Genomic DNA, 72,089 nt, shown 5'->3' on the forward strand with positions numbered 1-72,089 from the left:
TTTTCTATATCATAGTTGAACCCATTTCCAGTACATACATCACCCTTAGGTTCCGGGAAATAACAGATCGCTTCTGGCACCCATAAAGACACAAGAGTTCATTTCCCTCATTGGTATCATACATGTCATCTTTCCCTATAGGCGGCCAGAAACCCTTACCAAGATCCCTTTCCTTCGGTTCCTAAAACATAGGTAAGAAACGGGCAAACCTCTTCGACTCGTTTTTGCTTGCGAGGCACCATTTGATTTACAAGACCTAAACCTCCAAACAAGAAACCAAAGAAATGGAAGAAGGAGAAGATTAAGATCAACTGCACTCTGTATCCTGAATTCCTGATTACAAGAAGACGAAGTAGGGGAACGGGGAACCCATACCCACCTTTCCCTTTTTAACGTCAAATCGCAAATGACTATAGTGAAATTTGAAAATAAACTTAACACAAATTGGGGGCCAAGATTACCAAGGTTTTGCACTCTACAAATTTCTATTTGTATTCCTTCCAAAATCTACAAAAACTACATCACAAGACAAGAGAGGGAGCGAAAATTTGCTTATTGATAAAAACCCCATTTGTGACGAACACCAGTGTGGGGCATAGCAAACCCTGAATCAAGGTTCAAAAAATCGATGACTGATATGCCCAATACACCAATAGGGGCATATCGGGCGATATCGATACTACTTTTTTTTTTCAAAACCGGTTCAAGGGGGCTGGTTTAAGATTCCACCCCCTGAACCGGTCAGACCTCCGATACACCGACTGTAAGGGCGTATCGAAGGGATCTCGAAACGATACATATCGGCCGATACAGGCTAATACGTGTCAATACTTTGAACCTTGGAAACAAATATAAGTTGCTCGCACCTGCAATGAGTCTAAAACATCATCCATTACCCACAAAAGTTATAGTTCATTTCCCTATTGATCTCAATGAGCTGCGATGACTCGTTCCGAGGCGACTGTTAAGCTGTCTAGACACATCAACTATTCAGGAACCCCACCTCTAACAAGTGGCCACAGGAAAACCCGAAGGGAAATAGCCAACATGTATTGTGTGAAGATCCTCAAAGAAAATGAAACCTTGTTCTTAAAGGATCTTATTTGACACATGGTGAAACCCCAAAGGGTCTATCTAGTAACAAATAAAGAATCGAGATTCCCTTCCTCAGAAATGTCCTCATTTATATGCTTTTCTTCATAGTCTCGGCATCTCCTCTGTAATAAAGGGAGACAAATCACACTATACGAACCTGACCCCAAGATCCCCGGACTATATTCTCTAAACCCTCACCATAATCTCTCTAGTTTCTAAGTCGAACTCACCCCACCCTAGTCCCCCGACTCTGATCGTTTCTCATCTTCGAAGAAGACCATCCCTTTGCCACCTTACCATCCCACCTACACTACCCTTATTTTTAATATAACAAAAATACAATAGCACAACCTAATCATCTCTTCCTCTTTTTGTACGTTTCTGTTCAAAAATAAAAATCTACAACTAATACAGTGATACTGTTTGATGTATATTTGTTAATTAGCTATTCAAATACATTCATGTTATAAGAATAAGCAATGAAGCACATTGATTTGTCTGAACATCGACATGCCCAAATTCAAATCTCTCTCTTTTTATGAATAAAAATCAAATATTAACTTAGTTGTCTGATAATCACGAAGAATCTAAACATTGATCAAGGTCGTCAAGTCCCAAAACCAACATTTTGGAGCGAAGCTGCAAACAATCTGAAATTTCTCTGCTCTATCATCTTATAAGTCCCAACAGCAAACATAAGCATATTACAAAACACCATGGTGTCATAGAAATGAGATAAAATGCAAAGAAAAGAAATTTCAAGCTGCAGAATATAGAAACTTGGTTATAGTCAGTTTTTCAATCACTAACAGAGTTGAAGCCATGTCCTAAGAAAACCAAAGTCCCAGGTGTTACAATGGACTTTATTTTATTAGCTACAGATCAAAGAGATTTTATTTATATAGCACAATAGTAAATCCCTCACATTAAAGCAATGCGAAGGGACAAAACAAAAAAAGTGCTTTGCACCGACTTCTACATAGAATTTACAGAAAAAAAAAAAAAAAGTCATCCCAAATTCAAGTATTCAACACACCCCAACAGAGTCCACTCCTCGAGCAAGGCTACCAGTCTACATGGGATCCAGTTGTACAGGTTTTAATCTACATGTTGCAAAGTTTTTAGAACATTGTTCCCGTAAATTACACCTCACACAAAATCTACAACAATTAGTCAAAACTTTCAAGATACAAAACCAACTCTGTACAAGATAATTGACAGGAAACTACGGATGAATACGAGCTCAGACTGCAATATTTCTGAATTGCAAGCACATACGTTTTGACAATATATGTGTCACACAGATGGCAGCAGCCAATTGACAAACTGTTGTTGACTCTAACCTTGGAAGACAAATGTACAGAAAATGGAGGATCTTCATTTTATTGACAAAAAGTTTCGAAGGGAACTCACTGATCATTCTCCCTTTGTCCTGGCATTTATCAACAGCAAGTCAGTAAAGAGTTGTTTAGAGAGGAAATAGGAAACCTATATCATGAAAAATAGGCACCTTCTGTGATACCGGAAAGGTATGATACCTCAAAAACTTCAACCAATCAGACAACCAAGCGAGTTTCAATGAATAGCAGTTAATTGGTTACCAAATGGATGATATTGGTTTATTGGCTCAGTTTTTTAGGAATGATACCTTATCAGTATCATATTCAGACTCTGAAGAATAAAGAAAGAGTTGAATATTTCAAATGTTTCTCTTCTTACCTGACTGAGGGAGTGTTGTTGGGATCATCACCCTGGAGGCTGTGATTTGTACTACCAGGTTTAGCCTTATCAAAATCAACATCATAGGATGAGAGCAACCTTCTCTATATCATGTTTAAACAATTAGATTCAAGCATAGGATTAAAATAACGAAAAGCTCAACTTTTTCTGGCAAACAACATTTCATGTGATGCACATTGAAAAGGGGTATTTACCACATAGCACATTATGACACTCAGATATGCTACAGATATGGAAGAGAAACTTTTTACACAACTATGACATCAAAAGTTGTTTGACAAGAGATCCAGCTAAAATCAAGGGTAACACCATGTTGATGAACCAAAATTAATGCTTTCAAGTCTTTCCTATCTAGTTAAGATGAAAAGAAAAATAATTTTTTTGATCAGCTGCTAATGAAAAGAAAAAAAAAATGTTGTTTGAGAAAACAATGAACCATGCAAGAGGGTTTTTTAGTTAGCTGGAGAAATTTAAACATAAAGGGGCATGAGGATCAGTTTAGACTTTCCTAATCATGGTTTGGTCGCTCATCTTTACTAGTAATCAGTACGTTGCATGGGGCAATTAGAGTCTGGATAAACAGTTTCATCTGCAATAGAATCAAAGCAATGGAAACCACTTCATCATTGTCATGTTGTGCACAACAAAACTAAAGGCCCCCTCAGTTAAAGAAATAGTTCCCTATATTCCATTTGCAACAGTTAATAGTCTAACCAATAACCATGTCAAAAAGAACATCCTACTACTCACTGGTGCATGAAAAGTACAGGATTCCTTCCTGACACATCACGTTACATCATATAATTGCATGAATGAGTGGTAGCCTAACCTCCAAGAGAAAGATAAAGGCCATTACCAAATGTTGGTCCCAGCAGTCTGGGGTCTTGGGAGGGGTAGACTGGATATGGTCCTAACCTTTGGCATTTTTTTGGAACCAAGTGGCTGCTCTCAGGCTCGAAACCACATCTCAAGCTTGCCAGCCCGAGGTCGTACCAAAACACCAAGTAATGGCCCCTAAATTGTAGGAACAGGAGAATTGAGAAAAATGCCTGTCAAGATATGACTACATGAAATGTATGCAAAAATGTGGAGGTCGAGGATGTAATTTCCTTTGTCAACAAGCTTGAATGCTAGCTAAACTAGTATATGATTATTGGAATCAACAGATGCTAGATAAACTCACAACTTTGCATGTAGTCAATACAGTGATGTGAGACATCTTCCAGCAGTTCTCACACTTAACCACTGTATTTGAGTTGCACTGATGAAGGGAAGCATCTGATAATAGTATTGTGCTTCTAGTCACTAGCACCATATGATCCATCATGTTAAATCTGTTTGTATAAATAATTGAAGGATGTATTCCTTGGGAAGCCACTCAAGCACCACCGAGGAGATGATATTTTTTGGCTAGGCAGGATCTGGTCCCCAGGTCTCTGCTACAATCAGCAGGAGCCTTACCAGAAAACCAACTGGCACCTTCACTGGAGATAATCTAATATTGCATCTTGCAAGCTACCACACTGAGCCTAAGAACAAATGCAACAGCCAACTACAATAAGTCTCTGGCCAACACATTGTTAATTATATTGAGTTACTGCAGACATACAAGGCATGCCACATAAATGGTTCCGTTCCAATTCAAGCCATAAAAAGATGAGTGCTATCAGATGATGAAACATTTAACAGGAAGAAAATGAAATGCACATGATCAGTGGACAAATTCACTTACATGATCCTCAAAATCTGGGCTTGACAAATTGATTGAGAGATTTCTCATTAACAGTAACACCTGGAAAAGGAACAAATAAGATCCAAAAATTACATTTGTTATGATAAAGGAAATTTTTACTAAAATAAAAAAGGATATTACAAAAGGTGATAATGAATCAAGAAAAGAAGGGTGGGAGTTCTTTTCTTTTTTTTGCATAATGACCCCTCGACGCCTTTGTAAATCCTAGGATGGTCTTTTTCTTTACAGTGTAAGTTAACCCAACCCAACAGACCACCCAAAACATACACTCAATGAACTTTTGATCCTTCCAACCAAAACCCTTTTCTACACAATTGACAATATATCCTAAACATTCATCAGCCACATCTGATTACTCTTAATTTTATACCCCCTGAAAAAAACCTACACCATCTTCCTGCCAAACCCCCATCACTAATGCACTAAGCACTTAATTGAAGTTCCAACTCCACCTGTCTTTTCAACCTCTCCACACAAAGACAAAAACCTTACAGTGACCCCCCTCAATCCTTCATCATACCGACAGACAAAAGCCTCTGGATATCAAAGCTTCTCCTTACAAACCTGCCCTTCTATGTATTTTTTTCCAACTCTATAAACTACGTTGCAGTTAAAAATGTTGACAAATACATGAACGCAATATTATGGTAAGATCCATCTCTTAAGCATGGACATGGAAATGTCTTCCATATGCAGTTGGAGAGTCAGATAACAAGCAGAACTGATGTAATATAGGCTCAAGGGATACAAAAAAACTGGAAAAGACATCAATTATAGAATGACAAAGAATAAAATACTCTAACAAGTGAAAAAAGAAAATATTGATTGGAAGTTTGCACTTCTAAAAATACAAGTCCACTCCTGTTTAACATAATAAACTAAGAAAATTAGTTTTTACCCATAACAAAACTGAGATGGTTCAATCTAATCTATAGGCCACTTATTATCAAAAAAAATCTTACCTATAGACTCAGTGCCATGATGAATTGACTTGAGGAAAATTAATAAGCCAACCCAGTGTAATACAACATTTTGGTCTTAATAAGGTGAATAACCTTGTTTGGATACATCTTCTTGGCATCCTCAATCAAACCCAAGTTTCATTAGACCCCAAGTAACAAGGAACTAATCTGGAGAGCCAAGGGTGAAGAACAGCAAGTATGTTTGATCCCAACCTAACATCATCCTAAAACCCTATCCTAGTTTCCAACCTACAACATAACTGACAAAATTGAAAGCTACATATTGATTTTCATGAGAAAACAAAAGATCTTCAAGAAACCTTTTTATCACATTTCAATGGATTAAGATCATATTTTCCTCATTGACTGCATGCTGTTGTGATGCAAACATGGAAAAAAGAAAGAAACCATGAAAGAAAAGTCATGTTTCTTTTCATTTCTGAACTAGTGGTGAGTGAATTAATTTTTTGAGAGAAGATAAGTATAGTGGTGAGTGATAAAACCCAGGTTGTACATGGATGATGTATCTTATTTCAATTTTTGGTTAGTAACAGTTATTCATAATTTTAATTAATAATAATGAAGCCCATCCACAAACTTTACATAATACTGCCATACAAAGGATGCTGTATAATGCAAGATACTTCATTTTTTATATCTGATACCTTGTTCATCCATGTCCTAATTGTATCTGGTAACATAGAGTAATGGATTTCAAAGTATGGTGTTAGATGTCATCATTATGCCTATTTTGGACTAGCTGGAATAATACACTAGTAACTTGAGAAGAATGGTACAGCTCTTAAAGAAGACATACAGTTTCGACATCAATTGGATCCATCTCCTTTAGTTTCTGTAAGTGGCCACTTGTTTTGGGGTCAAAGACACTACCAATGAAGCTATATACTTGAGAAAAGTCTGGCATAACTGCACCAAACAGAAAGGGACATAATTAATGCACCAAGACAAGTATAAGTAGTGCAACAATTGAAAACAATAACAAGAAACAGAGAAACAGAAACTGCAAGAACTCAGATTATATTATGGAAACCAAACTTAAAGACCATAAAGAATATGCCAAAGAGAGGGAACAGTAATATACAAGCAAGGGTGCTCCTTAGATGCACAGACAAATAAACATATCTGCATGAGCAATATCCCATGGACCAACACAACAACAAAAGACATTGTCAACAACAATCTAATGTATCGTTAACAAGGAGATCTGTAACCTCTTATTCTTTTTGGTGGAATTATATTTCCCAAGCCAGATTCTCTAAGACCACTTTAGCATGATTAAGAAAAGGAGTTTGTTTGTGTCATAGAAAATGACAAGTTAGATTCTATAGACAAGGGGTCAGCAGATCTAGATTGAACTTTAGAATTATAATCTACTATATATGCAGAAATAAACTCAATTGGAAAAATCAACTAGTGAAGTATTGAGGTTTATGCTTATTTTGTCATCTACAGTGGATGGTGACATTTATACAACATTGACAATTTTGAGCGGTAGTGTTAAGACCTAGAAATAGACCATTCAAGATAATCAAACCCAGGCTCCTAAATTCTGTGGAACATTGGACCTTGATGCATTACCAATGTTTCCATAGCAAAATATGTAATTAAAATCAAAGGAAAGACAACCATCAGAACATAACCAGGTTCAACTTTGATGGTAGTAGCATGGGTAATCTCAGTTCATCAGGCTTTGGTCGAGTATCCATAGATAGCCTTTACTCAGTTCCCATGGGGATAGTGGACTCTACAAGGGCTGAAGTTCAAGCACCCCTGCATGGGATAACACTGCCAAAACCTGTGGTTTTAACATTTAAAAACATAGTAGAAAGAGATCCCAAGGTGCATGTGAATTGGCTAAGAAATGGAAGTCAGGGGGCATGGCAATCATCATCATCCATGTCTTAACCCAACTATATGGGATCGGCTTCATGAATCCTGTTTCACCAATCCATTCTATTTAAAACCATATCCACTATTAAATTATTAGTGCCTAAACTATTCCTTAATACTTCTACCCATGTCCTTTTTGGTCTATCCCTAGCTCTTCTAGCCCCTTCCACTAGAAACAAATCACTTCTTCTAACGGGATCTGTTGGTGGTCTTCTATGCATGTAACCAAACCATCTTAGCCTACTCTCTCTCATTTTATAACTTAATGGAGCTACTCCTAGGTTTCTACAGATGGCTTCATTCCTGATCCTATCCTTTCTAGTTTTTATAGAAATATATTGAAGGAGATAAGATTTTTTTTTTAATCAATAACTCATAACCTGGTGAGGAACTTGGTACATGCATACTACAGCTGATAAGATAGACAAACAAGGGATGAGCAAGGACCATTTTTTCTGGGCACAGTTGTTAAGCATTTGAGGTTAAAGGGGGGAAACGTGTAGGATTGGGGGATGAATGGACAACAGGGAAGAGGACACGTGGAGATTGGAAGTGGTGAGTTGGTGGAAGTTTAATGGTCAAGTGAAAAGGATGAGAAAGAAGATAGGGAACAGGTGATAGCAGGTGAGTTTAAAATAGAGGGAGGAGTGGAACCACTTTTTTAAGACTTAAGAGTTTGAGAAAGGTTTTCAAAGGGGGAAACCGAAATAGAAGATCACAAGTGGTAAATGGGAGGGCTATTACAGGATAGGGAAATGTTTTTCAAAGGTGTTGAGATCCCATTCCCATAAGGTTAGAGACGAGAGAAGGGGGAGAGAGACTTCAAAGGAAAGCTAGATTGGGTAGTCACAAGGTTCGAGAAAGGGAAGACAATCGCAGTGGAAGGACTTTCCGAGGAGTTTGGGTGTGGCTTGTTGCTGGTGAATAACATAGCAACAGATGAGGATGAGGCTTTGTATTTGATCTACAAGGAAGAGCAGAAAATATGTGTCAAATCAGACATCTTTCAAATGAGCAATAATCAAACCTTCACATCAATGTGAGGGAAATAGAAGAGATTAGCAATGAGATAACAGAGGGGGAACGGGGAGTGAATAAGATTTTGGTGACAGCATCTGTGGATACCACATAGAGACTTCCACCTAGTTCAAAATCCCTTGACATAATAGCATAGCTGAACACAGAGGTGAGTTCTACTCTTGTTTCCTCTTCTCCTGTGCCAGGGGATCTTAACAAGGAAGCAGAGGGTAAGGAAATTAGAGTTGGTGTAGAGGAGAATTGAGGGAGGGGGTGAAGAGAAAGTTTTTAGTAGGGAGAGAAAGTTCATATTCAGCACAGAGTGTATAATAGAAGAAGAGCTTCAGTGCAGTGAGGTGGAGGAATTGGGGCTGAAAGGGGAGGAATAAAAGTTCGGGAGGAAATAAGGGGGAGAGAAGGGGGAGTTAGGGTGGACATTGAACAACCCGTGGAAAGACAGGTGGTAGTGGAGAAATCTCTTGGATTATTCTTCTTGGGTGGGGAAAATGTGGTTAGAAAAGCAACAGAACATTTTGAAAGAAGTAGAAGAGAGGAGTATAATGAAAAGAAAACAATCGGAGAAGGGGGTAAGGCATAGGAGTAGGGGGGTAAACGGTATCCAAGTATCCAATTTCATATTCGATATCCGATGTAAATTAATCAAATTCAGATAAATAGATCAGGAGAAACTAGAGGAGGAAATAAGGGGGAGAGAAGGGGAGTTAGAGGGTATCAAGGGAGAGGAAGGGTCAGGGAGGGAGAACAGTAACAAGGGTAGGGTGGGCATTGAAGAACTCATGGAAAGACAAGTGGTAGTGGGGAAATATCTTGGGTTATTCTTCTTGGATGGGGAAAATGTTGTTAGAAAAGCAATAGAACATTTTGAAAGCAATCTGGGAAGGGGGTAAGGTGTAGGAGTAGGGGTGTAAACGGTATCCGAGTATCCGATTTCAAATTTGATATCCAATGTAAATGAATCGAACTCAGATAATTCGACTAATTTAATGGTCAAATTTGAATTAAATTTTAATGCCGATTAATTTATCAAATCGAATTCAAATATAGGTTTATTCAATTCGATAAATATTCAAATTCGACTAAATATAAATATAATACATATTATTACAAAATATATATGAATATACTGTAATATAGGGCTACATGTCTTATAATCTTAATACTCTTACACCTTTTTAGAAAAAAAAAATTATTGTCTTATTTAACATAAAAAGACAAAGAACAATTAATGAATGATAAGACAGTTCAGTTGACTATTATATTCTTTTTCTTTATCGACACGATCATCCATTAACCCCTCCCTCTTCATCGAGACATTAAGCCCTCTCTCTCCCCACTTCACTTGACAAGAATGTTTCTTCTCCCCGTATCCTACCTACAACTCTCATTTTTCCTCTTTTTTTTGATAAATGATAAATGAGTGAAATTTTATTAATCCAGCAAACAAGAGTTACATGCAACCCATGGAAAGGCACAAGATGCGATCTTTCTTTTAAAACTAATTACAGAATTATAGGTACAAAAGAAATTACACCAAAGCCCAAAATAAAGTATCCCGGAAAACCCCTTGTTTGCAAGTGAATCAGCCAATGAGTTTGCTGATCCCAGAAAACCCCTTTATCTTCTCCATTTCTCCCTTGTATTCTAACCTATTAACCCCTCCTTGTCTCTGCCTCATCTCCCTCTCCCTTTCTCATTTTATCTTTCTCCCTTGTTTTCCCTGTATTTTAACTTGCAATCAAAGGTAGCATGGGGAAGAAGGGAGATAGCACCAGATTTTGTCGAAGACATATGGGCTTCATGGCATTCCAACTTCTGTCATTTGAATCTCAACTTCTACCAGTTGTATCCATCCAAGCTCTTTCATCTCTTGCTTTCTCTGCTATTTCTCTATCTCTCATTTTTATATTTTTTCTAGGTGTTTTTGCTTCTCTTTTCTTCTTATTCTAGCCTTTTGAGGTTTTCTTTTTTGCTCACAAGTCATAGCAATGCGGTTTTTCCCTGTGTGATTTGATTTCTAGATTTAGGATTTTCAATGTTTATACAATCAGTCAAATTTGAATCGAATTGAATATTCTAGCCTTTTGAGGTTTTCTTTTTTGCTCACAAGTCATAGCAATGATTAAGAATGTGCTGAGAAATCACAGACCGAATGTAGTGCTGCCACCAAAGACAAAACTATAGACCTTGACCAAGATGACGGTGGATCTTTTGAAGACCATTGTTTGGTGTAACAGACTTCAATCCTTGGTCCCCTTCAAAGGCCTCTTGTTGGCCAAACATTAGAGGCAGGGAGTTGGCCAAGTTAGTTTGGAGTTGCCATAGTTTTCAAGGCATCTAGGCGATTCTAGTCACCTAATCACCTAGGCGGTTTTTTTCGATCAATTGGTGACGCCTAGGCAATAAAATTTTATAATATAAGGAATTAACTTTTGGCTAGTTCCCTACCTTTATATACCATTCAAAATGTATAGTAATTGAAAAAATAGCAATTCTCTTTATTAAGAACATTAAATTTCCTCTAAAAATGTGGCAAATAATCACATCTAGAAAATAAAATCTTCTACATATATTGATTTCATTATTTTCAAAAATAGCACTACTATAGTAAGTATTTAATAGAACGATTTCATATCAATTAGCAACTAAAGAAGGTTATTAACTTTATATGATAAAGATTCAAGATGGAAAGTAAAATATAAAAAACAAGGACTGTATTTTTGTTATAGAAAAAACTCTTTATATTTCTATTCTTTGATTCTTTCTTTCCTCCTTTTTTCTTTCTTTCTTTCTTTTTCTCTCCTCGAAACCCTTTGATCTTTTAAATTTCAATAGTAAAACATTAAAACAAAGTATAAATGATATATATAGAATTTAGAGATGGTGAAGGCAGAATTATTGCTGACCATGATGCAGAAGATGGAGAACTTTGCGGAGACCAATCAGTGGAGAAGATTTCTAAAGGTGGAGGCGAAAAGCTTTCTGATGGAGGAACTAAAAATCAGAGGACAGATTAGTTTGAAAATCAGGGAAGCTAAGAAGGCTTTTAGTACTGCTGGTTGGGTTGGACATGGTGCAAATGGAACTAACACAGCTCTGTTAGTAACTGAAAGAGGAGATTGGACAAGGAAGCTGATTGTCGAAATTGATAAACCAAAAGGGTGGAAGGAAATTGCTGGTTCTTTGACAAAATATTTGAAGTTGAGAACAGAATATATCCTTACACCCTTTGATACGTGCAAAGCCCTGCTGGATCCACTTGAAGACAGAGTAGATGTCTACAGGATGATTTTGGCTCAATTAATATCTTCAGGTGGTCCCCTTCTTCCAACTCAAAGGTATCCTCGATTTCAAATGGGGTGGTAGTGTGTATCGTGGGTTTACCTTTCCATCTTTGGAAGGATGAAGTTGCAGAAGCGATAGCAGTGGTATGTGGAGCGAAATTGGAGGGTGTATTCTGGGGAGATCTCAGGTCTGCAGCTATATTGTTGAATGGAGTCAAGCCCAAGGATATTCCCAGGAATGTGAATGTAAAGGTGGAAGGTGCTTTCATGGAGGTGTGGTTGGCTTCCTCCATGGAAGCTGAACTGTGGAGGGAAGCTAGGAAGGAGGAAGATGCAAAGGTTGAAGATGAACTCTTGCGTGGCAGCAAAGGATTGGAGGACCTACGAGGAGAGGAAAGTCATACAAAAAAGGGCGAACAAAACTTGGGAAGTTCAAAAGACTTGCAGAAGATGGAAAGTTTGAAACGTGCGCAACAAGATAGCTGTTGGGCCTCTGAAAAATCTTATGCCCATGCAGTTACAAGTGGTGCCTATCCCAAACCAGCTATTACACCTGCTATTCTGCGAGAAGACCAGAAAGAATTAGGAGAATATGCTGAAAATGGAGAGATTAAACAGCTGGGCCAAGGGGAAAAAGATAAAACTAGGTTTGGTGGGCCCAGAACTCTAAAAGTTGAGCCGGCTAAATCGGAAGCAGTGGGTATTGGACATTCTAAAGAAGGCCCTTATAAAAAGATCAGGGGCGGAAGCTTTAAATGGGCTGCAAAAATTAAGCCCACTTAAGGCGGGTCAGGTTGATACAGGGAGCCCATTTCAGGGACCCAACCCAAAAGAAAAATACTTAAAAAAGGCACGTGACTAAGCATGTGCCTTCGATAGATGGTTATTACCATCTATCTTCTTCCTCTTCAAGTGCAACAGACCGAGTAGCGGGAAGACTGAACCCTGCGCATACTGGAGTTTCAAAACAGTGGATTCCAACAGTAAGATTAGAGAAACCGTTTCCAGAAAAGCGTAATCCAAGGTGTGTTAGACGAAGTGATTCAGAGGAAAGGAGGGAGCTCTCTGAGAATGAAGACTTTAGCGATTCTGAATTGGATGATTCTGAGAGTTTGGGTAGCATCAATCTCAGCAGATCAAAGGACATTTCTCAAGAAGATAACTTTGGTACGGAAGTATTATTTCAGGAGGAGGAGGGAGCTGATTCTCAAAGTTTTGAGGGAGGCCCGAAGAGTACGATGGAACGGCAGAAGGCAACTATGGTTGGGACTCAGGTTCTGTCTATACTTGCAAGGGAGATTAACTCCTTAGCCCAGGAAGAACAGGTTATAGGTTTGGGAAGAAAAGACTCTACCGGATTGGTCTGTAATGTATCGCCTAAAGCCAGACAGCAGTGGAAGACTAGCTCAGTTGCGGAAGTTGACAAGTTGTTGATCTCCCATGAAAAATCCCCTAAGCAGATCAAACCACAGGAGATAGGATTAGACTTGCCTCCCTATGCCAGTCTTGTTCCCTTGGAAGAAGCTCATTTGGTTCCCAGCAACGGAAGGCACTTTTGTCCATTCGATTTTAGTTACTGATGTTTTTCCTGTGGTTGAAACAGATACTCCAGCACCAAGAGGAATCTTTAGGCGAGGAGGAAAACAGAGAGCTTAGCACTGGTGAAGGTGAGAGGAGTGAGGGAGAGTTGGAGGTTAAGAAAAAGCAGGAGGAAGAGTTAGAAAGAATATGGAAGCAAATCTGTGCATTATTGGAGTATAAAGCAAAGGAGGAAGGGTTAGATGGTAGGAAACCTGAAGCAAATCCTCAAAACAAGGAGAGTTACAGAAGTTCTAGGTTGGGGGGGAGGTGGGTGAAGTCAGTGGGCCAGCTAAAAAGATAGAGGGGAATGTGAGAAGGAAAAAGAAAAAGAGATCAGAAGTGGAGAGACTAATATCAGATATAGAGGGTGATATTGAGTTTAGTGGAAGGGGAGAGAGAAGGAAGGGTTCTTTGTGAGATGGAACCAGGTTGATTAGCTCCCTCATGGGGAGCCTTGGAAGGGATAGTGACCTTGTGGAGGGACGATGTTGTAGAATCCATGGAAGAACTTATAGGGAGATTCTCTATGTCTTTAAAATTCAGAAATGTGGAAGGCTGATTCATTTGGGTGTTAACTAATGTCTACAGGCCAAATGGTTATAAAAAAAGGAAGGAAATGTGGGAGGAATTGTATGGAATTCAAGGCTTGTGGGATGGCCCATGGTACCTGGGGGGGTGGGTGGGGATTTCAACATAATCTGGTTTTGTAATGAATCAAATAATTTTTTTTTGATAAATTGTAATGAATCAAATAATCCCCAAAGATCGATTACTACAAGCATGAGAAATTTCAATGAATTAACACCTGTGGTCTAATGGAATTACCCCTTCTACATGCTAATTTTACATGGTCCAATTTCCAAGAAAACCCCCTTTGCTCCAAACTTGACAGATTCCTTTTTAATGTAGAGTCGGAGGACCATTGGAGGAATTTGGTGGCTAGAACCCTTCCCAAAGTTACATTTGATCACTGCCTATCCTATTAGGTCAAGAAAATCTAGGCTTTGGGCCACGACCCTTTAGATTTGAGAACATGTGGCCGACTCATCCGGACTTTGAACGAAAGGTTGGTGAGTGGTGGAATGAAGACTTGAGAAGGATAAAGTGGAAAGGTGTAAGGTTCCACAAAAAGTTGAAGAGATTGAGAGCTAGGATCAAAGAGTGGAATCAGGAGCATTTTGGAAGGGTAGAGGATCAAAAGAATATTTTGATGTCCAGGATTGATGAGATAGACTCCAAAGAATCCCAAAGAATTATGAATGAGCAAAAATGGAATTTGAGAAGTAGCTTAGGGAATTGGAAGAAGTTCTTCTTAGAGAGGAGGCAAAAGTCAAGACACAAATGGATGGGGAGAAGAAAAAATTGTGGCCAAATTAGAAGTGGATGGGGAGGAAGTCACAAATCAAGATGAGATAGCCAAAGTGTTGGTGGATCACTTTAAATCAATTGCAAGGAAACCATTGAATAATAAACTAAGGCTGGAAGGTCTAGATTGGCCTAGGCTATCTGAAGAGAACACAAACTGGTTAGAGAGAAGTTTTGAAGAGGAAATTAGGCATGCAGTGTTTTCAATGGACAGATCCAAAGCCCCTGGGCCAAATGGCTTCACCATGGCTTTTTATCAAGACTGCTGGAATGTAGTAAGAGAAGACCTTTGTGCTGTGTTTAAGGAATTTGAGGATAATAACAAAGTAAGCCCTGGAGTTAATGCCACTTTCATAGCTCTAATCCCTAAGAAGAAAGAAGCAAAAAATCCTAAAGATTTTAGGTCGATCAATTTGGTGACTAGCATTTACAAAATCCTGGCTAAAGTGTTATCTTTGAGGATTAAAGTAGTGCACCTCCATCATTAGTCAAGCCTAGGGAGCATTCATGCCTAATGGCTAATGAATGTGTGGAGGATATGAGAAAGTCCGAAAAGCAAGGTTTTGTTTGTCAGATGGACTTAGAAAAGGCCTATGATCTTGCGGATTGGAGTTTCTTATTAGAGGTCCTAGGGTGTTGTAGGGGCTGCATAAGTTCTTGCCATTTTTCAGTCTTGGTTAATGAGGTAGTCAAGGATTTCTTCCCAACTTTTAGAGGGTTAAGGCAAGGTGACCGACGCCCTTTCCCCTTTCCTCTTTACCCTAGTTGCATATGCTTTTGGTGGTTTGATCTCTAAGGCAAACATGGAAGGAGTAGTGAGAGGTTGGAGGATAGGAAGGAATGGCATTAGGGTGACCCACTTATAGTTTCCTGATGACCTAATAATTTTATGTGAAGGGGGTGATAGAAGAACAGTAAGTAATCTCAAATCTTTGATAAAGTGCTTTGAGAGAGTATCAAATCTTAAAATAAACATGGAAAAGAGTTGTGTAGTGGGTGTGAATCTGGATGAGAGGACTATTGAGTCTATGGCTGAGTGTCTAGGTTGTCGCATTTCCTCTTGGCCCTTACAGTATTTAGGTCTACCTCTAGGAGCCAACCCTAAGGAGAGCACCTTTTGGGCCCCGGTTCTGGAAAAGATTCAGAAAAGGTTAGCCTCGTGGAAAAGGAACTACATTTCTTTAGGGGGTAGAGTAACATTACTAAAAGCTTCCTTAGCAAATCTGTCGATTTATTACTTCTCTGTGTTTAGGACTCCTGTTAGGGAGGCCAAGAATTTGGAGAAATTAATGAGAAATTTTCTTTGGGAGCCAGGGGAGGAAAAAAATGACCACTTAATAAATTGGGGAATAGTGTGTAGGAGGAAAGGGGAGGGTGGGTTGGGATTGGGGAACTTAGTTTTGAAGAATAAAGCACTCCTAAGAAAATGGTTGGGGAGATGGCCCTTAGAATAGGAGAAACTATGGCATGAGGTCATAGATAGTATACATGGCAGTTCGGTAAATGGATGGGATGCTGGTGTATCGCGTCAAGCCATGTTGGCAACTCCTTGGAAAGCAATTCAGAGTATTCTCCCTTTTTTCCTCAATTGTATCAAGTATGATGTCAATTCCGGTACTTTCGTTTTGTTCTGAGAAGACATCTGGGTGGGCAATTCTACCCTTAAGGACAGTTTCCCTTTGCTCTTTTCCCTTTCTTGCTACAAGGGTAAAGCAATCTCTCACTTTCTCCTAACATCTGTTTCTTCATCCTCTCTGAATTGGGACTTTGGGTTTCGTAGGAGCTTGAGGGATCATGAACTCTCTTGTGTTTCAGACCTTTTGTCACTACTTGAAAGTGTTTTTCTGGACCCTTTAAGATCTTATGTGAGACTTTGGTGTTAGACAGTTTTGTATGCCCTTAGCTTCAATCAAAATTGATGTACTCTATGAGTTTATTGTAAATGAATAAAAGTGCATATTTGATTCATGTTCCCTTGGTATGTTTCTGTGTAATACCCTTAAACTGGACACTTATTGAGACTCGTGTTAGTTTAGAATGTTCACAGCCAGTGGGTCGGTCTGGGGAGACCTATCCTGACAAGGCTGACACTGTGGTGCCACCAAGTCGGTTGGGGTGGCTTGTCTCAGCTACCGGGGTGAGACCCTAGGCACATACAGTGTGGGATTAATTGAATCTTTGAACTGGACCAGATTTCCAGTATTGCCCTGGACCTTGGAGATTGATGGGCAAAACTGGAAAGTTACACCCGACCCCTGGACTCGATTATGATATAGCACTAGGTGTCGGATCGGACTGTCTTTGATGTACCAATCAGTGAGATCCTTAGCGGGGGTCAAAACCTGGGTATGTTGGGACAATCCGAGAATTCATCTGAGTGGGTGATCATAGTGACAGGATCAGCCCCTTTGTCGGACAAAGGTAATGATCGGGGATGCACTCTCACTGTTGGAAACCAAGACTGCCGGCAGCCGATTTCAACCGTTGAGATTTGTTTTGCAAAGTATATTTTATATGAGATATAAAAATATATATATTATGGTTTCTAAAATGTTTGCAAAAGGTTTTAATTCCCGGGATCCATATAAGTGGAGAGTGCAACACTGTTCCTTGCAGCCGAGGGAGAGGTCATCTCTTGTCGGGCAGTGTATGATCATTAAGGGCTGAGAGGTTAAGTGTAAGACCATTGAGGATAATACCTGATGGGCTAATCTTGCATCTGCCCACAGTCCCTGGGTGTTACAAGGTGGCTTGGCCCAGGGACCACTTAGGGTAAGTGTTGGGTCCATAGAACCCATTTGATGGGTTTCAGGGGGTGCACTGTCTTTAACAGTGTATTCGACCAAGCTTTGTAACAAAGGCTGGGCCGAACCCATGTGGCTGATGTGTAGATCAATGCTTGGGTCCCACGCCATACAAGGAAGCCCAACTGGGCAGCAGTTAGGAAGGTTGAGTGAGCACATAAGCTTAATGGGCCTAAAGCCTATTTCGAACTGGGCTATTTATTTAGTTAATTAAAGGGGCGAATTCTAAGATGGATTAGCAGATAGGATAAGGTCTTAATCCTATCCACTCAGAGAGTCCAGATCTGAATGTGATTCAGATCTAGATACCTCCTAATGGGATTAGGATAAAGCTAATCTAATCTGCAGATAAGATAAGGGTTTATCCTTATCACTAGAAGAGAAGGCTGATCCAAATATGATTTGGATAAGCACCTCCTAATGGGATTAGGAGCTGATCTTTTAAGTTAACAAAGAGAATGAGGGGGCGGTAGCCTTGAGAGAGAGAAGAAGAAATACATCAAATCCTCTTTAGTGCTGAAATCAAGAAGAGAGAATTCTGCAGCCTACGAATACTCTCTTGCCGCCTCCCTGCTCTTGTCGCCCTGTTTGCCAGTTCGATCTCCAGCTGTGGGAGAGGTCAAGATTGGATCTTGACATCAATTCTTTGAAAAAGGATTGAAAAGGAAGCTGTGCTCACGTTCCATTCAACTGTTTCTTGCGAAGGACAGAGTTCTTGGGGAAGAACACTGTTGATTCTGCTCCATCCTGCACTACGCCATCTTCAGTGGGAGCAGTCTTTGGATCCTTCCTTGGGCGTGAACACCTTCGTTGGGAGATATTACTTCTCCGTATCAAGTATTATTCTCTCACATTCCTTTTAGTTTAGATCTGGTTCAGTTTAAGGTTCAAGATTTATCCTTGAAAATATGATTTTCTAAATAGGGAATGTGATTCCCAGTTGAAGGGAGAAGAAAATTTTTGAAATTCGCCCCTTATTCCGCAATCTTTGGGCGTCCATGTGATGGATCTCTCATCCCTTTCATTTGGTCCCCTAATCCAAAAGGTTACTTCACATGTGCCTCCTTTAAGACCCTTTGCTCTCCCTCGGGACGAGTGGGTTTCCCAGCTAAGGAGATTTGGTCTGAACTTGTACCTCCTAAAATTATTATTTTTTGCTGGGGGTGTTCTATAGGAAAATCAACACTTTAGACTTATTGCAAAAGAGAAGGCATTCTATGTGCCTATCTCCTAATTGGTGTGTACTTTGCAAGGCTAATGGTGAGGATTGTTCTCACTTACTTGTAACCTGTTCTTTTTCTGATGCTATTTGGGGTTGGATCTTTGCTTTGTTTGGTTGCAAATGTAATTTGACCACAGTCGTAGATCAGATCTTTGACCCTTCCTTCTTTGTGTGGCCCACAAAAATTGGTAAAACAATGTGGAGGTGCATTAGAGCTGCTGCTTTGTGGACAATTTGGGAAGAAAGAAATGCGAGGATTTTCCAAGAGAAAGAGAGAAATATTCGAAAAATAAAGGATTGCATTTTGACCAAGGCAATCCATTGGCTGAGATCATTGGATTCCTTTAAAATATATTCCTTTAATGACATTTGGAGGAACTGGATTGTTGTGGCTAGTAGTAATAACAGGAAGAACAGGGTACCAGCTGTGTGGGTGCCTCCTTCAAAAGGATGGTCAAAGCTGAATTTTGATGGTAGCAACCAAAGAAATCCGGGTCCATCAGGGATAGGTGGGGTGCTGAGAAATAAAGATAGTAATATATTAGCTTTATTCTCAGGCTCCATGGGTATAGGAGACTCTATTAGAGCTGAGCTTCTAGCAGCAGTACAAGGTATTCAGATTGCAGACCAGTTAGGAGTTCAGAATTTGCTTATTGAAGGAGACTCCAAAGTCGTTGTGGGTTGGTTAAAAAATCCAGCTTCAGTTATTTGGTGCTACAAGGATATTATGAGGAAAGCTAACTGGTTTTCAAGGAACATGACTGTTAATTATCAGTGGGTGGGTAGAACAACTAATACCATAGCAGATGGGTTAGCTAAGCAAGGGGTATCAAGAGAACATTTAATCTAGGCAGCTCTGTAAACTTTCATTTCCTAGTCTGATGTAGTACTTTGTTGTTGTTGTGTAGAGGTACCAGCTCGTGCCTCTCCTTTGGGCAAGCTGTATTGCAATTTCATTCTGATTATCATGAATAAATTACTAATCATTTATCAAAAAAATGATATATATAGCACATAACAAAATGTATTAACACACATATTAATAAGATACAACAATATAAATGATATTTTATAAGGGACCCATCTTGTCATTTTTGTCACCTAGGCAAGCACATAGTTGCCTAGAGGGACGCCTAGTCGCCTAGAGGGTGTGTCTAGTTGCTACAAGTCAAGGTGTTTGGGCAAGGTAAGACGCCCAGCTAAGGGTGTCAAGTCGCCTAAGCGACACCTAGGCAACACCTGATGATTATACTAAATTGTTAACCTCTAGCTATCTACTGGAATGCTTGGAAGGAGAGAAATAGAAAAGCATTTGAAGACGTGGCATGGAGCTTAGAGAGTATGGTGATGGCTGTAGGTAAATCCAATGAATTAAAAGGTGTGCCTCGGTTGCACCTAGGCGCTCAAGCGAGGCACATTTTAAGGTATGTGCCTCGCTTGGGTCCTAGGCACAGCACTTTCAAAAGGCATGTGCCTTTTTAATTTTTTGTGCCTTTTGTTCTTTTTTGAACCTAATGGTTGGGCTGGAGGCTCCACCCCCGGCCCCCAACCAAGCCCCTCGAGGCAAGCCCAAACAAATACATATTAGTAAAATACCTTCTTAAACAACAATTAACATTATAAAATCATTTATTTTTGTGTAAGGATTAAGAATTTAAGATCCTAACATGGATTTGCTTGGGCTTGCCTCAAGGGGCTTGGTACAAAGGCGGCTCGTAGAATTAGGAATGCAAGATGTTTTACATCACATAAGCTATTTGATGTAATGCAATTAAGGAAAAAAATAAGAGATTGCGGATTTTACATGCTTGGGTTTTACATCACATAAGCTATTTGATTTTATTTTTAAATTTTCATTGAATGCGCTTTACATGTTATGCTTATGTATTTTAATTTTAGATAATAGGTTTTTTAAAACATTTGTTTTAAAATTTAAGGTTATATTTTTTTATTAATATTATGCTTAATATTTTTAGTTTTTATTTGCATTTTTTGAATTTTCTGACATTTTTTTAATTTATTTTGGCATTTGTGCATTTTTGTGCCTTGCTTCAAAAAGGCATGTGCATTGCCAAGTGACACCTTGTGCTTTTTTTGCACCTTGTGCTTTTAAAACACTGGGTAAATCAGTTTCAATTTGAGCTTTGATGCTCCCAGAATTTGAATGTGTCAACAAAGAGGAGCTTGGGGACAAAACTAAGGATATTTAAGGATGGTAATTTGTACAATTGTGTTTGGGTTGATTTTTTGAGTTGTACCTTTTTTTGTCATAAAAATAAAATTTATTAAAAAGAAAAATAAACGACAGATTTTTTGAGTTGTATCTTTTGCTCGTATTTGTTGGGAGACCCTTATTAGTCTGTACTATTTTATTATATTTTTAATGAAATTTTTCCTTTTACCATAAAAAAAATGGATGGTTAAAATATGCTAGTCCATATATGGGAGTGCTAGGCAATTAATGCTTGAACATAAAGCATTCTTTTGTAATAAACAATAAGGTTTCAAGGTAAACAATTAAAATTTTATAAAAAAAAAAAGAACAGCACAAAAAAGTGAAGGGAATTCTAGATAGACGCCAACACCCTATATTTTCTTTTCATCACAGGGTGGTGATGAGAATTGCACAAAGTTTGACTGTTAAAAATCAAAAAAATGGCAAAACAAGAAAGGAAATGTTAGTTTAGTTGGACTTGGTGCATCTTCACTCTCAAAATTCATTTCAGTTATACTTATTTTTTCTCAAACAACGATATTTGCATAAGGAAAGAGCTTACCCCTCAGTGGTGGGCCTTGATTCCCTTGATCAGTTCTTTCACAGGTTGGCCATCTCCTTGGAGTGCTTTCAGTGCTACTGCAACAATTGTTTAGTGCTGTAGGCATGGCGGATCCCATATTATCTGGAAAAATAACAGAGCTGAATACTATTTCTGCACAAGGACCAGTGTATCTGAAAAGGGCAATACATTTACCATAATAGAGACCAGGTCAGAAAACAGTAGAACCTTTTGCCATGTGTGACACATTAACTGGTGGAGAAGAATTATGAACCCAGGATGTTGCACCTCTAATAGGATACCCAAGCATTGATGATGAATCTGGCCCAAGGATATATCCTGGTTCAAGCAGGGCAGAAGAAGACTGGAATGCTCCTGTGACTTGTGAAAGAACTGGAGCTGCAGTGTTTAAGAGTATGACAGATTTCATTTAAGTTTCTAAATTAAGAATCTAAGCAGAATAGTTCTGAAATCTGAACCATTTACTAACCATTTTTGGAGGCTTTCTGTGGGTAGGGATGAGCTGCTTTTCTCTTAGGCCGAGGTGGAGGTACATGTTCGCTTGTTCCATTTTTCTGGACTTTCAGAAAGTACTTTTGTGCATGGCTGCGTATCTGCAAACACTACACCTTAATATCCAAATATAGGCTATATAACCAAATACATGATAAACTTCCTTGAAAGACATTCGCATGCATGTAAATGAGGTGCTAAACAAGCTGAGCTATCTTTGTGATCGATATTTTATCATGTATACAATTTCTTGTTAAGATGAATATTTCATGATCCAGCATGATAGCTCTATGCTCTCTGTAGTGCATTTTAATAATGTATAACCACTGGTGCAAGAAACTCCTTTTGAAGACTTCTTGCGAAAAGTGAATCAATGGGGAAAACGACATCTCCATGTCATAAATTTGAGAAACCTACTAATGAGAACAGTGAAATCCCATATTTGGGCATACTTTTTTTGTTAAAAAACAACAAAGTACTTGGGTAATTTTTTGAAAAAAGTTGTAAATGTATCTATCAATTCACTGATCATTAATGGTTCTAAAACCACTTAGCCTAAGTTACATGCAATAGGTCATACAAAACAGACATTCATTTTTAACCAAAAAAGGGTTATGCACTATATCAATGTGTTTAACCTATGGTTGATCCAGCCAGTTAGTTAACCCATCATCCAATAAGTCCAGGTTCATTCTACAACAAACCTGAAAATAGGCCAAAAGAATTGTTGATTTTGGTTAAAACCTGTCAACCCAAATGGTTAAACCAGTGAACCATTCAAACCATTCATGGGTCATGATTCAAATGAATAAATAAATACTAAGTTGAAATGCTTAAGGTGTAATAATAATAAAAATAATAATGTATGACAAACTGTTTAAAAACAAGGACGGAGGCTGAAAAAGAGAAGAGGGGAGATGGAGATGTGAGTCAGATTGAGAGAAGGAAAGAGAGAGAAGTGAAATGCTGACAACATGAAACAAAGGCCACTGGTGATGCAACAACTCTAATGGCACATGATAGGAAGAGGAGGAGAGAGAAAGAGACATATACAGGCAACATCCACAAAAACAATAATGTCTCCAGCAGAAGTGATGACTAAGGTAAGTCCTCTCCACCCTCCCCTTCTGCCAACTACTTTTTCTTTATAAGACACAACTTTACCTAATATTCCTATTTATGAATTACCATTAAAAGTAAATGAGTTTCCAAGGCTTCTCTACCTTCTCTACAAGTATAATTACAACACAGGTATTTATAGATAAATGTAATACCCCTTTACAAAGAATTTTTGTTTTCCCTTTATTGAATCGCCCAAGATTTAGCAACCCAATATGAATGCTTTCTTGAACAAATATTTACTCTTTCGATATTTGCTTCATTTGTAAGGTCATCCCATAACCTCTTAGAATAAATTAATTGATTCCTGATTTTTTCCACCATCCCACCCAATGAATCATTAGGATTCATTTTCAATAAAATCTTCTATAGTCACAAGTTTTGTTATTCTCATTTCTTTTCAATTAATGGCTATGTCATGTAGGTTCCAGATTGAAGTGGTAGCCTCAGGGCCCAATATAGTTGAGACAAGACTAGATGATGATGATGACGATGACCTACATTATTCTACCTCGACTTTTATATTTATATTTATAATATATACCTATATTATTCTTCCTCCATTGATTTGATCGGTTTAATGGACACCAGAGCCACGGTTAAAGTGAATCAATATTCCTGGAATTGAATGAAACCCCATTAACACCGGCACAAACAAATTAGTGGCTTTGGGAAAAGCCACAATGATAATATAACATGGATTGGTTCTCTCATGCTAAGGAACAAATGTTTATGCAGCTTCAAAGAAAAATGCATAATCAAAAGTCAATAATTTATCCTCATTAGCATGCAAAATAATCTTCGCAATTTGACAGTATCTTGAGACCTATAGTGAAGCATTTGCAATTTGGCACAGTTATTGTCATTCAAGTTATGCTACTATATAACTAGAGAAGACATGAAAAGAAATTAAGAAAAAAAAAAGGAACTGAAGAAACTCCCTTTCTTTCCTAACTATATAAATGGAAAAGACTGGAGGCAGGTCAAAATAATCTTCGCAAGGGGATAATAACCATGCACTTCAAGCATACCTGGATAACAGTCTTCGACCCAACAAAAGCTTCGATCTTCTTCCAGTCACGATCAAAGCTGAAATGACCATGGAACAGAAGTAACTTCAGAATAGTCATCATCATCTTCAGTAAACAAAGAACAGAGATCCCAAACTCAAGGGAAAAAAAATGATCTCAACCTTAGATGAAGCTCTCTTGCAGAATCCTGTCTACCACCTAAAGGTCACTGACCAAGTAAACACTTCAACTAAAGTTTGAATGTTAAAAATGGTGCTAGAAGGATTTGTCATGGTCAAGCCAGAGATATGGAGAACGCCTCTTAAAGAAGCCTCTGTTCAAGGTATTACTGAAGTAGAGTTTTTCCATTTGTAAACTGCTACCAAAACTCACTACAACCTTCATATTCTATAATCATGAATTCATGACCATGCTTCTTGCATTATTAGTTACCCCTCTTTCTCCGTGACTTTAAAGGGCACATTTAATAGCTTGTCTGCATGCTGGATGTTCTGAAAACTGGGATCATATCAAAAATTGCATAATGGACTGAATATGAATTGTATTGTAAACCATAAGGTTATTTGAGATTTTTTCAAGTTTTGAGAACATTTAGCCTATAGATTTAAATATATATTATTTATATATAAAGAGATCCTACTCCATTCTTAGTCCAGATCTATTATATGAGTAAATTAATACAACAAAGTTTACCACTTGCACATATAAGCGTGAGATGATATAATCAAGTGTGACTTCAAAGTCAATTAACCCAGATAAAAGAGAAGTTTAACAAACAGATGATGAAAAATAAACTCAAAAGGTATTTAAATAGGTTTGGATAATCCAAATAAGCCTTTTTTTTCTTGAGAATAAAGTATCTAGACCTAAATATGTCTTACTCTGGTTGAGATCATACGTCCATTGGAAATCATACAATTAATTCACTGGATCCAGTGACTATCAAGGAGCCAAAAGTAGTGTAGCAGTGAAGTATAGGACTCTAGGTTGGAAAAATAATGTAAAATGGCACATCCTGCATTGACTGAGAAATTGAAATATGTTTTTTAATCCAAGTATCTACCTTTTCTGCGACTGGAGCTCACATAGTACGGCTTCAGATATTCACAAAAAAAAAAAAAAAAGAAAAAGAGTCGAGAAATCCATTTGTATCAACTATGACGAAAAAGATGTTGGTTTCAGATGATGTAACAACAAACATATTGGCAAAATGAACAAGGGCTTAAAACATCGGGCTGTGGCAAGCACGGGCTCACTTGAGTAAGAAAAACCCTAAACACAATCAACAGAAATTAAGAACCATAGGAGTCCCGCCATTTCTCTGAAACGTCTTTACCCCTGACAGCTATCAAAAACCCTAATAGTTTCTGCATAAAACCCGGAATCATTTCTCAATTTCTCAGCTTAGATTGTGTCCGGTGAGGGAGGAAAGACAAGAACAGCTTAGAACCCCCAGTTTTGGACCAGAAAAACCAAAAATCTCATTTGAAACACACAAAATACCTAATTGACAAAACCAAATACGAAGCAGCGGAAGACATGATGGAGGATGCAAGAAGAGAAGAGCAGTGGGCTTGATGAGATACGCACAGTTGCAAAGCTTCTAGAAACTTGTCGTGCTCTTGTTCAGTCCAGCTCTCTCGGGATTTAGTGATGGTGTAGGGCTTCCTAATCTTCTTAGCCGGGTCGTCTGATGGAGCTGTGGTTGGTGCCAAAGAGCCGAGGCCGGGGAGAGCCATTTCCATGGGATCTAAGAACAAACCGTCGGATAGATTTGGGTTTGGATTTACAGAAACCATGTATATGTTCTTCCCAATCAACTGCTTAGTTCTGATGCTGCAGCTTCTTCTTTATGAGTTGTTCTCGTCGGAGCAGATCAGCAGAGAAGGATGTTGTTCCAGCCGAATTTATTAACCATTAAATTTTCATTTATATAGAGAGAGAGAATGAGAGAGAGTCAGATAGAGATAAGGGGGTGGGACGTGGTGAAACCGTCCTCACCAATTTCTGGCTATCTGCCGTGCACATCTCCATCGCATCGATGGAGGGATGTAGATTAGGGTTGGTATCGTGTCGGGAGGACTGTTTGATGGATGGGAGGTTGATTGATTGATATAAATGAAAGGCAGATGTGAACCGCACAAAGAAAAGAGTCTACCCACCCCGAGGAAATGGGTCCCACCCCGCAGGGAATCGGCTACGGGTGATCTAACCGTGCGCGAATCAGACGGCTGAATTGTTTCAGTGAGGCTTTAATCAGTTCTTGATTCTAACTAACTAAAAGTAGATTCGTACATCAAATTTAGACACGAAAAAGAGTCAAGTAGTATCTCTGTTCACAATTTTTAACCTTTGTGGTATATTAATCAAGTTCTGCTACAGGAAGCACTCTCAAGAATTAAGGATCCGTTTGTTTCACGGTCGGAATCGAAACTGCAATATTGAAATTTGAAATCCTGATTTGTTTGGTTGAGATGGGAAATTTTTATTTTTTGACAAGTGGTTGAGATGGGAATTGGAGTCAAATTTGAATTCATAGTGTTTGATTTATGGTAATTTGCATATTATTACCCTCAAATTTGGGGTAATCTCATTTTAATACACAAAGAACAAAATATGCCGCTTTAACTCCTAAAAACATTCTGTGTAGTCCCCCATTGTTATCAATTTGTCAAATATTTGTATCAGGTAATTACATGTATGATTTAAAACTTTTAAAATATTAAAACTAACTTTCAAAAGAAGGCATTTTAAGATTAAACCGAGTGTTTGGGTTATGGTTGAGCTGGTCATGGACGTCACATGTTAGCATTTGTGGTCATTTTATCTCCCCAGCCATGTCGGTACCATATGGAAATGGACAAGCACGACCAGAAAGGGGGAGCCTCGTACGGATAAGGAAGGTAACTCTACCGGGGAAAAGGACTCATCCCGAAGACCTCAATGAGCAACCTAGTACCGACAACCCCAAAAGCCTCATCCAAATAGGATGCAGATCTTTGGCTATAAATAGGTAACCTCCACTCAAGGTAAATAGACTTTTGGACCTTTATACTTCTACTTTACTTATTCGGCTCAAACAAGCACTACTCTTACCTACTCGGCCTGGTCTCATATCCTTCCATTCAACTGACATGAGAGTATCTACGCGGGGAACAACTCCCCAGGCCTCTAACCTTCCCTTTTGGTTGCAAATTCTAGTGCACTACTTCATCCTTCCACCTCGGTTTCATCTAGTTGGCAAGACTATCTGGTTGCGTCCTTGGTCAGGGACACCTCAGATTGGACAGAATCAGATTGGCACGATCTATGGGAAGCGCACAAAAAGCCATTTCCCAAAACCCTTTTCGTGCACTCAATAAAATCATGCCCAAACACACATTTGACTGCTTTAAAGCCCGTTCCCCATCTCGGGGTTCCTGCTCTCACTGCAGCTCTCCACCTCGAGAGCTCCAACAGCAAACCACGGTCAATCCTACACAATTCCAGGTGATGCAACATAAGGCTGACCACGTTCTTACAATGATGGAGGCATTGTGACAGCTAGCTCAAGCCCCTCAGACCGTTCACCCTACCGCACAAGCGCTTACTACTACTGATTCTCACACCAAGGACCCCAAAAAGTGCTAACTAGATTGGCAGAGAGTCCGGTCCATCCATGAAAGGCAGTAATCACCTAGAAGACTGGACTCCCTAGCCCGGTCCTGTGCATGTAACGTCCATAGCAAATCACATATTTCCACCCAAGTACTAGCAAAAGAATGTCTCAACCAACGTCCACCACAACCACTGATCTCGATAGTCAAGTCCAATTCGGTCAAAGACCGACATGCAATTCCAAAGGGAGAGAAGTCTGTGGACGTGATCACAACCGATAGATACATCGAGATTAGGGAACTGAGAGAATGACTAGTTAAAATGGAACATAGCCAAGCAGACAAGAGTGTGGCTCCTCCAACGGCCAGACCCACAGAACAACACCTCAGACAGTCTACGAAGGAGCATGTTTTCACCCAGGTTATCGTGGGCGAGCTCCCACAAGCAGGCCAGCGACCTCCTCAGTTATAGAACTACGATGGAGCCTCCGACCCCAATGACCACGTCGAAGGATTCAAGGTCGTGATGATGTTGTAGGGCTCTTTCGAAGGTCTCACGTACAAGGCCTTTATCGCCACCCTTCGTGGAGTCACCAAATCTTGGTATGCCTACCTTCCTCTATGGTCTATATCCTCTTGGGAATAGCTAGAGATGTAGATTTTGGCATTGTCCATCGCCATTCAGAGACACTGGAAGATGTCAGTCAGCCTCATGCAGGTGCGGTAGAGGAAGGGAGAGAACTTAAGAGAGTACTTGGTGAGGTTTAACGCTAAGGCCTTTCAGGTCTGAGCCCTAAACCAGACAGTAGCAGTGACCGCTATTATGAGTGGTCTGTGCTCCTAAGCGTTTAGCTTTTCACTATAGAAGAACCCTCCCCACAACCTGGTTGCGCTCATGAAGCACGCACAGAAGTACATGAATGCCGAAGAGGTCCAAACGCTGCACACGGAGGATGAAGACCTACACGACTGGAAGCACAAGGACCACAATGGCCGAAGACCGAAACGAGAAACGAGAAGGCCAAATCGCTAACCTAACCTTAGACCGAGGACCCCACCATCGACATTTCAAAACTTCACTTCACTCAATGCTCCACGCCCTCGCATACTGATGCAAATTTGTGACTGTAGTCTCATCAAGTGGCCCGAGAAGATGAAAACCCAAAGTAACAAGAGAAGTTGAGACAAGTTCTACGACTTCCACTGCGACCACGACCATGACACCGAGAGCTTCCACAACCTCTACCACCATCTAAAAGATCTCATCTGACACGGATACCTTTGCGAGTTCATTGACTTCAAAGAACACAAGCCTAGGGGATAACTGCGCTGCGCTGATGACCCCCTAACCCGAGCTCCTCTAGTCGGGGTAATTACCACCATTTTAGGTGGGATAAACCTTAAAAGGGGAAACTAAGTACAAAAGACTTACCCAAGGAACTAGAGCGACAGAACTATGATGTACCAATGACGACCAGCGTCGAGCACTAATGGCAATCGAACTATACAAATTTAATAATAAAGATCCTCTTCAAGCCTGAATGATTAGACACCCATGCACAACCCAACCAAACTTCAACAGTCAAACTCAATGTTGACCAACAACCATAACATGGTGACAACCCCACGAAAGACTCGACTGACCGTAGACAGTCGAGGCTAGGACGAGCCACCGACAGGTACTGTGGGAACAACATCCCCGCCATACAATGGCAATAGGACGACCAATTGACACTTAATGACACTCGTGTTAGTTTAGAATGTTCACAGCCAGTGGGTCGATCTGGGGAGACCTATCCTGACAAGTCTGACACTGTGGTGCCACCAAGTTGGATGGGGTGGCTTGTCTCAACTGCCAAGGTGAGACCCTAGGCACATATAGTGTAGGATTAATTGAATCTTTGAACTAGACCAGATTTCCAATATTGCCCTGGACCTTGGAGATTGATGGGCAAAACTGGAAAGTTACACCCGACCCCTGGACTCGATTATGATACTGCACTAGGTGTCGGATTTGGTTGTCTTTGATATACCAATCAGTGAGATCCTTAGCGGGGGTCAAAACCTAGGTATGTTGGGACAGTTTGAGAGATCATCTAAGTGGGTGATCATAGTGATATGATCAACCCCTTTGTCGGACAAAGGTAATGATTGGGGATGCACTCTCACTGATGGAAACCATGACTGCGGGCAACCGATTTCAATCATTGAGATTTGTTTTGCAAAATATATTTTATATGAGATATAAAAGTATATACATTATGATTTCAAAATGATTTTCAAATGGTTTTAATTCCCTGGATCCATATAAGTAGAGAGTGCAATACTGTTCCTTACAGCCGAGGGAGAGGTCCTCTCTTGTCGGGCAGTGTGTGATCATTATGGGTTGAGAGATTAAGTGTAAGACCATTGAGGATAATACCTGATGGGCTAATCTTGCATTTGCCCACAGTCCCTGGGTGTTACAAGGTGGCTTGGCCCAGGGACCACTTAGGGTAAGTGTTGGGCCCATAGAGCCCATAAGATAGGTTTCGGGAGTGCACTGTCCATAACAGTGTATTTGGCCAGGCCTTGTAACAAAGGCTGGGCTGAACCCATGTGGCTGATGTGTAGATTAATGTTTGGGTCCCACGCTATACAAGGAAGCCCATTTAGGCAGTAGTCTAGAAGGCTAAGTGAGTATATAACCTTAAATAGGCCTTAAGCTCATTTCGAACTGGGCTGATTTGATTAGTCAATTAAAAGGGGCGAATTCTGAGATGGATCAGCTGATAGGATTGGGCCTAGACCCTATCCACTTAGAGAGTCCAAGATCTAAATGAGATTTAGATCTGGAAGCCTCCTAATTAGGAGATGGCTGCTCTGATATGCAGATAAGATAAGGGTTATCCCTTATCACTTAAAGGGACTTCTAATCTAAATATGATTTGGATCACCAACTCCTAATGGAATTAGGAGCTGATCCCTTTAAGGTTATAAAAGGAGGAGGGGACGGCAGCCTTTAGAGATGCAACCAACAAACTATTGTCTTCAGAGCTAAAATCACAAAAAGAGAGAATTCTACACCTGCGAATACTCTCTTGCCACCTCCTTCCTGCGGCCGCCACCTCTAGTAGTTCGATCTCCTACTCTCTACAGGAGTAATCAAGATTTGATCTTGATACCAATCTTTTAGGGAAAAGATTGATTGGAGTTGTATTCATAAGCCATCCTGTTGATTTTTGCGAAGGGTCAAGTTCTTTTGGAAGAACACTATTGATTCTGCTCCATCCTACACTGCGCCATTTTCAATGGGAGCAGATTTTGGAACCTTCCTTGGGCGTGAACACTTCCATTGAGAGATACTGTTTCTCTGTATCAGGTACATCCTCCCTCTTACTTCTTTTGGTTCAGATCTGGTTTGCTAATGGTTCAAAATTGATCCTTGAAAAATATGTTTTTCTAAAATAGGGAATTCGATTCCTTGCAAAGATGGGAGAATTTTTTGAAATTCGCCCAGTCCATTCCGCAAGATTTGGGCATCCATATGGTGGATATCCCATCCCCTCAGTGGTATCAGAGCCAGGTTCAAATCTTGAACCAATTTGTTTCATATCTGAACCTACGCAAATGGGCAGAAGGCGTTCTACCCGATTTGCTCAGATATGGGTTTTGGGAAACTTGTTTCCAAAATTAATGGGCGAATAATCAAAAATTAACTTTATATAAATCTGATTATTATTTAGAACTGTTCTTTATGGTTTTCTTGATTTATGGGTTATTCGTACAAGAGGAGATCGATTTCTTGGTTTGCGTAGGGACCTGCAAGATTTGCAGTTTCTTGATTTATTTATTACATTTGGTCTGTAAATAATTTTTTTTTTATTTTTAGACTCAATGTATTAGGCATTCGATCTGATGTAACTATAATAGAAATTAGGTTTTCTATTTCTATTTATTTTTGGGTCGAAAATGGCGACGCATGGAAGGAGATTTCATAGATGGGACATTCGCTACCTGCGATTTACAGTTTGTAAAACTGCAATCTGTGATCTAACTTCTGTTTTGCATGACGGATTGTGCGAACAGTCCTATTTGACTGATTCTTGATTTTGTTTTATTAGTTCTTTAATTTCAGATTATTTTCTTGAATTAAATATTTAATTAAATATCAAACCCAAGCCCCATTCGAACCAAGATTGGTTCAAACTGTTTGGACCAAATCTAGGGTTTAATCAAGGTTGAAAGTCAGCCCTAATTTTCCCACTAATGGGCCTGAGGATTGATATTTAATTAAATAGTTAATTCGGCCCAACCTATAAAGGCCCAGTTTTAAATAGTTAAAACTACTAAAAGCCCACTTAACACATAAAGCTATATGGGCCGAATCATTCGACCCATATACTTAGATAATATTAATGGTTAATATTATGGATTTAAAATGGGCTTCCAATGGGCCTTACAGATGATTAATTGATTGGATCAATTTATCCCTGCATGAGATGTATGGATGTGTGATGTGCTACGTACATGGGCCATAAGTGCTTGGCCCATGCTCAATCGACAGTGTCTCTTGCGCACACCATGGCTGAATGCACATCATTGCCATGGTGTCCGTTTTGGTCATTGGATGACCTCTATCAGTGGTGGGCCCCACACCTCATCAAGAGGTTACATGCGAAACCCTAGCCGATTAAGGCCCACCGAAATCTGACTTTATGAAAGCCAGTGGGAGCCACTTTGGTTTAACCTAAATCATACTAGGGCATAATAATTGTTCCCTCCAACTGATATGAGTGCATGTGATAGGGAGATTCATATGATGAATTCTCTAAAGGCTTTCCATCATTAGCATGAGGATGGGTCCTTCAGTAATGAGGAAACGCACTAGAAAATGGGCTATCCGTTTGTTGTTGGGCTTGTCTGAGTGTTTCATAAGATGATAAGGGCGTCATAGACCGATGTGGGAGGGGCTTCACCAGAAAATGGGAACTCTCTCACGGTACCTTGGCGTTCACGAATATGATGGTTAAGCACTCACTGGACAGAAATGTTTACTTGAAAATGGCTCTGAACCTTGTCTGATAGAGGCCAAAGGGAAAACTCATATGATGAGTGGATATGACACTTCACAAAAAGGAGGTGGGGTTATGCAGCTGAAATAGTTGGCTCCATGCACCCTATGTGATTTCCCACATTTCCAGAGACAACCCGTAGTCCCCGTCACTGAGAAAGGAGGGAAATCTCAGAGATGAATAAATGGAAATGGATCATAAAATCCATATCTATGTAATGAGCATGAGTCAAATTAGGTTATGGATTGATGTTTGCTCTTTTATCAGAAAATGGCAAATGGATCATTTGCAAAGCTTCTTGAAGACAACAAGCTTAAGGGCTCAAACTATGCCGACTAGTACAGGAACCTTATGCTGGTCCTAGGTTCTGAAAAGCTAGACAAAGTGGCAAAGAATCCTGCCCCGGAGCGTCTGGGCGATAGGGCTTTTGAGGCCCGTAGGAGAAACTATCAAGAATGGGAGGAGAAAAACTCCCTTGCCCGGTGTTACATCATTGCCTCCTTGGACAACCCAATACAGAGGCAGTTTGATTAGATCGAATTAGCCAATGACATATTGGACAGTCTCAGGACGATGCATGAAGAGTAGAATTGTTCTATTCGACAAAAGGTCTTGAAACAGTTCATGACCGCACAAATGACCAAGGGCCAACAAGTTCACGACCATTGTCTTCGGATGATAGGATACATCAGCAAACTAGAGGCTCTTGGATCCGGAATGGACCTTGCGACCCAGATAGATGCTATCCTTAATTCTTTGCCTCATTCCTTTAATCCGTTCATTATGAACTATAATATGAACAAGCTGAATGTCAGATTGCAAGAGCTCAACAATATGTTGCAGAGCTGAAGAACTGATTAGAAAGGATGAGCCTGAAGCTATGCTTGTTGAAACTAGCAAAACAGGCAAGAGAAAGTGGAAGGCAAAGAAGCCTCAGAAGAAAGCCACTAAGGGTAAGAAGCAGAAGAAAGACAAAGCATCAAATGCTTATCACTTCTGCAAGAAGACCGGCCACTAAAAAAGGAACTGTCCTGCCTACCTAGAATACAAGAAAGGTAATTTTGAAACTTGTGTTATTGAAACCAATCTGTTGGTAGCTTCTGTGTCCTGGTGTATTGACTCTGGGGCTTCAACTCAGGTGTGTAACTCACTGTAGGGGTTCAAGGTAAGTAGAAGGCTGAGTGAAGGAGAAGTCACACTCTACTTGGGGACTACTGCAACTGTTGCAGCCGTGGCCATGGGAACCGTGGAATTACTGTTTATAAAAGGAATAATTGTACTGCAGCCTCACCTCCAATAGTTCGATCTCCTACTCTCTACATGAGTAATCAAGATTTGATCTTGATACCAATCTTTTGGAGAAAAGATTGATTGGAGTTGTATTCACAAGCCATCCTATTGATTTTTGCGAACGGTCAGATTCTTTTGGAAGAACACTATTGATTCTGCTCCATCCTGCACTGTGCCATTTTCAGTGGGAGTAGATTTTGGATCCTTTTTTGGGCGTGAACACCTCCATTAGGAGATACTGTTTCTTTGTATCAGGTACGTCCTCCCTCTTACTTCTTTTGGTTCAGATCTGGTTTGCTAATGGTTCAAGATTGATCATTGAAAAATATGTTTTTCTAAAATAGGGAATTCGATTCCCTGCAAAGATGGGAGAAATTTTTGAAATTCGCCTATTCCATTCCGCAAGATTTGGGCATCCATATGATGGATATTCCATCCCCTCACTCCGCATAATCAGCTGACTAGTAGTTGGAGCAATGCTAAGCGAAGACCACGGCTAGCCCAACCAAAGAGCGCACAACTCTTTAGGACCAAGTGCCATCGAGCTCCCCAACAACATTGAGAGCTTGGAAGCACCTCGGCTAGCAAAGACCGAACGGTTGAGGCCAAATCTGCGATCTCGACCCATAAAGACCAAAGACCTCTATCAGCATAGGACCGAGGAAACCAAGCCAGAGACCTTGGCCAATGAAGAATGAAGAACCTCGGTCATCGAAGATCAAGGACTTTGGTTAATATAAGATCGAGGCCACTAAGCCAGCAACCCCGATCAACAATGGCCAGAGCATCTTAGTCAACGAATATCGAGGACCTTAGCTAATATAAGATCAAGGCCACTAAGACAGTGACCTCAATTGATGAAGACCAAAGCACCTCATTCAGCAAAGACCAAGGGCCTCGGTCAACATCAAAGTCACCAAGCTATCGACCTTGTTTACCTAATACCTTGGCCAACACAAGATTGAGGCCACAATCAACTTATTCACTAAGCATAATAGTAAAAGAAAGGGATGGACACAATACTCGATAAAAGTTTGATCTTTCATTAATTGATAAAATAATTACAAAGTTCAAAGCTCGGCATACCAAGCCATGTACATCATAACAAAAAAAAGAGATAAGGCAGGGCACTTCAGTCGTCGACAGGGGGCTCCTCGACTCATTTCTGGACCTCGGTAGCAGCACCCTTCCCATCAGGTGTAGGGGGGTCAAATAGGCCAAACCCTTGAATAGCCTCGACCACCTCTTGTAAACAGCACATGATGAACCTACAATTTATCTATATTTTATGAGGTTTTTGCATGAAATTTTATGATGGTTTAATTAAATTTTTCCCTATTTTAGCTTGATTGCAAGAAAGATTTCAGGGGGAGCCAAATCAACAAAAAGAAGGCAAAAGCAAGAAAAGAAAACCCAAAATTTATCAAGTTCAGCCCGGCCCAGCCATGAGAGCAAGAGAATTTCATTCGGCCCAAGAAGAGCAAGTGAAACTCTTTGGAAAATCCAAGGGAAGAAGCCTAGCAAGAAGGAAATTTTGGCCCAGCCCATTTTTAGCCCAAATAACAGCCTAGAGTGTAGCCCACATGAGCTCAAAAGCAAGCTAAGTTGTAGCCCATATAGCAGCCCAAAGGGAGCTAGGGGCGGCAACTTCTAGGAGTTTCTTGAAGAGAAGGAGGGAGCACTCTAGAAGGTTCATGAGGGGTGTAATACACCCCATTCTAGAGGCTTCAAGAAGGGGCAAGAGCACCCTTGAAAAACTATATAAGGAGGCCTCTAGGAGGGGAGAAAGTTGTTCAATTGCTTGAGAGGAAGGCTCTCCCACTCTTAGAGGTTTGGCCACCTTGATAGAAGAGAAGAGAAGAAGGCTAGGCGCAAGGAAGAAGAAGAAGAAGGGCTGAAGGAAGTTCAAGACAAGCAAGCTAGAAGAAGAAGGTGAGTTCGAATTGAGAGTTTGTGATTCAAAGATCTTTTGTAATAAATCATTTGTAGTTTCATTCTCTTTTGATTTGAATTCAGTTTCTTAGTTATATGTTCTTTCTTCTTTCTCCTTGTTTCCATTCTTCCTTGATGTATTTCAGCTTGTAAAATTTCAGTTCAGCAATCTAATTCTTTTTGATTCATTCAAATGGTCATGCATGGTACTTGAAGTTTCTTGAATAAGGGTGTGATTGTAGATTAATTCGGCCAACTAACCTTCAAAACTCAGATCTGAATTCTCAGATCTGAGATTGCAAGATCTGAATTGCTTGAAAGAGAATTCAGATCTGCAATTTTCAGATTGGGCGAATTAATCTACAGCTTGGAATTCCTAGAGTGCTTGAAAGAGACTCTAGGAATTCAGATCTACTATTCAAGAACTGAATTGAGTGCAAGGTTAGAGATAACTTGCACAATTCAGTTGGTGATCAATTCAGATTTGAATTGATGCCTTAGAAGTGTTTGAAGAAATGCATGCATGGGGGTTAGATTCTTGCTAGAGATAGAAGAACCGTCACTCATGCATAGGATGAACATGCGCTTGAGAGAGGCTATTCATGACCTTGGGGTTTCACCAAACCAAGGCTCAATCATGATTCATTCGAATGATCCAAATTGATAGATTGCTGAATTCTGAGATTGACATTTACTGCTTACTTTTCTAACCTGATTTGAAGGCAATTGGACCAATGATTTAGATAGATTTTAATTTAGGATTTCTTAGCTTTCATTAGAGTTTTGATTTATTTGTTAATCAGATAAGAAGTGTTCAATTTAGTATTGGTAATTGTTTCCTAAATCCTCGTGGGAACGATACTTCACTCACTACTTTATTACTTGAACGGCTAGTGCACTTGCTAGTGTCACAATGAGCCACACATCAGCACACAATCCTCTACTGACAGAAAACAAACCCCTATTGCCAAGATTCAATGGCAAAGTCATTCAAGTCGTTGTGATAAAAGTCTCCAAAGCCTTATACTTGGAGATCCCCTCTTCCTCCGCTCGAGCAACCTTCACTTCGGTGTCCCCGAGCTCCTTCCTCAGTGTGTCTCATGTCTCCTTCAATTCATGGGTGTGGCTCTTCAGCTTGTGAATGGTGTCGTCCTACTCTTCGACACCGCGCTCCAACTCAGCATGTTCTGCATTCAACTACTTGAACTCCACCTCCCGCACCTCACAAAGGCATTGCAGTGCATGGAGGTGATCAACGAGGATGACAACCAAGTAAACAGACTACGAAACAACCAACTGTTGGTACGAGGAAAGAAGATTGACGAACAACAATAGAAAAAGGGAGAGAAGCAGAACTCACTGCCACGGCCTGGTGCATGGTCGTGCTTTCCAAGGAGCCACTAGTCAAGCTACTGGCCTCTTACCTAATGCTGGGGAGCATTAGACCCCAAGAAAGCTGCTCGAGCACCTTCTCTGTCTCAAGGAAGTCCTCTAGACGAATAGTCTATTGCGGCATGTACAATCTAGCTAAGCTCCCTACCGTGGCACACTCCAACATGCCCCCCTTTGGCGGTGACAGACAATCAAACTAGGTTGCAGCCTCTTCTGGGTCAATGACCACAACCTCCTCTAGAAACCTCGGTCTCTTCCTTTGCTGAGGCATGTGCTCCACCAATCGCCCCAACTATTCAATAGTGTGCTCCGTCGATCACCCCTACTACTCCATAACCTTGGGTTGCATACTCGGGGCCCTGGCCGCTTACGTCCTCCTCTTTGTCACGGCCCTCATACGCTGGGTCATCTCCTCAAATCCAGCCATGTCCGTTCCTGCACAAGTCATCATGGAATTAGTACTAAGTAAAGAACTTGGAAACTAAAGAAGAGGAAGACTTAGTATAACCCACAGACCGGACTAGTAGTGCTCGACTGTGCCGCTCATCAACCCAACACGGACCAACATCAAGAATGACGTGTATTCCTGCATGTCTATCTCTCTATCCACCTTATGGATGCCAACTCTTCCCCAGAAAGCTCGGCCTTGGTTGGCACTCTCACTTTGGTCCTTAGAACAAGAAGCTCAACAGGGTACGGCCAACCTCCCGGGCAATGAACGAAGAAGAATCTCTCCTTCCAGTGCTTCACCGAAGAAGGAGCCCCAACAAGCACTTTGTTGTGCTGCTGAGCCGAGAAATAATAGTAGCTTTGCTAGTGCTTCTTCAGGTGCAAGTAATAGGAAAACATTTGTAAAGTCTGACCAAGTATCTAAAGGAGTTGTGAATTAATTGGACCGGTTGGATGCGGTAGCACCTCAATACCGCGGCTATACCCTCACTCAATGGAAACCTCAACCAAGCCATCAAGCTATGATCATAAATGTAGAGTTCGTCAGGCTAAGCTGAGGTGGCTGGCTCATTGGCACTCGGACACCTCAGTTCACACTCCTCGGGGATGCAGTACAAGGCCCTTATTCGAGCTAGATCCCCCAGAGTCAAGTGGCAAGGAGCAAATGCAAAATGAGTACCGAGCCGCATAGGGGCATTAGGCCCCTCTGACATAAATTCTACCTTGGCTTTCGACCTCGGTCCCCCAGACTGCATCCTCCTCCACCGCCTCAACCTCATCATCGAGCCCATCGACCTCGACTCCCTGGCCATCGGCCTCGTGGACCATGAGCGCGATAACCTCAGCAAGAGACCCCTGCTCGGACTCACTACCTGACAGTCTAAAAGAAGAAGATGAACAAGAAGAATAGGAAGACGGGGAAGAGGAAGACATCTTACTAGACGAATTGAAGACTACACCGTGGAAAACTAAAGTACCAGCCGAGGGCTACTCACCAAACTTTGTGGAGCAAACTCTTTACAAATGACAAAGTGAAATGGCTCTTCACCCTTCTTATATAGGCCAACCAATGGTTCAGATCAAGTAAGATCAATGGTGTCAATTCGACACCGTAGTTTGCATGCACGTTACCTCGAGAAGACGAAATGATGCCATCCGCCAGAGCCTACGCATCGCCTCAGGAAGACGAAACGATGCACTTGCCGACCCGTCTCCGAAATGGCATGGGCGTCGAACCAGCTGGTTCACCTCGCAAACTGATTTCACCTTGGGCTGCTCAACTTAGAAAAGTGAAATCAACTAAGGTTAAAGTTCATCATCCGAAGACCATAAAGCTCTCCCACGCCAAACCGCGCCTGAGCACTATACTCCTTGACTTCGGAACTGGGGGAGTGGTGTTTGGGTTATGGTTGAGCTGGACACAGATGCGATGTAGCAGCCTTCGTGGCCATCTTATCTCCCCAGCCACATCGACACCATGCAGAATGGATAAGCACAACTAGGAAGGGGACCCCAAACGCATAAGGAAGGTAGCTCTACTGGGGAAGAGGATTCATCCCAAAGACCTCGACGGGTAACCTCATCCCAACAACCCCAGAAGCCTTATCCAAATAGGACATGGATCTCCAATTATAAATAGGTAACCCCCTCTCTGGGTAAGAGACTTTTGGACCTTTATACTTCTACTTTACTTCTTCGACTCAGACCAACACTACTCTTACCTACTTGGCTTGGCCTCTTACCCTCCCATTCAACTGACTTGAGCGTTGGAGTATCTACCCGGGGAACAACTCCTCAAGCCTCTAACCTTCCCTTTTGGTAGAAAATTCTTGTGCACGGCTTCATCCTTCCACCTCAGTTTCATCCAGTTAGCAGAATTATTTGATTGTGCCCTTAATTCAGGACACCTCGGGTCGGACAACATCATAGAGTAGTAGTGATTTTTCTTTATTACTTCCTTCTATATAGCCATTAACAAATAAAAATTTCATGACAAAAGATAATGTTGTTTGTTAACAGAAGCCCTATTATTTCATCTTCTTATAGACTTTTTCCAAACTTGTAGGCCATTGCTCTGTGTTCTTGAAGTGGTTACTGAAGGCCCCACTATTTGAGTAAGAATTTAGGACCCACCACCAAAGAGGCTCGACTAAAACAAGGCCATACAAAAAAACCAGTTTAACAAGATGGAATATAAACATCTAATTTGGGTGTTTTTTGTAAATATGCTTTTTCACTTCAAGAGATGCTTTCCTCTAAGTATATCATTCAAGAAAAAGTTTAATTAAATGCAATAAATCGAAGGGTTAATAATCTCTCGTCCTAATTTTTTGCCCTATTGATATTTGATGGTGCATGATCTGGTAGCTCCCCTAGATGGCTCAGACACCGGACTAGATAGGTCACTTGGTCAAGCTGTAAGGAAAGAGAGTTTCTAGGAGCTAGAAAGCTTGAGTGCTAAATCGCACATACCTTATGAGGTTGTAGGTGAGGCCCTTATATAAGTGAGCTACCATGAGCCTCACAAAACACATACGGGATCTCCAGCCTGTCTGGTTCAGAGGTGGTTTCACACCTGGAAGTGAACTTCATGTAAGCAAGTAATGTTTATCCAATCCCGCCTGAAGTGGCCGAGGTGATAACCAGTTCTTCCAACATGGCATCACGATCCCAGGGAATTTGGAGGCAATAGTCTGCTTAAGGGGGAGATCACTCAGCACGTCATGTAGGTCGCTAACCAGAGTCAGGTCAGATTGGTGGAAGCTAGTCACCTCTTACACCGACCTGAGGTCTTGCCTAGCTATTCACAATTCGACCTACTAGGGTGGTACCGAGGTCATCGATGTAGTTGTGAAGTGTCTGAGGTGCTTCTGAAGTCTACTTACATGGTGCCGAGGTGTTACTCTACTGTTGTACAATACCACATGTCGTGATATCATTAGAGGACCAAATTACCCCTCATTAATTTCCCCCACTCCCAAGTTTGGTGTGATCAGTCTTGTGAGGGAGTAATCTTAACCAAAGGTGTTTTGGTCTGAGTTTCGTCCTCGATTGTGGTTCGACTAATGGCTCAAGATCGAGTTGGTTTAGTTGGTCCAACTTAGGCACAAGGAAGCGTACTAGGGATGCACAGATGCCACACACCCATTAGGTCACACAAATGCTAAAAATGAGCTAAACCAATTTTGCCTCGAAATATGAACCAACACGTCCTTGTTAACTATTGGATCCAACTAATCTCAACAACCCATAGTTTGGCTCATCCATCTATAAATAGGACCCTCGGGGGCCCATTTCTTTCGTCCCTACCTTTGAAGTTTTGGTGAAATTGTGAAGCTCAACGTTATCAAAGTTATTGGTGTTGTCGGAGATGGCAATTTATTTGTCCTAGGTAAGTCATCTCTCTTAGTTCTGTTTTGTTCATAATGTCTGAAAATGAGTCCAAGAAAGAGAGGGGTTCTATCTTGCCAGGCCGAAGAAGGGACCTCGGCTCAAGACTGACGAGGTTCTCATAAGAGGACCTCACCTTCATGTAGGGTTAAAGCACAAGACTAGTTCAGTCCCACTGAGCTCTCTATCGAGAACATCTATGAGCTCGCTACTCAATATAAGGTTTTGAATCAATTCAGATATTCCCTTCCCCTTGGGCAGTACCCATGGGAGCACAAGGAAGACAAGTTCGTTGTCTTTGAAGAGGCCCTAAAAGCGGGTCTTTAGTTCCCCCTTCATCCACTAATTCCCGAGGTGCTAAACTATTATAACATTAGATTAGATTAGGTTCATCCCAACTCTATTAGGACCCTGGTTGGCACCATCTCCATCTATCACTACATTAGCTCCCCCTAGATCTTAACACTTTTACTAGCATATTCCATATAAAGAAAAACCTTTCTAGTACTCCTGGGATGTACAGTTATTACTTGTCCTACTGCCTTGGGTGTAAGCTGCTGAATGACTTTCCCTCCAAAGTATCAGCCTGGAAGAGAAGGTATTTCTTCTTTGACTGAGATAGTGGATGGTTGTTCTTGACGACCTAGAGAAAGGGAATGAGGGACACCGAGGAGGAAACTCTAAGTGAGCCAATGCAGATGAGGGTGCAAGTCTTAGTGGACCGAAAGTCAATGCTAAGCGAGTACTTGGGTGAAGAGAAGCTAATCGAAGCCGAGCTGAGTCCTCCAGCTAGTCTCTCATTTTTTTACAGTTTAGCTCACCCTTAGGTTTCTCGTGCAAGAAACATGTTAGGCATGCCAACTTCCGGTCTGTTTCAGGCCACGAAGAGGGAAAAGAAAAAGGTGGCTCACCAAGAGGCACCTCAAGTTGCTGCTCCAGAAACTACTGCGCAAAGTGCTAATGAGGACGTGCCAATAGTTGACCTGGTTAAGGAAGACTAGCTATAAAGGACATCGCTAGAGCCCGAGGCCTCTCATACATTCGAGGAGCCCCTTCCACCACCTAAGATCGAGGCAAGTAGTGGTCCAAAAGCCGAGACCAATCACGAGGAGAGGCACACCATCATGGACTTTTGGACCGCCCTGGTGAAAGATCATGGGGGTTGTCTTTCCCAAAGAGGTCGCGAGGTTTCACGAATCACATTCCAATGAGCTCAGTGGAAAGCTTATGTGTTGCCTCATGGTGGTATGTTCTCGACCTTCCCATTGTATTCATTTTGATCTCCATTATGGACTTATTTCCCTTTTTCTTTTTTGTAGGCGAACACTTTGGCACACTCCTTGTTGGGGCTAGCTAAGGGAATTTTGGTGAGGGCCCAAGATGTTGAGGAGGTAGTGGTGGAGTACATGTCTCTAATTGAGTGGGTTGTCTGTCTCATCAGTGACCTGAAGGAGGAGCTGTTGGAGGAGTGGAGTCGTACTGCGGACCTGATGAGGGAGGTTGAGAAGCTGACCAAGGAGCTCATGATCAAGGACCAAAAGTTGCAAGAGAAAGAAGCCGAGCTCACTGAGCAACAATTGGATGTTTTTTGATGATGTCCATGCTGTCGAGGTTCGTGTAGCTGAAGAGTTCAAGATTTCTCCCAACTTCTTGAAGGAAAAGGATGAGTTTGAGTTTGGTGCTTTTTGTCAAGGATTCAAATTTTTCCAGATGCTAGGGTTCAAACTATCTCGGAGTTCGACTTCAACAAATTAAAGTTCTCGACATGCACTAACTAGATGATGGGTTAAGTTGATCAAGAGCTTGACTCCAAGGAGGAGGAGGACGAGAACGATGTGGTCGACAACGGTGTGGGAGGCGGATCTGATGCTGTTGTGGAAGGTGTCGATGTGGAGGGTGTGGGGGCAGTTGAGCCCTAGAATATTTGACTTCCTTGCCTCTTTTCTTGGACCCCCATGTATATACATTGTATGTTGAGCCTCCGAGCTTGGCTTCCTTTATTTTTCTTTTAGTAGCGATGTACTCTTTTCTTCTTCTATTTAATGGAGCCAACTTTTTGCACATCTTTAGTCTTTATGTTTTTGCCTTTGAAAGTAGGCTAAATCTTAGTAATGCAATATGAGGTTCCTAGGTAACGTGGTGCACTAGTTGTCTAGATGGTAAAACGACTAGAGTTATGATTTTGGCTAAGTTAGAACGATGTCGAGTGATTGAACTGCCGACCTATTCTAAGGTCGGCGTAGGAGGCCTTAGAACTGAAAGCAGTTTCACTTCACCTTATGTACAACTTAGCCGAAATACTCATAGAATAGATCGGCTAGACCAGGTTGCTAGGGTAGGTAGTCTTATTTTTAATACTTAGTGAAATTTGTTGTCTTTTGCAGATGCAACTTAAAACATCTGAACTCTTAATAGATAATATCTCCGTAAGTTGTTGACGTTCCATGCACGAGGTACTTGCCTCCCCTCCAACATTTTGAGTTTGTGTATACCCTCACCGATCACATTGATAACTCTATAGGGGTTTTCCTAGTTTGAGCCTACCTTCCCCATGCCAGACTCAAGTACCATAACCTTCCTGAGTACAAGGTCACTGTCAACCCCCGATTTTTGCTCGGTCCAGCTCCCGAACCTTTAATTTGCTCCAAACACCCAATTAGACCCATTCAACCTCTTTGAAACATCTAAGTACCCAAAAAGCCTAACTTTTAGCCTGAAAGCCTTCAGATGCATCACTAAACCTACCTGATACCTAACTGATGGCCCTGATTAACCACCACTTACACCTCAACCATTATATTAGACACAACCATCAGACCCAGGACCTCCCAAAAAACCTACCCATAAAATTTCAACTAAAGATTCCTCTGTTTACCCCTTCATCAAGCGAAGATTCCATTTCGGTACCCCTCATTAGCCTAAGCACTTGAAACTCAGATTCCCTTGATCTTAACACATCCAAAACTGATCAAACCACACCATTAAACTTACTTGTCCATGAAGTTTCGACCCCATATTCCCCTATTTTCCCTTTCATCAAACCAAGATTCCATTCTAGAACATCTCATCAATCCAAATTCCTATGATCTTGACCCTCAAAGACTAATCAGACATCACCTTCATACCCTGGACATCTTCAAATACCCACCTATAAAATTTCAGCTCAAATCCGCCTTTGTCTACCCCGTCTCATGGAAGATTCCAATCCCAAACTCCAGATTGACTAGATTCCTAATCTGCCCGACTAGGCCCTATTGGTCCGATATGACCCTACCAATTAATCCAGAATGCCTAAAAACCCTACACTGCCAAATTTTAGTAAAAAATATACTCACTCTTCCAAAAAGATTCTATTTTATTTCGATTGCCTATGCATATAAAACCCTTCTTTGCGGTCAGACCCACCTTAACCCTATGATAGTTGACCGTAAAACCCTCATGACTCGATTTGGCCACCCTTACACCCAATTTGACCCCCTTTATACCGGTTTAGACCTAGATTCTTTAGAATTACAATATACCCATCGGCTCCTCAATAATTTATAAAAATATTCCCTGACGCCATTTAAAAAGGACCGACCATTTCATTCCGCCTTAAGGTAGAGGGTACCGGAAAAATTCACTATTGATCTTCTTCTCTATTTGAAGGTGAACCAGCAGCGGCCGTTTTAGTTTCTCCCCTGGTGATCTCTCTTCTTGTTCTTCCTATCTCTTTCTCTCGTCGGTACCTTCGTTTCAATTTTCTTTTCCTCCATCAAGTTTCAATGACATTTCTCCACTACTCATTGCCCCTTTTGGCGAGAACTAAGGAGTCGTAGCAATGCAACTCCACCCCTATCCCCATTCAATTCTAGAAGAAACCCAACCTTTTCGATCATCAATAGAACCCTTGCCTAGTTTTCTTTCTTTTTGCCTTACTACCATTCCTTTTCCATCCTATTAATCAATAGAACCCATGCCTCTTGTGATCTCTATCGTTTGGACTGGACATATTACCAACATAGTGATAAAAAAATCCACCATTGGTTAGAGAGACTGAACCTGGAAATTCGTCTCGTTATTTCCAGCCTTCACGTTGCCAATCACGAAGTCCATCCCTTTGCATAGGCGAGCAACCCAAAGAGAGAAGTCCATTAAAATCCCTGCCTCTGTTCTCCAACCTTTTAGACTGAGATTCTCATTGTTTGATAAATTAATCTTGAGCCAGTATCCAATCAGACAAAAATTAATCCCAACTAATCATTATTTTCTCATCAAAATTCTAGTCACAAGCATCAATCACCAACATCATACAAAGAAAGAAATCAGAAATGATAAATACTCTAGTCTTCTGTTGCTATATTTCATCACATGCCACATCCAATTTGGGAATGTTTTCCACTTGAAAATATTTCTAATAACAAAGCTATAAGCTTTAGTATTGTACTTGAGAGCAAGTGTAATGATGGGTCATTGTGACACTAGCAAGTGCACTAGCTGCTTAAGTAGTAAAGAGATGAGTAGAGTATCGCTCCCACGAGGATTTAGGAAGCAACTATTAATACTAAATTGGTTTACTCTTATCTGATCAACAAGACATTACAACTTTATTCAAATTCTAAACCCTAACCTACAAACTACCTAAGAAGCATTGGCTCAAATACCTTATATTCAAGATGAAAGAGTAAGCTAAAAATCCAAATTCATGATTCAACAACCAACTTTCTTAACTCATTCGAACAGAACATGATTCAGCCTTGGTTTGGTGAAACCCCAAGGTAATGAACAACCATTTTCAAGTGCATGTTCATCCTATGCAAGAATGACGATTCTCATATCTCTATCAAGAATCTAATCATTCATGCATTTAATCTAACACTTCAAGGGCATCATTTCAGATTTGAATAGATCACAAACTGAATTGTGCAAGTTATCTCTAACCTTGCATGCAATTTAGTTCTTAAATAACAGATCTGAATTTTTAGAGTCTCTCTCAAGCATTATAGAAATTCCAAGTGTTAGATCAAATCGGCCAAACTGAAGTATAAAGGCCTGAATTTTTTCTCAAGCAATTCAGTCCTTACAAATCTCAGATATGAAATTTCAGATATAGATTTTTAAGAGACGAATTCAGCCAATTTGATATACAATTCATGCTTTATTCAAGAAAAACAAGATTAGATCTAGTCTATTCGAATGCTTCAATGAACTTGATTACACAATCTGAATTTTACAGCATTTGATTACAACAAGAAGGAATGAAAGAAAGGAAGAGAAATTTTATGAATTGAAGTTAAATTCGAACTCAAGAAAACACCAATTAAGTAGAAATAGAACAAAGAATCTCTTAATCATGCTTTCCCCCAATTCGAACTCACCTTCTTCTCTCTTGATTTCTTGGATCTCTTCAGCCCTTCTCCTTCTTGTGCCTAGCTCCTTCTCCTCTCCTCTTCTCTTCTCTTCAAGAATTTCAAACCCAAGGGGAGAGCCTTGAACTCCAGCAATTGAACACTCTCCCCCTTCAAGAGGCCTCCTTAAATAGGCTTTCAAGGAGCCTAGGATGCCGATACCTCACCCCTCTCTTGAATCTTTTAAAATAGATTGCTCTTCTCTCTTCTTCTTGAAACCTCTAGAAGTTACCACCTCTTGCTCCCTTTGGGCTGCACTTTGAGTTGCAACTAAGCTGAGTTTTGAGCATAATTTGGTTGTACTCTAGGCTGCTTTTGGGCTGAAAATGGGTTCCTCTTTGTCGGGCCGAATTTAGCTTGCTTGCTATGCTCTCTCTTTGGGTTCCCCCAAAGAGTGTAGCATGGGCTACATGGGTTGATTGCTCCTCCATTTCTCTTTTGGCTGGGTTGGGCTAAATTGATTAAATTTTGGCTCTCTTTTCTTGCTTTATGCCTTCTTTTTCTTGAGTTGGTTTTCCCTGAATTCTTTCTCGAAATCAAGCTAAGATAGGGTGAAATCCAATCAAACCGGCATAGAATTCATACACAAACTGCATAAATTGTAAGTAAACCATGTACTCATCATGTAACATTCCTCTCTTATAGATTTCCGAGGGTTCAACCTTGGGTATGGTACAATTTTGTAAGGATTTTTCTATATTACTATAGTTTATTTCTTTTGTATTTTTTATCGACATTGACTTTGTTGGGGACGAACTAGTACTACTCCCATAAGGATTTTCTTTTTGCACTAGAGGTTGTCCTAAATAATTTCTTCATCTTATCCTTTCACTTAGTGAATCTGGTAGGTGTCTAGGCTGTCCAACTTAGGTTCTAGCCAAGTGATATCTCTAAAGAAACTATAGTCTTTGGGTTCTAGCCAAAGGTTCTAGGAAGTATCTAGTTAAGAGGAAATCCTAATAAGGTAGGTACAGGAAAGGGAAGGTTAGATAGGAATCAATGGCACTGATACCAATTACGACGTGAATAGTAGAAGTGAGCAGTAAGAGTGAACAGTACCAGTGAATAGTGAACAATAACAGTAATGTGAATATAATATATACATATATATCAATATGTAGGAAAAACCATAATGATGGAAATATGTAGAGAAAACCAGAAATAGTAAAAAAGCAATGTAATGGGAATATATTACTGATAGTACTTACAGAAGGAGATCCAAAATACTTTGAAAACAACATACTTTTACACTTGCTCACAAGTACAATAACACTTAGAAAATTTTACAACAATCATTACTACAAACACTCAGGAGGAAAATAAGATTACTGGACTCTTCTTTTGTTCGAAGTTTTTGCACTAGAAAGCATTGCACAGAGAGAACTAAGGGAAGCGATCCTTTTATAGAGGCTGCTGAGGTTTCTGGGGAAAAGCAGAGAGGAACTGCTTCATTCGAGCTTATCCTGAAGGCCTCTATGATTAACATTCCTTTTGGACTTTTCTTTTGAACATCTGAATAATTGAGATGCTTTTTTCCGACCTTATCCTTTTCCTTTGTCCTATTAGGACTGGCTAATGATACTTTTGCATTATTGATCTTCTTTTACTATTGAGGATAGAAGAGAATCTCTCAACAATTTTCTAATAGTTGTCCCTAGTGAGGGCTAAGTGACTTGATGCTTTCCATCTCTAAGTCCATTGAGATTCCTTTACTTTTTTCTCTTTCATCCATTCAGCAAAGTGGAGAGACATATCTTCGAGCTCCAAGGGGTCTAAGTCAGAAAACATGCTTCAGAGATTGTCCATGTAGAATTCAAAGAGAGATTGAAAGATTTCATCTTCATCTGTTGATGGCTTTAGGGTTTCAGTGAGATCAAGTTTATCCCACCACTTGATTTCAATAATTCTATCAATGGTTGGAGGCATCCAAGAGACATCTAAATGGTAATCCCATTTTAATATCCATAGGAGGTGAAAAATTCTAAAAAATTCAAACTGTTTTACATGGTTGAATTCTAAACAACTTCTTCCTTTCCCAAAAAGCTTTATATTTGTTGATTAACTCTTGTTGGGGAAAGATATCATCCGAGGCTCTCCATGTGGTCCACCCCACATAGGCCCAATCAGGATAGGGACCTTGGAATTCTTCTGAAAATATGATGAACCACGAATGTCTGAAAACGGAGTTTTGTAACAAGAAAACCTTATACCAAGCATCTTGATAATCCTAGTAATTGAACATCCTAGGTCTTCTGCCAATGTGCTTGGTTATGAATTTGGGTTTACTGGAATCGTCCCAGGCTGCTTTCGCCATAAATTTTACTATAACAAGTTGGAATTGGCTAATTCTGTCTTGTTTGGTACTCTGTAATAGTGATGGATTCCCGTAAAGCCCATATGTAGGAGGATTTCTTCATAATATTTTTTATCTTTGTTTAGACCACATATTGTAAAATGATGACAGTCGAGAATAGTGAGAGCCAAATGCTGGAGTGCCCCTTCTGGATTAGCATGAGAAGAAACAGAGGATGCTTCCTCTTGAGAAACAATTACCACAAAATCAATGGAGTAGGTGATGTATTGGCTTGAATTAGCCCCATCGGATGTTGGAGAAGGATCCCTTATTAAGGGAGAAATAGAGGAGGACTGATTAGTCCCAAAACTTGATCCGATCTAATAAGATCTTGGATTGGACTCATTAGTCCGTCTGGATTGCCTCGAAGGAATTCCCTAGTCAGAAAATCTGGCAGAACATTATTAGAACCTTTAATATATTTAATACCAAAATAAAAAACTGATAAAATTGCTTGCCATCGGGCGAAAATTTGTTTCGAAACCAGGTTTTTAACATCCTTTTCCAAAATTTGTTTTGCCGATTTACAATCAATTATCAAAGTAAAATTCTGGTTTATCAAATCACTTTGAAATTTAGTGATGCATAGGACAATACTAAGCATTTCTTTCTTTATGGTGGAAAATTTCTACTGAGTATCATTCCAGGTTCCAGAGGTAAATTGGATAATTTCATCCTTCCCATCTTTATTTTGCTTCAAAATCCCTCCATACCCTAGCTCTTTGGCATCTGTTTCTACTATCTTTGGGACTTTAGGGTAAGGAATATTAAGGCAAGGAAGGGTTTTTACCTTTTTTTATTCTTTTCACTATTTGAGTGAATTGCTCATTCCATTCAGGGGATTCTTTCTAAGTCTCTTTTGTAATAATTGGCGATCTTTAGCCAAATATTTATAGTAGTCTGCCACATAATTAGACTACCAAAGAATCTCTAGAGTTAGGTTTTATCTTTAATTTTGTTGGGAAATTTATCAGCGAATTTTGTCACCCTTTAAATAGGTGCTATCTTTCCCTTAGATATTTGATATCCTAAAAATCTTATTTCTGTTTGAAAGTGTTTCATTTTCTTGGCGGATACTGCTAATCCATTTTCTTTCATCACCTTTAAAAAGATATTTAGGTGTTTCCAAGAAGGTTGTAGGGTAAGCGAAAGGACATAGAGGGTGAAACAGACAGACAATAACAAGTAGATGAAGTAAGGTTTCGGTGTGGTCCCCTATCCTTTTATAAATAGTTCTCACGTGCCAGGAATGACAAATGGTGTCAGGGAAGATGAATAGGCATGAATACAGAACCCCAACCGAAGCTTAACAAAAAAGCAATCTAAAGAAAATTACAGCCATGCCCTTCAAAAGGTAGGATGAAACAATGATTAATCCAAACAAACTGCCACATCATCAACCATCGCTTTAAATACTAGATATCAGGTCCATGACACACACGCAAACCAATGCATTTATTACAAAATGACGGGTAAGAAAATGCAAATGATAACTGCCATGTCATTGTCACCCAATGTCTTCCTTGATTTCCAGTAGTCGCTGAATATAATACACCATTGAACCCTATGCTAGTAACCAATTGGTGCACCTGGTATGCGTCGTCAAACATCTGGGACACCAGTTTAATAATTTATATTTTTCCAATCCTTAAAACTAAATAAAGAACGTAATTTAGTGGTGAGGAAGGGGTCAAATCCTCAGGGAAGCAACGTTAAAAATTATTATTTTGTTCCAGACAAAAAAGAAAAAGAAATCAAATTTGGGATTTGTAGAAAATAAGAAAATAAAATTTATTAAAGCTAAAATTAAATATTCAGAATTGAAAAAGAGAAGAAATAAAATTCAGAAAATAAATAAAACTGAAATTAACAAGAAAATAAATAAAAATATGCTGAAATTCGTATCCAGTAGCGGTACTTTTTCGGGAAGACAAACTACAAGCCATTCCTCCTCCGTTTAGCCCTTGAATCCCTCAAGACACCTTAGCCTTGAATTGGGCGAATTCAAATATGCAAAAGACAAAGAAAAATAGAAATTAAATCAAACCAAAATAAAAAATTATAGAAATTAAATTACTAGAAAAACTGAATAACAAAAAGAAAGAAAATAAGACAAAATAAAAATGGTGGATCAGCTCCAGTGGCGGCAATTGCAGGTTGGACGAGTTGCTTATAGGAACCCCTCCTAACAAGAATTAGGCATCCTCTTTCTTGTAACCCTTGAACCCCTCAAGAAGCCTTCGCCTTGTGAACTGGGCTAACCAACCCCTTCTTTAGGGCCCTTGGGGTCCTTTTTATAGAGAAGGGTGGACAAACCTGGGATTAGAGAGAAAAAGAGGGGCAGATAGTGGGTTTATGTAGAAAATGGGTGCCCCTAAAGTTTAGAAATGGAGGGTTAGGATTAAACTAGAGGGATCCTATGGCTAGAGTGAAAAGGAGAAGGCACCTATAAGTATGGAGGGTTGGGATTTAAGCTCCTAGGTTGAATGGTGGAGATTAGGGGTTAGGTGGCACCCTAGGGTTAGAATGCTAAAGAGTGTGCCTTTCTGGGTTTAGTAGATAGGAGGCGCCCTCCTGTGCTCAGTTTTTCACAGAAACACCCCCTCTCTCAGCTGGAATTCTCACCAACTTCCCAAAATATGTAGAAAACTCTATAAATTTTCTAGTTTTTACACAAAATTTGTAGAGGGACCCTCAGAGGTCACAACATTGAATTTAACTGGAAAATGGTACAGATTAATTAGTCTAAGGTCTAAAATACCCCTAAAATGATGCCCTTAAGACATCAAAATACAGAGTTATCATACCCCCAACATAACCATTGCTAGTCCCTTAGCAATGTAGCCTTAAAATTACACTGAATAAAAAGAATATTCCCATTGCAAGATCATCCCTAACAAAATCCTTGTCTCGATAAGCTGAGATTGATTTTTAAAATCAGGTGGGTAGTGGATTTCTACCCCTGAACTTGATATACACACACATTTTTATTGCTACCTTCCACCATTTGATGTGAATCTTGGCACTTAACTTAGGTGAAGAGACCTGGTTATTAAGTGTTAAGTAAGTGTCTTTGGCATTCCCTTTCCTGTTTGATGCGAATCTTGACAATTAACTTAGGTGAAGAGACCCAGTTAGAAAGTCTAGGGTGGCCATTGACATTTTATTCTCTCTTTTTTTTTGTGTGTAAAATTCGACACTATTCAGGGTAATCCACTATCTCTATTAATTTGAAGAATTTTTCGTCTGACTTCTCAATCTTCCTCTTCTTCTAAATTTTCATTTCCTTTTTCTCCCCCCCCCCCCAACTTATGGTCTTCTTGCTCATTTTCTTCTTCATTGATGTTTTCAAATTTCTTTTTCTCATACAGGTCCTCTGAAATCCTCCCACTCCTTAAGGTCGTAATAGCCTTGGCATTTTCAAACTGAGGGTTCTTAGGAGGTGGTTGAACCTACTGTAGAGGAAAACCCTGTGGCTGATTTGTAGGATTCGTAATCGGTTGACTTGGTAGTTGTCCTACTTCTCTCCTCACATTGGCTTCGGCTAGCTATCCTATTAGGGTCTCTAATTTGTCATCAAGCAAATTGGTTCAATAGAGTTGAGGGTAGGTTTGACATGGCTGAGCCGATTGAGTCCCAGGGTAATCATTATACTCACATTGAGTCTGGGCTTTAGACCATTGAGAGTGCACATCTGGCAATGTGGTTTCTTGGCCTTGGGCCTAATAAGCGAAGTTGGGCTAATTTTCCCACCCAGGGTTATATGGGCAAAAGAATGGGTTAGCATTGGGTTGGAAAAATCTGTTAGTTGCATGCACTTGCTTTGGAATGACTGGTTGACAAGGACCCGCCACAAGGCACTAGCTAACATGATGGGCCGGGCTTGCATAGATGGAACATGTTGGGGAGGATGACAAGGTTGGGTGTGGGCCAATTTGTTGACAGAATGCATGGACTTGATAAAGTCTTTGGGCCATCCCATTAATCTTATCCAGCTATTGAGACACATGGTTCCAATCTATCCATGGCTTAGGTTGGAAGTAGTTTCTCATTCCACAAACTCTGGCAATTGAATTCATTTTATTTTGTTTTATTTTTTTTTTGATTAAGCACAAACAAGTAAAACACATGACCTAGGGGCTAAACTAAGGTTTCCTAAACTAGTGGTTCAACCAATGTGAATCCTCTTAGGTTCACATGGAATTACACCACTTCCTTTGGTTAGCTAGGTAAGAGGTGGGGATGTGGGAGGCTCCTCTTGCTCTTGCAAGGACCTAATTAAATAACCACAAAACCCGCTTAGGCTTAGCCAGTTAACCTCTTTCCTTAGACACCAACTGCCGGTTATGGAAAGTAATTACAAGCTTCCCTAAAATTTAGCACACTTTTGAACCAAATGTGTGGGGCCTCCTAAAGGATCTTGCTATCCAAATTTTTAATTAAGGTTTAGGTTAACGATATGTGGAAGGGTGGTGGTTTTGGGGCCAAGGAAGGGCATTGAAATCCCCACCTTATCTTATTTAAATTGGATTGCCCTTAAATGGATTAACGAAAAAGCACAATAAACAAAATAAATGCAACTAATTACAATGCATGAACAATTATCTCTAATATGCAATTTAGCAATAAAATAATAAAACAAATTAATTCAGCAAAGAGAGCAATTAAAAAAATGAAAAACCCTCACACATTAACAACTAACAAGATGATTTCAGCAATTAAATAATCCTATATGATGCATGCTTTAGAACATATCAAATCCTAAATGTTGGAATGCAAATGCAAAAAATTTTAAAATATATATTTTTTTGAAATTCAAAATTTGAAATTTAAATTCAAATTCAAATTCAAATGTTGGAATTTAAACTCAAATTCGAAAATTTGAATAATTTCCTAATTAACAATTAATTACTCAATTAAATAACTAATTAGATCTAAAGACGAAACAAAAGAAAAAAAAGTAATCCTAAAAAAAGTATAGTCGACTCTATTTAGAAATAAAAGTAAAAATAAATAACCAAAGATTCGTAAACACTAATCTACCAAGATAAATTCGAAAATAAAAAGAAAAATCAGAAATAAGTTGGGACGACCACACCTGAATCGCTACCCAATATTTTTCTTTTTTTTTTGTGCACAGCTTGGCAGTGCTCTGGCACCTTGGCCTCGGCTACTACGTCTTGTGAAAACAAAGAAGAGTTATGAGAGTTTTATTTCCAAAGATAAGAAAACTAACGAAATAAAAAATAATGTAAATGGATCCGAAACAAAGAAATAAAAATTTTCAATCCGTTGCTTCCCCAACAATGGCGCCAAAAACTTGGTGTGCCTAGGCGGGGTGCATCATCAAACACCAGGGGCACCAGTTTAATAATTTATATTTTTCCAATTGTCGAAACTAAATAAGGATTGTAGTTTAGTGGTGAGGAAGGGGTTGAAAACTTATGGAAGGAAGGTTAAAAATTATTATTTTGTTCCGAACAAATAAGAAAAAGAAAACAGATTTGGGATTTGTAGAAAATAAGAAAATAAAATTTATTAAAGCTAAAATTAAATATTTAGAATTGAAAAAGACAATAAATTAAATTAAGAAATTAAATAAAATAAAACTAAAATAAACAAGAAAATAAATTAAAATTTGCTGAAATTCGAATGCAGTGGCGGTAGCTTTCCGGGAAGACTAACTGCAAGCCATTCCTTCTTTGTTCAGCTCTCGAACCCCTCGAGACACCTTAGCCTTGAACTGGGCGAATTCAAATCTGCAAAAGACATAGGAAAATAGAAATTAAATCAAACCAAAATCGAAAATTACATAAATTAAATTGCTAGAAAAATTGAATAACAAAAAGAAATAAAATAAAAATGGTGGATCAACTCTAGTGGCGACAGTTGTAGGTTGGACAAACTGCTTGTAGGAACCTCTCCTGATAAGAACATGGCGTCCTCCTTCATGTAGCCCTTGAACCCCTCAAGAAGCCTTGGCCTTGTGATATGGGCTAACCAACCCCTTCTCTAGGGCCCTTGGGGTCCTTTTTATAGAGATGGGTGGACAAAACTAGGATTAAAGAGAAAGAGAGGGGAGGCTAGTGGGTTCATGCAGAAAATGGGCACCCCTAGGGTTTAGGAATGGAGGGTTAGGATTAAACTATAGGGATCCTACGGCTAGAGTGAAAAGGAGAGGATGCCCCATATGTATGGAGGGCTGGGATTTAAGCTCCTAGGATTGAATGGTGGAGATTAGGGATTAGGTGGTGCCCTAGGGTGAAAATGCTAAACAGATGGCACCCTAGAATGGAGGGTGGAGATTGCAAGGTGAAGATCTAAGGGTATGAGAGGTTGCTAAGGCTTGGATGGTTGGGATTAGATGTTAGGGAGAAGTGGAAGGTGAAGATTTAGCAGTTAGGGCGGCTAGGGTTTGTTAGACGTGAAAAGAACGAGTGGGGAGGCACCCTAGTGTTTGTTAAGGAGATGGGAGTATGCTAATATAGTAGGAGGGCACCTTTTTGGGTTTAACAGATAGAAGGTGCCTTCTTGTGCTTAGTTTTTCACAGAAACACCCCCTTCTCAGCTGGAATTCTCACAAGCTTCCCAAAATCTGTAGAAAACTCTGAAAATTTTCAGTTTTTACCCAGAATTTGCATAGGGCCCTTAGTCACAACATTGAATTTAACAGAAAAAAGGGTACAAATTAGTCAGTCTAAGGTCTAAAATACCCTAAAATGATCCCCTTAAGGCATCAAAGTACAGAGTTGTCACTGACACCGTGCACCCAGCTCAGACTTTACCTTGACACACAAGGGCTTCGCACCCACACTAGTACAACAAAGTTAGTGTATTTTGCTAATTCCCTTCCTATCAATGGCCAGGGGGCTAAAACTCACAAACCCGACAAAGAATTTCCCATTGATAGAAAGGAAATCTCCAAAAGATAGGGGTCTAAACCACAAAAAAACACATAATTCTTGCCCAAAACTACTGACATGCAAAGACACATGATCACTCAAGTAACTGACTTCCAACCTGTTAACAGACAGGGGGATGACAAAATCCCAAATTAACTTTCTACCAATCACACAAAATCACAAAATAGAGAAAATCCCTAGACCCAACTTACAAGTGTTTATCGACCCATCGCAGAACTTCAAAGCAAATGTGAAGGCAAAATGCTTATTGATAAGATTTCACTTACCGATAACCATGGGGCTAATGTTGGTATATAGTGCTTGCTCAGTCCTTTAGAGCATAGAAAATACCAAATGGACACTAGCGATTGGTCAATAGCTCATCAATCGCTTGAGGTGAACTCATAGGGCATCACACCCTCGCAATGAACACATGGTTCTTTGCAAGCTTGCAATGAACTTGTGCTTGATACGAGCCTAAAATTGGTTTTAGTTAAACTTGCGATGCACTTTACACACACAAGGTCTTGCAATGAACCTTTGGTCGTGCTCGACTTTGCGATGAACCTCAAATACATGCAACTCGATGACAAATCCCTGGGGAGTGTGACCTTGCAATAAACTCTAGATCGTTGCGGAACCATGGTTTGCCGAAACTATGCCTGAATACTAGATGCTTGTGGAATTTTAAGTTACATGTGTGATCAGGCATCAAGTAGGTTTAATAAAAGGCTGCCTGGTAAATAATGACATCATTAGCTTCACATCGGTTAGTGAGGTGCGAAAGGCAAATAGTACACACGGGTTTTGAGGATTCTTGGATGGAAGGAAAGTTGACCTTCAGGAGATCCCATAAGAACATGTGGTCAAACCCTAGTAATGCCCCTTAATGACCAATAGTGAATCTAATATTCCCTTTCCCGTAGAAAACAAACACTCTTGGCTGCTTCCTTTCGGGATCTCATGATCCTTACCTATAAATAAGGATGCCCCTCATAACGAAAAAGGGCATTTGATCATTGATTAACCCTATCATTGGACTCCCTCTCGCCACTCCCCTTACCCTAACATCTTGGTTGATTCTCTGCTTAAAGTCTTCCATTGTCCTTCAAGGAGACCATTCCCACCTAGCCAGACCACCTCCTACCTACACCCGGGCTACTTTACCCAGTGTGGGCACTCTGACGCTTAAGTTAGCGAACTAGAGTTTTTGAGAGCTAGAAAGCAAGAGAGAGCTAGAGAGCTTGAGTGCTAAATCACATGTACCTTATGAAGTTGGAGGTGAGGCCCTTATATAAGTGAGCTACCGTGAGCCTCATGAAATGTGTCCGGGATCTCTGACCCTTCTGGTCGGAGGTGGTTTCATGCTTGTAGGTGGACTTCGTGTAAGCAGGTAATGTTTATCCAATCCCACCCGATGCAAGCAGGGTGACAACCAACTCTTCCAATGTGGTGTTATGATCTTGGGGAATTTGGAGGCGATAGTCCGCTTAAGGGGGAGGTCACTCGGCACATCAGGCAAGTCACTAACTGGAGTAAGGTCGGTTCTATGGAAGTCGATCACCTCTTACGCTGACCTAAGGTCTTGCCTAACTATTTGCAGTTTGGCCTACCAAGGTGGTATTGAGGTCATCGATGTAGTTGTGAAGTGTCTGAGGTGCTCCTGGGGTCTACTTACATGGTGCCAAGGTGTCACTTTGCTGTTCTGCAATGCCATGTATCGTGATATCATTGGAGGACTAAATTACCCCTCATCAATATTCTTGATAGGTCTCATCCAAAGGTGGAATACCATGCTCTACACATGGGGCAGTTGGTAAGTTCTGGGGACCCATACTAAAAACATGTCCTATTTCCCCATACCCAAGAGTTAATCAAACTATACAAAATTCCAACTAAGTTACTCTAACTTTTAACTACATAAATCTAAGCATCTTGTACATGACATGAAACAAGTTGTGCATAAATGGAGGATGCCATTAAAGGAACACCAATATGCACCTTAAAATTACCAAAACATTTTGAGTTTTTGAGGAACCCCTAATTCATTATTTAGAGTTTTTGTTATCCTAGAAACCCCTAAATTCAAACAACTATTAAACTAAAGGGAGCATAATTATTTGATTAAAATAGACTTTTTGACTCACTTTTATGTTGTAATAATAATTCCACTTGAAAATGGAAAATATCTCCACAACAACTCACTTATTCAACTAGAAACAACTAATAGTCCTTCAAGTAGAACTACATTAGTTGCAATTGGAAGATCCTAATTTTCCATTTCTCTACAAAACTATTACTTTTTCTCAAACAATAAAGAAACTTAACCAATTACAATTCTAAATAAGCTAAAACGGTCCAAACAAACTAGTAACAATTGCCATAAATAGCCAAACACAAAAAGAAGAAAGAATGAAAAACAAAAAGAAGAAAGAAGTACCTAGCAAGAGACGGCAACTTCTCCGAAATCAAAATACCCAGTTTGCCTTTGCATTTAACTCAACTTCCCAACAAACTTCTAAATGAAACCCTTCTACAAATCTGAAAGTTGAAACTAAAACCACTCTTTTACTCCAATGGTGGAAATCATTGGAGTAAAAGGTAGTTTGGTAATTTTATTACCCATTGTAACATCGGTTAACATTGGGACTAAATTGGAAGTTTTTGGAACTTCAAGTACTTTAGTGGCAATCTTTGAAGTTTGGGTACTAGAGTGAAACTACCCTGTAGTATAGAGTACTAATGTGCAATTTATCCTTTGGTTTATTAGAAGCCAGAATTGGAACTAGCCACAATCAATAAACTTCTTTATTTGAAGCTTCAACCCTTAGAGAAAGGGGCATCATTATCAACAAAGATGGAGGGAGAGAGGGTTGGCATCGAGTAAATAGATAGGGTTTGGGGGATTTTTAAGTCACTTGCCTTTCTTTTTTTAATTGGTTGGAATGATATTTTCATTATTTGGAGGGAGGCCAAAATGATCATTTTCTCAAATGGGAGAATTCCATTTCTTCAAGAACAATCCAAACCCCTATTCTCATAAACCAAACAAACCCTAACTTAAAATAGAACTAATTAATTGATGGGATGACACTTTCCAAATGTGATGATACAATGAGTTCATTCTCATTGAAGACCTTACATGCCTATAAAAAGTTGAGGTGAGCAAACGATTCATTCAGTTGAAAACGAACTGAATAATCTAAATTAATGAAAACCAAAATAACTAAAACCAAAATTTTCGGTTTGGTTTTTGGTTAAAATCGAATTCCATCACTATATATGTTGTGCATTATATAATATATAATAAATTATATATTTTAATATATAATATATATTATACATGTATTATATATTATATATAGACAATAATGTTTGGTTAATTCAGTTTTTTTGGTTAACCAAATTTTCAAACTTGAAAACCAAAATAACCGAACAAACAAACTAGTACCGAAATTTTCAGTTTTAACCAAATAATGCTCCCTCCTAGCACTAAGTGCATGGAAAATAGTAGGATAAATTACAAATAGGTACCATGTACTTTGGGGTAGTAACACCTAAAGACCTGAACTCTTAGGCTGCGTTTGGAAATGATGCAAATAAGTGTGAATGCAAATAAGTAGTGTAAAACGGTTCATATAAATTGCAAAGTTGGGTTAGTTTGGCACTGACAAATTTACCTTCTTACCAAACTGAGTTTTAGTTGTAATGGATGCAAATATGAATTCCAATAAAGCATGAGCTTTTTTTTATTATTATTATTATCAAAAGCCCACTTGAATGCAAAATTACTTCTTTTTTATTGATATACTTTTACATCTTATTATCAATGTAAATATGCATTGGTATGTCATTTGTCAATGCATAAATGTAATGTTGCCAAACATAGGCAAAAGTGAACCAGAGTGCAAATTTACCCAGAACTGGGACTTACACTCCTTTTGCCTCATTTCCAATGTAGCCTTAATTGCAACACTTTAGTACCTTGAACTTTTTGAAATATGCATTCCAACTCCAGTTCCATTAGAAAATATTAATGTCAATGCCAAAGCTTTAGAAAAAGATAAACAAATTAGAGAGACAATTAAGGAGGGTGTAATGATTGTATTGAGACAAAAAAATGTAGCTCTAAAGTTAAATAATCTCTATAATCTCTCAACTTTAGACTAGGATGCTACATTTCATTATTTGTTGCTAGAAAAAGGGGGTAGAGTTGCACAAGCATTATAACCAATTCATTCGTATTGAGGAAGAAAATGAAGGTTGATGTAAAGACAGTTGTATTGCTTCAACACACGGTTTATTCAAAGGAAGGGTCATTTTGGGATTTTAAAATGTTTAGTGCAGGATAACCGACCGAATTCTAACAATTAGACTTGTGTATAATTTGAAAAGTTAAAGTTGAAATATCATTTAAAGTTCAATCCCTAAATTGCCACTAACACATAGTACAAGATACTTATACATAATTTACCCAAAATAATAAATTTAAAACAATATTTTTCTTATTTTATAACAAATTGGAAATGGAAGCAAATTGAGTGTGCTCAACCAAGAGGCAGCCCTAGAGCCATTTTCTCAATAAACCCATTTGGCATCCTTCCAGAGAATCATTTCTTGTGATTCTCTCTGTAGGTAGTACAGAAGACACCAAATTGATACCACTTGGACGCTTGCGATGGGTTCATAACTCATTAGTTACCTACGATGAGCTTATAACTTATTGAATGTCTGTGATGAACATATAACTTATCGCACGTTCATGATAGACTTATACCTGACACAAGTCAAGATAAACTTTAGCTAATGAAAAATCCACGATGAAGTTTAGATGCGTGTGGTTCTGTGATAAACTTTGAATGCACGCGATTTTGTGATGAACTTTGGACATGCACCATTTTGCAATGAACCCAAGACCACTACAGAACCAAGGGTCACTGCGGACTGGAGTCAAATACCGGATACGCATGCAACCTTAAGTGAAGCATGTGATAAAATGCCACATTGGTTTAGTAGAGACGCACCCGCCTAACAATGACATCACCAGTGCCACGATGGTTAAGTAGGTCATGACAGGAAGTAGCACACGGATTACGAGAATCCTCAGATGAAAAGAAAGTTAGTCCTTGAGAAATCTCATAAGATAGGTGGCGAAGCCCTAGCAGTACTCCTTAATGACCGACAATGAATCTAATATTCCCTTTCTATGTGGAATCGAATTCATTTGACTCCTTCCTTTTGGGACCTCAGGATCCCTCCTTATAAATGAGGGTCCTCCTCATAATGACTCATCCTCTCAATCACTAATTTACTTAGTCATTGGATCATCCTATCGCTCCACTCAGCCGTTTCATCACTCCCACTTACCCTAGCTCTCTAGTTGATTCTCTACCTACGGTCTTCCTTCATCTTTCAAGGAGGTCCTCGGAACGTAGCCTAACCACTTCACTTATATTAGAACCTCTGGTTCACCCTTGATTGTGAAGGATGGCTGCCCATAGAATCAACCTCTCACCCACCCCTGAAGAGCACAACAACATCCCGGAGAATACCAATCCAAAGGATGGAAATCAATAAAAAATAGAGACGGCCGACTAAGTCGACATCGAGATCTTATGAAACAAGGTCTATGAGTTTGAAGCTTGGTATGAGGCTTGGTTCGATCGAATTGAACAGATGCAAGCAAAAATGAGGGCTGCCCCGTAGATCCTTCTCCAATAGTCCAACTGGGCTGAACACTCTCCTTTCACCCCAGCCACCACTCCTACATCCGTCCCCGCTAGCCATCATGCCTCCAACCCGAACCCCACTATACCGGAGCAGCCCACCAGGGCTAATCAGATACTCATGCAAGCTGGCTAGCCCACCATTGGGCAGTCTAGAATCCTCCTCCAGGCAAACCCAGTGGTAGAAGTCCCACTCATTCAGGATGAACTAAGAGAGTATGTTCAAGGATTGGTTGTAGAAAACTAGAACCAAGCCCAAGCTTCGGTCGTTCCATAAAAGCCTTACTCCAACTGAATCTTATATAAACCTTATCCCACCGATTACACTCCTCCCCCGCAGTGGTTGTAATATGATGGACAGAAAGGGAGCCCGTAGGAGCATGTGAGTAAGTTTGAGGGCGTCTTGGGATTCTACGCTCTTGAGTTGTTAACCTTACGACCGGAAGCATCGACTCGTGGGCCGAACTAGCCAAGAAATTTCTATTTAAATGGTTCACCTTAGAGAGTAAGTTGACAATGGATGACCTGCACAACACGGAGCAGCGCACAGGGGAAGACCTCCTGACCTACATCATGAGGTTTCAGAAGCTGACCCATTCTATCTTCCACAAGCATGCCACTGAGAAAAGCTTCGTCGAGCAGTGTGTACAGGGGATGCATCTTGCCTACAGGATAGGCATTGAAAATGTGGAAATCAACACGTTTAGCCAGCTGTGGAGATGCGCAGAGAGGGCGACACGCACGATTAAAAATACTTGGGTTTAGTCTATGCCAGTTTTGGGGCAATGTGGAAGGAATGAGACCTATGCGATTGACCGGAAGCCCCGAACAATGGAAGGCCTAGGCAGGGGCCCTATTATCGTAACAACCCCCAAGGCAAGAGGAGTAACCTACCGACTGCTCCTCTTTTTCCCTGCACCAAGGAGTAGTAGTGATGATTATGAACAAGTTGGTCAAAGACAAGGTGATCAACTTGCCGCCACCATCACCGGGAGTCGACACGGAGAAAGGTAGGTGTGGAGGATTATGGTGCAACTTCCACCAATCACCACATCATGACTTAATGGATTGTTTCTCCTTGAGGAGACTATTTGTGTAGAAGGTAAAATTAGATGACTTCGTAAAAATGAACCCAACGCAGGTAGAGACCGACCTTCTCCCAGCTCACACCCAGGGGGAAGCATTATGTAGTTAGAGCACCAGGCCATTATCAGCCTGACATGCTAATAGAAAGGTTAGAATAAAGTCTGAAGCTCCAACAATTCTTTAACGGATAAGGAGCTAGCACCTCAATGAGGAGGTTGGCCATCAAAGTGCTGGTAGAAGCATTCAAAAGGCTGTTGGACCCACATCGACCCGATCAAACCAGTGTAGAGTTCACACCAGACGACATGCTGTCTACTGACCCCCACCACAATTGGCCTTTGTACGTCACAACAAGGGTGGGGGGCTTTGATATGAGAAGGTCCATGGTTGAGCCTGGGAGCTCTATCAACCTAATTCCTATCCACACATTAAAGCTAATGAACATACAAAAGGAGACAGTTAAAGGTTTGCCCATAGAGGTGATTGACTTCAACGGCAACACATTCATCACAGAGGGGTCCATCGAGCTACAAGTCACAATCAGACTGTTCTCCATCATGCAAGAGTTCCAAGTCATCTTAGGGATGACCGCCTATCATACTCCACTGGGACGACTACTGATACATGGTTTGGCTCTGGTTCCGTCAACGTACCATCAGTGCATAAAGGCCAAGCACATGGGGTGTGTGATAGGGATTTTGGAAACTAAAGTCCCTTTCGACAAGTTAGAGGCTCACTTACAAGATGCAATTTGCTTCACGGAGCTAGCTGATGAAGGTGAAACAAGAATAGACAAAGTAGAGAGACTGCAATTATCGATCCTTACACAGGGCAAACACTCAGCAATGCTGGAAAGGAAGAAGAGGACCAGATGTGTGTGGATGATCGGCAATGACAGGAAGAGCTATACACCATCGTCATGGACTACAAGGACAAAGAATCGTTGGTGGCCAAAAGGGCCATCCTTGAGGTATGACTTTATGATTAATTACAAGGTAGGATATCTATGTTGTGTATACTAGAGTATAAAAAGAAAAATACATGTACATAAATATGATTTTATCACAAGATGTAACTATCATCACCAAGCAGTTTTTACCAAAAAAAACTTATATATTCTTGCCATATGAGTGTATCATCTGCAAAACATGAGCTTTGAATGGAACAATCATAACTTTCTCTCAAACATATTTGCAAACAATGTTCAACCAAAACTATTTCACTAGACCTTTACCACAAAAGAACATCGCAATGGTCATATTGCAAGCCAAACAAGAACCATGGGCAATGAAGGTATAATGCTAAAATATGTTGAGCAGATAAGTGACAATTAATTTGAAATATTAAAACCCATTCGCGATAATAGGAACAGAAGGAAGAGACTTTAGAGTATTGTGATGAAATCCAAGCACCTCCTAAGTGTATGAGGGATTCCATCAATGCGGTGGAGGAGCCCTTAGAAGAAATCAACATGGTCGCAGAAGGAACGGAGAAAAGGCCATTGTACATATAAACCAAACTAGGACCTGAGGATAGAGAAAAGTTGATCGCACTATTGAAAGGTAAGAACCTTTCTTCATCACAAAATATTAGAGCCTATCTAAAAGAAAATGGACTAATTTGTGTGCACTTTCACAGAATTCTGAGAAGTCTTTGCTTGGTCGTACAACTAGATGCCATGCCTAGATTTGGCACTCGTCCGACACTCTCTGCGTATAGATCCAAAGTTCAAACCTGTATAGCAACCCCAGAGGGTTTTCAAGCTAGAAGTAGACCTGAAGATTAAGGTGGAGGTCGAGCGACTCCTAAAAGTAGGGTTCATCAAGCCTATAACGCACCCAAAATGACTAGTCCATATAGTCCCAGTTAAGAAGAAGAATGGCCAACTCAGGTTAGTATCTAAAGTTTAGCTGCTTAGTCAAACTCCTAGAATACTACTATGAACTAACTACTCTCACGACTACCACAGATGTTGCATCAACTTTAGGGACCTGAATTGGGTCTTCCGCAAAGATAAGCTTCCCTTGCCAAACATGGAGATTTTGATAGACTCACAGATGCACCTCACACGGCCTTTAGAATACCTATTGGGAATTTTTACTACAAGATGATGCCTTTTGACTTAAAGAATGTTGGGGCCACATATCGGAGAGCAATGACAAGTGTCTTCCATGAAATGATGCACAAGGAAATAGAATGCTATGTGGGTGACATAGTAGTCAAAGCAAAGAAGCAGGAAGACCACCCTGAGGTTCTAAGAAAGTGTTTGATAGGTGTAGAGATTTTAACCTGAGACTTAATCCTCTAAAGTGCGCATTTGGAGTATAGTCTGGAAAGTTCCTAGGGTACAGAGTGAACTGAACCGAATCCATCCTAACGAAGACAAAGTAAAAGCAGTCCTAGGTTTAATGCCTTCAAGCAATGAGCCCCAACTAAAAAACTCCATAGGAAAAGTTTCATGCCTTAGGAGGTTCATCCTCAGCCTTGTGCATGCGGTGATACTGCTAATGAAACTGACCAAGAAGGATGTAGAGTTTAAATGGATAATAGAGCACCGAGAGGCATTTAAGCAGTTGAAGGGTACCCTAGCTAAGGCCCCGACAGTGTCACCACCCAAGAGCTTCCAAGAGTTTAAGGTATACATCACATCAAACTCAGAGGCCGTAGGATGCTTGTCGGCACAAGATAATGATGAAGGATTTGAGTGCCTGATCTACTACGCCAGTAGGATCCTTAAGCTGACTGAGAAAGACTATTCCCATATGGAGCAGCAGTGTTTAGCATTGGTATTCACTGCGTAGAAGTTTAGGCACTACATATTAGGCCAAAAGGTGAAGCTCATCGCACAAAGTGACCCATCAGATTCTTCATAGGCAGACCTTGAAGGGATAGGATATCCATCACATGGACGCCCAAAGATTGCGGAATAAGGGGGTGAATTTAAAAAAAAAATTTCTCTCCCTTCAACTGGGAATCGAATTCCCTATTTAGAAAATCATCTTTTCAATGATCATTCTTGAACCACAAACTAAACCAGATCTGAACCAAAAGTAGTAGGGAGGGATTATACCTGATACAGAGATGTAGTATCTCCCAATGGATGTGTTCACGCCCAAGGAATGATCCAAAATCAGCTCCCACTGAAGATGGCACAATGCAGGGTGGAGCAGAATCAATAGTGTTCTTCCAAAAGAACATGACCCTTCACAAGAATCAACTGGATGGCTAGTGAAAACAACTCCAATGGCATCAAGATCAAATCTTGATTTCTCCCAAAAACTGGAGATCGAACTACTGGAGGCAGTGGCTGCAGGAAGGAGGCGACAAGAGAGTATTTGCATGGTGCAGAATTCTCTCTACTTGTGATCTCAGCTCTGAAGACAACAATGTGCTGGTTGCATGTCTAAAGGCTGCCACCCCCTCCTCCTTTTATAATCTCAAAGGGATCAGCTTCTAATCCCATTAGGAGTAGGTAACCCGAATCATATTTGGACTAGAAGTCCCTTTAAGTGATAAGGGATAACCCTTATCTTATCTGCAGATTAGATCAACCATCTCCTAATCTAATCAGGAGGCTTCCAGATCTAAATCTTATTTAGATTTTGGACTCTCTAAGTGGATAGGGTCTGGGCCCAATCCTATTAGTTGATCCATCTCAGAATTCGCCCCTTTAAGTGACTAATGAAATTAGCCCAGATCGAAATGGGCTTAAGGCCCATTTAAGGTTATGTATTCATTTAGCCTTCCAAACTGTTGCCCAGTTGGGCTTCCTTGTATGACGTGGGACCCAAACATTGATCTACACATCAACCACATGGGTTCAGCCCAACCTTTGTTACAAGGCCTGGCCGAATACACTGTTATGGACAGTGCACCCCCTGAAAACCATCTCATGGTCTCTATGGGCCCAACACTTACCCTAAGTGGTCCCTGGGCCATGCCACCTTGTAACACATAGGGACTGTGGGCAGATGCAAAATTAGCCCATCAGGTATTATTCTCAATGGTCTTACACTTAACCTCTCAGCCCATAATGATCACACACTGCCCGACAAGAGAGGACCTTTCCCTCGGCTGCAAGGAACAGTGTTGCACACTCTGCTTATATGGATCCTAGGAATTAAAACCTTTTAGAAACCATAATATATATACTTTTATATTTAATATAAAATATATTTTGCAAAACTAATCTCAATGATTGAAATCGACTGCCGGCAGTCTTGGTTTCCATCAATGAGAGTGCATCCCCGATCATTACTTTTGTCTGACAAAGGGGCTGATCCGGTCATTATGATCACCCACTCAGATGAATTCTCAGACTATCCCAACATGCCCAGGTTTTGATCCCCGTTAAGGATATCACTGATTGGTACATCAAAGACAGCCTAATCCGGCACCCAGTGAAGTATCATAATCGAGTGTAGGGGTCAGGTGTAACTTTCCAGTTTTTCCCATCAATCTCCAAGGTGTAGGGCAATACTGGAAATCTGGTCCAGTTCAAAGATTCAATTAATCCTACACTATATGTGCCTAGGGTCTCACCCTGGCAGCTGAGACAAGCCACCCCAACTGATTTGGTGGCACCACAGTGTCAACCTTGTCAGGATAGGTCTCCCCAGACCGACCCACTGGCTGTGAACATTCTAAACTAACATGAGTATCAATAAGTGTCCAGTTTTAGGGTACTACACAGAAACATACCAAGGGAAGCTAAGGGCATACAAAACTGTCTAACAACTCCCACTTGCACTTAGGTCCAATCAGGTACTAGCCGGAGTCCCATGCTTTCCATGTGTTTCTCAAACACTTTCTGTGACAGTGGCTTAGTCAATGGGTCTACCACATTCTCCGCTGATGTTACCTCTTAATATCATCCTCCCGTAGGTCCAGTGTTGTCATACAACAGTGGAATGGGTGATGTACTGAATTCCAAATTCAGGAATGAACACTTTCATTCATAAGGCAGCATCACTTACGGCAATGCGCTCGGCTTAGGTTGTGGACTATTAATTTGTTACTTAGGATCCCTGTTTGCTGACATTTAGGAAAGAACACACGATCCTATCGTGAAAACATATCCAGATGTAGATTTTCTATCATCTGGATCCGACTAGAAATGAGCATTTGTATACCCTTGGATCTATAGTGAGTTACCATCGAACACTAGACAAAACTCTTTTGTCCTTCGAAGGTGTTTAAGTATGTTTTTCACAGCAGTCCAGCGCTCCTGCCCTGGGTTGGCCTGAAATCTACTTACTACACTCACTACCTGAGCAACGTCAGGACGAGTGCACAACATGGCATACATGGTGCTCCCTACGACAGAGGCATAGGGAACGTCTTTCATGCCTTCAATCTCATCAGAAGTCTTGGGAGACATCTTCTTGGAGAGAGTAACTTCGTGGATAAAAGGAACATTTCCTTTCTTGGAGTTTTCCATGTTGTATCTTTTGACTATTTTGTCAATGTAGGTAGATTAGGATAATCCTATTATCCACTTCGATCTATCTCTATAGAGTCGAAGACCCAGTATATAGGAAGCATCTCCAAGATCTTACATGGAGAATTGCTGTGAAAGCCATACTTTCACCGTAATCAACATTCCTACATGATTCCCGATGAGTAGAATGTCATCTACATACAGAACCAAGAAGGTAACCTTATCTCCACTGTACTTCCTGTAGACACAGGGTTCTTCCGGATTCTGCTCGAAGTCAAACGATTTGACAGCAGAGTCAAAACGGATGTTCCAACTTCTAGAAACTTGCTTAAGTCAATAAATGGATCTATTAAGTTTACATACCATGTTTTCCTGACCCGTAGCAATGAAGCCTTGCGGCTGCTGCATATAGATATCTTCAGTAAGATCTCCATTCAGGAAAGCAGTTTTGACATCCATCTGCCAAATCTCATAATCATGGTATGTTGCTACAGCTAGCAGGATCCTAATGGATTTAAGCATGGCCACAGACAAAAATGTTTCCTTATAATCGATGCCCTCTTTCTAAGTTTACCCTTTCGCCACCAGACGAGCTTTAAAGGTCTCAACCCTACCGTCGGGTTCCTTTTCCTCTTGTAAATCCATTTGCAACCGATTGCTTTTACCCCGGATGGTGGATCTACTAGAGTCCAGACTCCATTGGTCTCCATTGAGTCGATCTCTACTCTCATGGCCTCCACTCACTTCTGGGAATCTATGTCCAACATAGCTTCCGCGTAAGTCACGGGATCTTCCTCACTAGTAAAGGTTTCCACCAGGTAACTATCCTGGTTATAACCATAACGGACTGGTGGTTTGGATACCCGAGTGGATCTTCTAGGTTGGTCACTACCTAGAACTTGTGGGACATCTCCCACTACTCCTGGGCTCTCCTCATCAAGAACATTTTCTTGACGATGGGTGTCCAGGATATAATCAGTCTGCAATAATTGTGCATTTTGACTGCAGAACACTGTCTGCTCACTTGGGTCATAGAATAGGTAACCTATTGAGCCTTTTGGGTAGCCAACAAATAGGCAACGACTGGTCTTGGATTCCAACTTGTCTACACTCGTTCTTTTAACGTGTGCTGAATAACCCCAGATCTTCAAGTGTCTGACACTTGGTTTCTTTCCGGTCCAAAGTTCATATGGAGTATTCGGAACCAATTTGGTTGAAACCCGATTCAGCACGTAAATTGTAGTCTCTTATGCGTAACCGCAAAAGGATGTGGGTAGCTCTGAATGTATGTGAAGCGACTGAACCATATCCAATAAGGTCCTATTCCTCATCTCTGAAACACTGATAAGTTGAGGTATAGCAGGAGGAACTAATTGTGATATTATCCCATTGTCCTTTAAGTAGTCCCTGAATTCGTCAGAGAGATACTCGCCACCTCGATCTGATCAAAGGGCCTTAATTTCTCTCCCAAACTATTTCTCGTCCTCTTGTCTAAACTCTTTGAACTTTTCAAAGGATTCAGACTTGTGTCTCATTAGGTACACGTAACCATATCATGAGAAATCATATGTGAAGGTGATGAAATACACATGTTGATTTCGTGTCCTAACACTCAGGGGACCACATACATCAGTATGTATTAGGTCAAGTGTGCCTGTATATCTTTTAGGCTTACTGTTAAATGGTTGTTTCTTCATCTTGCCTTGTAGGCAAGGCTCACAGGTGGGAAGATCTTCTACAGTTAGAAAATCTAAAGGACCATCCTTTACCAACCTTGTGATTCGGTCAACATCGATGTGGCCAAGTCAGTAATGCCACTGACACGTGGGATTAACTGTATCATGGGCTCTTTTCTTGGGGATTTCCGCCGACGTAGTTTCAGTTATGTTAGTTTCTAGAGAAGGATGTAGAACATAGAGACCGTTCTCCAGTTCCCCATATGCGATGAATCAATTATTTCTTTTAATAGTATTCGTATTACTAAAGAAGACAGAATAACCATCTGCACACAGAAATCAAATTTCTTCTTAAACTTTGTACATAAAGACAATGTTTTAGTAGAATTATTTCTTCTCTAAAAATTAACTCCCCGGTTTCTATGGCCGTGGCTGCAACAGTTGCAGTAGTCCCTAAGTAGAGTGTGACTTTTCCTTCACTCATCTTTCTGCTTACCTTGAACCCCTGCAGTGAGTTACACGCATGAGTTGAAGCCCTAGAGTCAATACATTAGGACACAGAAGCTACCAATAAATTGGTTTCTATAACACAAGTTTTGAAATTACCTTTCTTGGATTCCAGGTAGGCAGCCTTTTCCAATGGCCAATCTTTTTGTAGAAGTGACAGGCATCCAATACTTTGTCTTTCTTCTGCTTCTTACCCTTAGTGGCTTTCTTCTGAGGCTTCTTTGCCTTCATCTTTCTCTTGCCTGTCTTGCTAGCTTCAACAAGCATAGCTACAGGCTCTTCCTTTCTAATCAGTTCTTCGGCTCTTTGCAACATATTGCTGAGCTCTTGCAAGCTGACATTCTGTTTGTTCATGTTATAGTTCATGATGAGCGGATTAAAGGAAGGAGGCAAAGAATTAAGGATAGCATCTATTTGGGTTGCAAGGTCCAGTCCAAATCCAAGAGCCTCTAGTTCGTTGATGTATCCCATCATCCAAAGACAATGGTCGTGAACTTGTTGGCCCTTGGTCATTTGTGCGGTCATGAACTGTTTCAAGACCTTTTGTCGAGTAGAATGATTCTACTCTTCATACATTGTCCTGAGACTATCCAATATGTCCTTGGCAAGTTCGATCTGATTGAACTACCTCTGTATTGGGTTGTCCAAGAGGCAATGATGTAATACCGGGCAAGGGAGTTTTTCTCCTCCCATTCCTAATAGTCTCTCCTTCGGGCCTCAGAAGCCTTGTCGCCCGAACGCTCTGGGGCAAGATTCTTTGCCACTTTGTCCAGCTTTTCAGAAGCTAGGACCAGCATAAGGTTCCTGTACCAGTCGGCATAGTTTGGGCCCTTAAGCATGTTGTCGTCAAGAAGCTTTGCAACAGATCCATTTGCCATTTTCTGATAAAAGAGCAAACATCAGTCCACAACCTAATTTGATTCATGTTCATTACATAGATATGAATTTTAATCTATGTTCCATTTCCATTTCCATTTTAATCTATGGGAAATCACATAGGGTGCATGAAGCCAACTGTTTCAGTTGTATAACCCCACCACCTTTCTATGAAGGATCATATCCACTCATCATATGAGTTTTCCCTTTGGCCTCTTTCAGACAAGGTTCAGAGCCATTTTCAGGTAAACCTTTTTGTCCAGTGAGTGCTTACCCATCATATTCGTGAACGCCAAGGTACCGTGAGAGGGTTCCTATTTTCAGGTGAAGCCCCTCCCACATCGGTCTATGATGCCCCTATCATCTTATGAAACACTTAGACAAGCCCAACAACAAATGGATAGCCCATTTTCTGGTGCGTTTCCTCATTACTGAAGGACTCATCCTCATGCTAATAATGGAAGGCCTTTAGAGAGTTCATCATATGAATTTCCCTATCACATGCACTCATATTTGCAGAAGGGAATAGTTATTACACCCTAGATTGATTTAGGTCAAACCAAAGTGGCTCCCACTGACTTTCATAAAGTTAGATTTCGGTGGGGCTTAAAACGGCTAGGGTTCCGCATGTAACCTCTTGATGAGGTGTGGGGCCCACCTGTGAGGGAGGTCATCCAATGACCAAAAGGGACACCATGGCAATGATGTGCATTCAGCCATGGTGTGCGCAAGAGCCACTATCGAATGAGAGGCCAAGTACTCATGGCCCATGTACGCAACACATCACACATCCAAACATCTCAAGCAAGGATAAATTGATCCAATCAATGAATTATCTAT

The 72,089-nt window shown here is 40.3% G+C and overlaps 1 protein-coding gene across 11 annotated transcripts; it reads right to left on the bottom strand.

Annotated features, from left to right (window-relative positions):
* Positions 1 to 1,957: 1,957 nt before the first annotated feature.
* On the bottom strand, positions 1,958 to 26,194 carry LOC148848833 (protein REVEILLE 6-like). Of its 11 annotated transcripts, XR_016100740.1 has the most exons (11): positions 25,783 to 26,117; positions 24,193 to 24,250; positions 22,020 to 22,143; positions 21,758 to 21,928; positions 21,530 to 21,652; positions 6,368 to 6,477; positions 4,568 to 4,627; positions 4,019 to 4,358; positions 3,692 to 3,849; positions 2,815 to 2,918; positions 1,958 to 2,527 (listed from the first exon to the last, which is right to left on the bottom strand). XR_016100740.1 is itself a non-coding variant. In XM_088949667.1 (9 exons), exons 1-9 carry the CDS (start codon positions 25,989 to 25,991, stop codon positions 2,512 to 2,514), a joined length of 975 nt encoding a protein of 324 aa, XP_088805793.1. In that variant the 5' UTR covers positions 25,992 to 26,194; the 3' UTR covers positions 1,958 to 2,511. The 11 variants fall into 11 exon arrangements, 1 of the variants encoding a protein (XP_088805793.1); XR_016100733.1 differs by lacking the exon at positions 4,019 to 4,358; XR_016100741.1 differs by lacking the exon at positions 3,692 to 3,849 and having other exon boundaries at positions 2,815 to 2,913.
* Between the last annotated feature and the right edge of the window lie 45,895 nt (positions 26,195 to 72,089).

The sequence above is a fragment of the Nelumbo lutea genome, chromosome 6 (assembly GCF_056320005.1).
Source record: "Nelumbo lutea isolate HS-2025 chromosome 6, American lotus-T2T, whole genome shotgun sequence".
NCBI lineage: Eukaryota > Viridiplantae > Streptophyta > Magnoliopsida > Proteales > Nelumbonaceae > Nelumbo > Nelumbo lutea.

Coding starts and splice junctions, on each gene's coding strand:
- LOC148848833 (XM_088949667.1), bottom strand. CDS start 25,991: ATGGTTTCTGTAAATCCAAACCCAAATCTATCCGACGGTTTGTTCTTA. Junction 24,251..25,782: donor TTTCTAGAAGCTTTGCAACT/GTGCGTATCTCA, acceptor TGGTCATTTCAG/CTTTGATCGTGACTGGAAGA. Junction 21,929..22,019: donor ACAGAAAGCCTCCAAAAATG/GTTAGTAAATGG, acceptor TAAACACTGCAG/CTCCAGTTCTTTCACAAGTC.